Source organism: Microcebus murinus, chromosome 14 (assembly GCF_040939455.1).
Source record: "Microcebus murinus isolate Inina chromosome 14, M.murinus_Inina_mat1.0, whole genome shotgun sequence".
Taxonomy (NCBI): domain Eukaryota; kingdom Metazoa; phylum Chordata; class Mammalia; order Primates; family Cheirogaleidae; genus Microcebus; species Microcebus murinus.
In genome coordinates this window covers 2243522-2315610 of record NC_134117.1, presented here as the reverse complement: position 1 = coordinate 2315610, position 72089 = coordinate 2243522, and the positions used below count along the sequence as shown (strand labels likewise).

The 72089-nt window shown below is 47.0% G+C and overlaps 1 protein-coding gene across 2 annotated transcripts; it reads right to left on the bottom strand.

Annotated features, from left to right (window-relative positions):
* Positions 1-28443: 28443 nt before the first annotated feature.
* C14H10orf143 (chromosome 14 C10orf143 homolog) lies at positions 28444-65053 on the bottom strand. 2 transcript variants are annotated; one of them, XM_076009697.1, is made up of 5 exons: positions 64894-65001; positions 63733-63954; positions 42589-42753; positions 42421-42483; positions 28444-29016 (listed from the first exon to the last, which is right to left on the bottom strand). In XM_076009697.1, the coding sequence occupies exons 2-5, from the start codon at positions 63736-63738 to the stop codon at positions 28987-28989; spliced, it is 264 nt and encodes an 87-aa protein (XP_075865812.1). In that variant the 5' UTR covers positions 63739-63954; positions 64894-65001; the 3' UTR covers positions 28444-28986. The 2 variants fall into 2 exon arrangements, with proteins under 2 accessions (XP_075865812.1, XP_075865811.1); XM_076009696.1 differs by lacking the exon at positions 63733-63954 and having other exon boundaries at positions 64894-65053.
* Between the last annotated feature and the right edge of the window lie 7036 nt (positions 65054-72089).

The window sequence follows — 72089 nt, the reverse complement described above, 5'->3', positions numbered from 1 at the left end:
AATGTTTTATTATTTGTATATGCTACGTTTGGTTTATCTAATTACCCCTCAATAGACTCTCGGCTTCTGTCTTTTGGCTATTGTGGATAATCCTGCCATGTACACGATGTTGTGGCTGAACAAATCTTTCTCCAAAATCCTGCTTTGCATATATACCCAAAAGTGGAATTGCTGGATCATCTGGGAATTCTATGTTGAGTTTCTTTTTTTGTTTTTTTGTTTTTTTTTTTTTTTTTTGAGACAGAGTCTCACTTTGTTGCCCAGGCTAGAGTGAGTGCCATGGCGTCAGCCTAGCTCACAGCAACCTCAGACTCCTGGGCTCAAGCAATCCTCCTGCCTCAGCCTCCTGAGGAGCTGGGACTACAGGCGTGTGCCACCATGCCTGGCTAATTTTTTCCATATATATTAGTTGGCCAATTAATGTCTTTCTATTTATAGTAGAGATGGGGTCTTGCTCTTGCTCAGGCTGGTTTCGAACTCCTGACTCTGAGCAATCCTCCTGCCTTGGCCTCCCAGAGTGCTAGGATTACAGGCGTGAGCCACCATGCCCGGCCTGTTGAGTTTTTTTTGAGGAACAGCCGGACTGTTTTCTACAGCAATGGCACCATTCCACATTCCCACCAATAGTAAGCAAGGGTTCCAATTACAATTTCTCTACATCCTGGCCAATAACACCTGTTGTTTTCTTCTCTGTTCTCTTTTCTTCTTGGATAGTAGCCATTCTAATGGTTGTGAGATGTGGGTCTGGTTTTATAAAACCTATTCTGACAATCTCTGCATTTTAATTGCAGCACTTGGTCCACTGACATTTAACATGAGTATTGATATGGTTAGCTTAGGTGTGATAATTTATTATTTGTTTTGTACCACTTTATGTAAAAAATATAGAAACCTTACAACTCTGTATGCCCTGCACCCCAGTTCTTCATGCTGTAGTTGTCATTATGTGTTAATCCACATACATAATAACCCCATGAAACAATGTGGTAACATTTTGCTTTGGATGGTTTTATGTATTTTAAAGAAATTTAGATTTTTAAGTCTTTTATATTTACCCATATCTTTCCCAGTTTTTGTACTCTTTATTATTTACTTAAATCTAAATTTCCACCTGGTATCATTTCCCTTCAAAGAACTTCTTATAGCATTTCTTGTAAATGACCATACATTCTCTAGTTTTATTTTATCTGAAAAGTATATAATTTTTTGTCTTTATTCTGGAAGGATAATGTCCCCAATTAGAGAATTTTAGGTTGATAGGTTTTTCTTTCAGAACTTTAAAGATTTTGTTCCACTGCCTTGTGGCTTCCATAGTTTCACTCAGAAATCTGCAGTCATTCAAACATACTCCTCCATGTGTAAATGTGTCTAGTTTTCTCTGGGTGCTTTAAGGATTTTCTCTTTCTTTTGGTTTTCAGCAGTTTGACAACAGTGTTTATTCATGGATATCTTTACATCAGCTCATTTGAGGTTCACTGAGCTTTTTGAATCTCAAATTTATATGTTATACCAAATTTAGGAACTATTTTGGCCACTATATCTTCAAATACTTTTCTGTTCCATTCTGTTTCCTCTACTCCTGGGACTCAAATTATGTATTTGTTATACCTTTTGCTATTGTCCCTCAGGTTCCCATTCATTATTTTTCCATTATTTTTTCCCTCTCTTCCTTAGATTGGATTTTATTTATATTTAAGTTCACTGATATTTCGTATGTTGCCTCTGTTATTAAGGCTATCCAGTAAATCTCATAATTTTAGATATTATCTTTTTTTCAGTTCTAGAATTTCCATTTGGTCATTATTTTAGTTTCTATCTCTTATCTGAGATTTCTTATCTTTCCTTTCACTACCAACATATTTCCCTTTACTTCACTGAACATAGTTATACTATCCTCTTTAAAATCCTTGTCTTCAGCCAGGTATGGTGGCTCATATCTGTAATCCTGGCACTTTGGGAGGCTGAGGCAGGAGGATCACTTGAGGTCAGAGATTCAAGACCAGCCTGAACAACATAGCAAGACCCTGTCTCCACAAAAAAATAGAAAAATTAGTTAAGAGTGATGGCATGTGTTTATAGTCCCAGATACTCAGGATGATGAGGCAGGAGGATCACTGGAGCCCAGGAGTATGAGGTTGCAGTGAGCTACGATAATGTCAATGCACTCTAGCCTGGGCAACACAGCAAAAACCCTGTCTCAAAAAATTAAATTAAATTAATCCTTGTCTTCTAATTTCAATATCTTGGTCATCTCAGGATTTTTCTCAGTTGATTGACTTTTCTCTTGAAACTGTATGACATTTTTCTGGTACTTCATATGTCAAGCAATTTTAGATGGCATCCTGAACATCAGGAATGTTAAGTTGTGGAGATTCTGGATTCTGTTCTAGTCCTCCAGAGAATGTTGACATTTGTTTCTTCTCGGGCAGTTAACACGTTGAATTTAAACTGCAAATGTGGTCACTTTAGTACCAGCTCAAATCACAGTTTAGATCTTTTATCCTTAGCTGAACTGCTTTGAGTCTGTCTAAAATCATGTGTGGTTCAAAGGTCAGCCAGAGACTTGGGTAGAGTTCGCTTTTTTTCTTTTTGTTCAGAGTTTGTAGTTTTTATCTGTAAGAGGGTTAGGTCCAGTAGGAGTTAACTTGGCCATACTCAGATGTTTTTTCCTAACCCTTAAGTGTGTTGTCCACCTGTCTCTGAGCCAGGAAGCCTGTGAGCAGGTGGCTTGGTGACAGGTGGAAAAACCTTCAGAAGAGGCTGGGGAGTAAAGGGCCAGTCCTCTAGGCCAGGTGTCCTCAAACTACGGCCCACGGGCCACATACGGGCAGCCTAGCACATTTATTCGGCTCTCCGGGTGTTTTTGCCGCCACTGCCTGTCCTGCTTAGCAGCCGACTCGTCCCGGGCCCACAGTGCGCACTCTCCAACAGTCTGAGGGACAGTGAACTGGCCCCCTGTTTACAAAGTTTGAGGACCCCTGCCCTACGCTGAGGGCAGAGGCGGCTGCATCAGGCAGCTCAGGCTCCTATGGCAAAGCGCAGCAGCCGGGGCCCTTAACTAAAAGCAGTTCGTTTGCTCATAGTTCTGGAGGCCTCTCTCCTCGGCCTGCCTTCTCCCCGTGTCCCCATGTGTCAGCCCTTGGCCTGTGCTGTCTGTGTCCTAATCTCCTCTTCTTATAAAGACACCAGCCATTGCGGATTAGGGTCCACCCCAGTGACCTCATTTTTTTTATTTCGGCATATTATGGGGGTACAGATTTTAAGGTTTCAATAAATGCCCATTCTCCCCCTCCCCCCACAAGTCTGAGTCTCCAGCGTGACCATCCCCCAGATGGTGCACATGTCACTCATTATGTATGTATATACCCGCCCCCTTTCCCCTCCCCCCTGCCCAATACCCTATTACTGTAGCTCCTATGTGTCCGCTTAGGTTCGGCGACCTCATTTAACCTTTCTTACCTTTAAAGACTCTCTCTCCAAATATCACATTCCGAATTACTGGGGGTTAGGACCTTCATATACGGGGCAGAAGGGGACACAAGTGAGCCCATGGCACGGCCCTTCAAAGGCGGAGGTCCACCCCTCTCCTCGAAGGCCACGAAGGGAGGAGGCTGCCTCGTGGCGCCTCTGTCGTGGGCCCTCCCGCTGTGACTCCAGGGCCTCATGCCTGGCTGTGCACACGCGCTCTCCCTCTCACGTCGTCCTCCTCGTCCTGGGGGTGGGCGAGGGTAGCTGCCACCACCCCCGCTCTGCAAGGGTGAGGGTCCCCCCACCACACAGCGGGAACACAGGCACCTACCGCACACCGCGTGCTCCCCACGTGCTGGCCCTCGCCTCACCCGGACCGATTCGGCAGACCCGCCCGGCGGCCGTGGCCTTAGTCTGCTGGGGCGGCCAGAACAAAACGCCAGGGACCGCGTGGCCTCCGCAGCGGGAGCGCGCTTTCTCGCAGCTCTGGGGGTGGGAAGCCTGAGCTCAGGGTGGCCGCATGGTCAGAGTCCGGCGAGGACGCCCTTCGTGGCTCGCGGATGGCCGTGCCCTTGCTGTGCCTCCTCTCAGGAGGACCCTGACCTAGCAGGCCGGGGCCCCACCCTCCTCACCGCGTCTAACCCTAACTGCCTCCCTGTAGGCTCTGTCTCCAAACAGGGCCACGCTAGGGGCTGGGACTTCAACATATGAGTGTGGGGGGGGGAGGGACTCACGTCCATTCATAGCTGCTCCCACATGTCTCCCGTGGTCTGGTGAGGGAAACTGAGGCTCAGGAAGATGCAGTCACAGCGCAAGGGAGTGACTCAGTGGGGTGCCACTCCCCAGGCCAGGCCTGTCTGTCCAGGAGCAACCTGGGGTCTTGTGTCTGCTCTCCCAAGCCCGATAGGTCATGGGCACTGTCCACAGACCTCAGGACCTCCTGTCAGAGGACCACGGTGAGCACCAGTCAAGGCAGTTCTGATGGGGAGACCAGATGGTTCTTTGGGCCTGTCTGAGGCCCGGCATCGGCTCCTGGCGGCCCTGGTGGCCCTACCTGAGGCAGGCAGCCCCACCTGCAGAAGCCAGGACACCGGGGCCCTGGACCACCTACCTCTACGAGCCTGCCAGGTGCCTCTGCCCTGCGGGGGGCAGCCAGACCCTCAGCCTCCACCCAGCCGTGTGGTTCCTGCGAGCATCCTGCGTTTCACGATCCAGTCTGTGTTAGACAACAAAAGGAAGCCCAGGCGCCTCTGAGACTGTTGTGATTCACCAAAGAAAATATTCTAAGGCCCCCAAACACGACAGCAGGGAGACGGGCGTGCAGCCCACCTCTCCGTGGATGGAGCCTGGGGGGAAGTTCCCAGAGAACGGCGTCTGGGTCCCACACCCACCGCTCCCCCCCAACCCCCGCCCGGTGGGGACTGCACCTGCGCGAGAACTCCTCCAAGGCCCAGATGCAGGCATCGGCAACACCTGAACGAGCAGAGCTGAGCTTTCGGGAAATCGGCCTCGATGCCGATTTTTTAAAGCGCAAGTGACACTGCAGAGCGCCCTGGAGCCACGGGGGAAGGCCGGGGGCGGGCAGTGGGGCAGAGCGAGCCCTTGCACGTGGGAGGGGCGTGTCAGGGCTACCTGGCAATGACATCCACCAGGGCCAGGCTGCTGGTGCAGGGGCACGTGCACATCCAAGGACACTTTTAAGCAAGCACTGCGCCTCCCCCCAGCTGAATTCACCCAGTGATTTGCCTCCGTTACCCGCACCCCCACTTAGCCCCCGATAAAGTATTTGCTAAGCAAACAAATGTGGAGAAGGATCAGTCCCGGGCCTGCGTCTCACCAGCCCCTTGTCCAGGAGAGAGCTGTGTGCTCAACCTCCAGGGGAGAGGCCGGGCTCTGTCCCCTGTCCTTAGAGCATGCCCCCTTTCTGTCCAGCCACCCTGCTGGGGAGACGCCGTTTGCAAGGCGTGCACGCCCCGGACAGCAAGCAGCACCGGACGCGCACCCGGCCACCGGGAAACTGTAGCCAAGCACGCAGGCCAGAGGACAGCCGCCACAGGAAGACGTGCAATTACAGGGACAAAAATACCCCAAGGAAATCAACACGGGACTTATTAATATCAGACCCATAGGTGACAACTGTCAGACGATCGGTCAACAAGGGGCCCCGTGTCTGTGTGATCCCAGCTAACCCATTATGATCTTTACGAAGTGTCCTTCTGGGGGGTCCGGATCTTCAAATATGAGGGGAGACCCTTCCCTTTTATTAGCAGCTAAGCTCTTTATACTTTTACCATATTGCAGCAGGTTAGGAGTCTGAGCTTTATTGTCTTATGTTATTGGAAACCCAGATTCCGGCAGGCATCTCCCTCAGGTCAAGCTTTGTCTGCGAATACATTCTCATTTTTCCATGTACAGAGACCGTCTGGAGAGGGGCAGAAAAAGATTATGACTGTAATATACTTAAATCCAATTTATTTGCCTGGCCAGAAACTTCTACCCTCCACAATTGCTTCCTACCCAAGATGTTGTCTTTAATTCTTTCCTGACAGGGAGCAACAAGCACCGGCTGCTCCCAGCAGGTACAGGTGCAGAGAGAGGCGCGGAGCCCCCCGGCGAACCGGCCAGGGGGTGACAGGTGGCCCGAGAGAGGGCTCCAGCCGCTGAGTGAAGTTCTGGGTTCAGAACTTCTCATTTGCTTATGAGGGGCAGCATGTTGTATCCTGGGAGAGAAATACATTGATTAGAGAATAACAAACATGCCATTGTCCAGAAAAGACACCCAGCCCTGCAGTCCTGGCCACAGCCCTTGGCTTGTGCTCTATGTCCCCAGGAGCCGCTGTCTTGGTGGCCACTCAGACCTGGAGAAGCCTGTGTTGGTCCCACCTGGCCTCGCCTCTGCTACAGCCTCACGGTCTGGGAGGGAAACGGTTTGGGGGATTATTTTCTTAATTAGCATTTGCTTTTTTTTTCTTTTCTTTTTTTTTTTTGAGACAGAGTCTCGCTTTGTTGCCCAGGCTAGAGTGAGTGCTGTGGTGTCAGCCTAGCTCACAGCAACCTCAAACTCCTGGGCTCAAGCGATCCTGCTGCCTCAGCCTCCCGAGTACCTGGGACTATAGGCATGCGCCACCACGCCCGGCTAATTTTTTCTATATATGTTTAGTTGGCCAATTAATTTCTATCTATTTATAGTAGAGACGGGGTCTCGCTCTTGCGCAGCTTGTTTTGAACTCCTGACCTCGAGCAATCCTCCCGCCTCGGCCTCCCAGAGTGCTCGGGTTACAGGCATGAGCCACCTCGCCCGGCCAGCATTTGCTCTTTTTAAATGGTTGGACCAAAGGCACTGCCAGGGCAGATGGGAGGTGTGGGCAGGGCCCGGCTGCCCAGGGGTGCCTGACCGCTGCCCACACCCCTCCCCACCCCGCCCCTGCTCAGCGATGCCTGCGCCTGCCTTGGCCTTGGACCCAGGGCTGATGAGCTTGGACCTGGCTGCCCTGCTGAGCCACGTCAGTGCAGCTCAGAGCACAGCCAGGGAGCAGGGACTGCCTATGCTCTCTCCCGGCACCCAGAGAATAAGGACGGACGGCAGACTCTGCCCTCGGGGCAGGGGTCTCGGCCAGCAGGGAGGACCGGGAGGGCCTTGGGAGGCACTGTGCAGAGCAGCCAACTCGTCCCGGTTTGCCAGGGTGTTGTGATGTTAGCACTGAAAGTCCTGCGTCCCAAGACACCCTCAGACAAACCAGGACAGCCGGCCACCCCAGCAGCCAGGGACGGTGGCATGCAAGGCCACCCTGGTGCTTGGGCCTGTCTGGGTGACCCCTGTGAATTGGGTTCCCCAGAGAAACAGAGCCAACAGGACACACGCAGATACGGAGGGAGAGATTCGCCGGGGCTCAGTGCACACCATCGTGAGAAGGCCGCCTGCCACCCGCGCGCTGGGGCCGGAGTGCTGATGAGCACAGGAGGAGCTGTGTGTCCTGGGTCAAGCAGAGAGCAAACGCGCCCCTCCTCCGCCTTTCTGTTCCAGTCAGGCCCGAGGCCAACCAGGCGGCACCTGCCAGGCTGGCAAGCGCGGATCTATGTGGTCAACGCGCAGAAACACCCAGAAATACTGTTTTACCAGCTGTCCGGGCATCCCGCGGCCCAGTCAAGTCGACACATAAAATTCACCATCACACCCGACGTCAGCTGACTCCCGGGCCTGTGTCTTCATCAACGACAGGGTGACTTCCACCTCTAGGAAAGCTCCTGGCTTCTCCTACATTCTTTTTTTTTTTTTTTTTTTTTTTTTTTTGGAGACAGAGTCTCACTTTGTTGTCCAGGCTAGAGTGAGTGCCGTGGCGTCAGCCTAGCTCACAGCAACCTCAATCTCCTGGGCTTGAGTGATCCTTCTGCCTCAGCCTCCCGAGTAGCTGGGACTACAGGCATGCGCCACCATGCCCGGCTAATTTTTATATATATATTAGTTGGCCAATTAATTTCTTTCTATTTATAGTAGAGACGGGGTCTCGCTCTTGCTCAGGCTGGTTTTGAACTCCTGACCTTGAGCAATCCGCCCGCCTCGGCCTCCCAAGAGCTAGGATTACAGGCGTGAGCCACAGCGCCCGGCCTCCTACACTCTTTTGTTTGGGTCCTCGCCCTTCCCAGGGGCACTCTGGCTGCCTCCAGGGAAAGCCCAGTGGGTGACCACCGGTTTGCTGTCCCCAGCAGGCCAGCAGGCATGATCTGTGCTGGAACGTGACAGACCATGCAGCTGGCACCGCGCAAGGCTCCACCATGAGAACCTGGCCTGCCTGGGGAAGCCAAGTCCGCAGCCGGCTTTCACAGGCTCAGCACGAGCGCGCACGTCTCCACGGGACACCGGGCTGGGCCCGAGCAGGTGGGCCTGGACGCCGCCTCCTTAAGGGAATGCTGGAGAATTCAGCAGCCAGCAGCCGGAGGCCTGGAATCTGTGCCCAACCTCTGTCCCTACTGGGCTGAGGTCACCCCTGAGGTCACCGTGTCTCAGCTAGCGTGCTGCCAAGCAGTCCAGAAAGAGCTCCCAGGGCCATGTCCCCGCACGGGGCGGAGCAGCCTGCCCCCAGCCTGCACACAAGCCCGTCTGAGTAGCTGGGTCTCTCCCAGGCGAAGGTCACAGCAGGGCTTCTTCTGCAAAACAGCTCAGGGAGTGCTGGGGTCAAGTCCTTCCTACATACCGGAACAAGACATCAGTAAGTCTTCTGTGGCTCTCTGCTCCACCCTGCGTGCCTCCAGTGTAACGCGCCTCATCCCAAAGAGACCACAGCAGTGGAGCCAGAGGCCAGTGCGAGGGGCGCCAAGAGCCCCGGGGCTTCAGGACACCGTGCTGGTCTCCCTGCTGGGGGTGGGGGACATTCCTGGACATGAGCCGGTGTGCAAAGGGATGCCTGAGGACCCACCACCACCCCCAGACCTCCAAGAGGCCACACTAGGTGGCGGAGGTGCTGCCCGCCCTGAGGGTCTTGCCTGTTCCCTGCACCGAGTGCACCCCGACTGAGCTCTGCTCTGCCTTAGGGAAGCTCCTGAGCCGAGGGAAGCTGCGCTCAGCCAAGGGCCAGAGAGCAGGGCCGCTTCGAACACTAACAGATGTTGCCCGGAAGACGACTCATTGCTACCAGCAGTGACTGGGTGTCTATTCTCCAACATCTTCCCCAGCACTAAGTATTTTAATTTCTTTAAAACATTGCCAACTTGACAGAAAAATAATATCTTGTATATTTGATTTGCATTTTTAACTTATTTAACATCTTTTGGTATAGCCAAAATTCAAGAGCAACCCAAGTATCTATCAGCAGGATCCCGGTTATGTGAGTTACTGTTTGTCTATTCAACGTAATGACGCCTGGCTCTTACAATGATGCGGAAGTTCCGTCTGTGCTGATGAGCTGCATCATGGGAAAGACCATCAGGACATGGTAAGAGAAAAATGTTGCAGGACTTTTGTGTATAATTTTAACAGGCTCTGCACACATACACAGGCACATATACACATGCACCCCACGTGCACACACTCATACACATACCCAAATATGCACTCCTATGCACACACACACATGCACTCACATGTGTGCTCACACAAGTATACACAAGCACACACACATGCACATGCATGCACACACACACATACAAATGTGCGCCGGTAGGGCTCTACAGGCATCAGTGGGAAGATGTGAGACCCTGGGGGCGGTGGCTCTCACTGTCGGGATTCAGGGCTGGACCACTGCTTTGCTAGATGAGAAGACATGGGCAGAGCCGCCGGCACATAGAAAGAGCGTCCTGCAACAGTGTCAACCACTTTAGGAGAGTTTGCATGTGGCTTAATTAACTGACCAATGAAATATATTAGAAAATGAAAAGTCTGCTAATTTCATTAAATTTACATTCTTAGAAGAGTTAGAAATGGATAAGGTCACTTTTTTAGAAGAAATACTGTGATTGATTTCACCATCATTTTCGAAAAGTCTTTGTCCTGGACGATTATGCCAGTGTGTTTGAGGGCTGAAGCCCTGACACCCCTTCTGTGCTGCCTAAGCCACCAACACCAGCCGCTCCGACCAAAGACCCCACTGGCCTGGCCCTCCACGCTCTCTTCCCTCAGCCATCCCCCTGCTGCTGCACCGCAGATATTCGAAATTCGTTCCTTGCTGTCAGTTTTGTGTCTACCTCCCATGTGTGAGCACACATGTCAGTGCATGTATGTGTGTGCACAGGAGTGCATATTTGGGTATGTGTATGAGTGTGGCACGTGGGTTGCATGTGTATATGTGCCTGTGTGTGTGTGCAGAGTCTGTCTCAGGTCCAGAGCTGCTCAAAACCACACTCTGGTTTCATCATTCCCGTGGATGTTTTAGAAAGCCTAGGACGCCTACGGACAGCCAGCATAAGGAGGCAAGACACTGAGAGTGAAAGTGTGGACAGAGTCTGTGCTCCATGGTTCTCGCCTGTAACCCTAGCACTTCGGGAGGCCAAGGCAGGAGGCTCTCTTGAGGCCAGGAGTCCAAGACCAGGCTGGGTAATACAGCGAGACCCCCGTATCTACAAAAAATAGAAAAATTAGCTGGGCATGGTGGCGCATGCCTGTAGTCCCAGCTCCTCAGGAGGCTGAGGCAGCAGGATCCCTGGAGTCCAGGAGTTCCAGGCTGCAGTGAGCTGTGAGGACTCCACTGCACTCTAGCCTGGGTGACAGGGCGAGACCCTGTCTCAAAAAAAAAAAAAAAAAGTAGGCAAAGAAATTCTGGGAAAGAAGGGGTGGACAGATGTCACCACTTGGAGGAAAACTGAACACAAACTAGACATCAGATTATATTAAGGGGCCACTGATAATTTTGTGAGGAGTACCCATGCAAAGCGGTGTCAAAACATCCTTATCTGTCAAAGACACATAGTGAAGTATTTAAGGGTGAATTAAGGATTTTCACTCCAGGAAAAGAGCCCTAGGAGAGAGAGGGAGGAAACAGGACTTGCCACAGCTGGGTGAGGAGCTCCGGGCTCTCTCCCAGTCTCCCTGCTGTTGAGTTCGGCTGAAATTTCCATAACATTAAGGTTTTTAAAGCTCCTACCACGAGCAGAAAAAAAATTTAAGGCCGGGCGTGGTGGCTCACGCCTGTAATCCTAGCACTTTGGGAGGCTGAGGCGGGCGGATTGCTCAAGGTCAGGAGTTCGAAACCAGCCTGAGCGAGACCCCGTCTCTACCAAAAATAGAAATAAATTAATTGACCAACTAAAAATATATATACAAAAATTAGCTGGGCACGGTGGCGCATGCCTGTAGTCCCAGCTACTCGGGAGGCTGAGGCAGGAGGATCGCTGAGCCCCGGAGATTGAGGTTGCTGTGAGCTTGGCTGACGCCACGGCACTCACTCTAGCCTGGGCAACAAAGTGAGACTCTGTCTCAAAAAAAAAAAAAAAAAAAAAATTTAAATAAGGAAGTTAAGGGGCTGATATACTTAAAATTGATTATTATTAACAAACATGTTGGTATTCTCAGATAATTTAAGAGCATTAATTTGTTAAAATATTAAAACAAATTGGAAGAGTTGTCACCCAGGAACCTACAAAATACATCACATCTAGAACCCCTCCCAAATGCCAGCCACACCGCTCTGGAAAATGTAAGTTTGAAACATGCCCATTGCTAGGACGGTCTAGGCCGCAGGTGGGAGGACGCCCCCGCCCCACCTGTGAGTCGCCCTTGCTCTCTGGTCTCCTCTCCCGGCCTGCGAGGCCCTCTCCCCGCGTGGCACCACCTGCACCCCTGCTAGAGGACTCTCCTGCCTGTGCAGCAAGCAGCCCCCCCCAAAACCAAACAAAGGAGCGGGCGCCCGGGGAGGGCGGCTCCGCCTCCTCCAGGTAAAACCTGCCCACGGCTCGCGAACCCGAACGTCTTCTTCGCAGTTTCTGCACGCTGCAGGCTTGAAACTGCCGGGTTGGAGCTCAGCAGGACACCTGGACACCTGGACGGCGCCGCCCTCCTGCACCTGCGCCGTCCCGGAGCCTGGTCCACACACGTGCTTACTCTCTGGCATTCTCACGTGAAGCGGGGTCTCAAAGAATAAACGCGGCGAAGACGGTGTCGCCCCGGGCGAGCGCCGCACCCGCACGCCTGGACTCCGGGGCGGCCGGGAAGCACCTGCGGGGGGCGGCTGCGGGCGCAGCGCGGGCGAGCTGCAGACCTGGACCCGTCCCGAGGCGCAGTCCCCGGCCACCGCGCCCTTTGGGGAGCGGCATCCTTCCCGCGTGAACCCCGCTTCCCAGCCGGCGCGGGGGTGGGGCGGGCAGGGCGTGGGGGTTTGAGCAGGGCTAGAGGCGGGGGCAGAGGGGGTGGGGGGCTCTGTCTTGGGGGGACAGGGCGGAGCAGAGGGGGTGGGGCTCTGTCTGGGAGGCAGGGCGGGGCAGAGGGGGTGGGGCGCGGTCTGGGGTGGGTAGGCAGAGGGGGTGGGGCAGGGCAGAGGGGGGCAGGGCGGGTCAGAGGGGGTGGGGCTCGGTCTGGGGGCGGGTCAGAGGGGGTGGGGCGCGGTCTGGGGTGGGGCGGGGCTCGGTCAGGGGGTGGGGCGGGGCTCGGTCTGGGGGTGGGCGGGCCGTGGGGGGCGTGGGGCTCGGGCGGGGCTGCGGAGGGGTCCCCGCGCCCGCCGCCCGCGCCTCCCCGGGGCCGCTCCGGCAGCGCCAGCGCGGGACCGCACCGAAGGCGGCCGTCTGGTGTTTCTCGCCGCAATTCATTTTAATTACGTGTGACATAAAAAGACCACCTACAGATGAGACAATGCTGTCGTAGAGTCTCAAGGTTGCTGTGGGGAATTCTTCACAACCGAAGTGTGTTTTCCCCAAGGAGTTACACTACCATTTGATTTAATTTTTAATTTTTACATTTTAATCAAAAATAGATCAAATGGTGGTGGTCTCTCCGGGGAAACATTCTTCAGATAGGAAGCCGGCCATGCTCCTTTTAAATAGGTAAAGCTGCCACCTCCCCTGGAGTCACGGTGGCGCCGCAGCCAGCCCCCCCTGCAGTCCCCCCGGTACCCGGCGGGAGCCGGGCGTGTCCCTTCCACCTGCTGCCAGCCTCCCACCTGCTGCAGTCAAGGCACCTGCGCAGCACGTGGGCCTCACGTCCCCAGGAGGCGGCAGTTACGGCCCCCAGAGGCAGCTCTTTCCCTTCTGGAGGCGCCAGGTGGGGAGGTGGGCGCTGTGACTCTACCTGTCAGGTGTGTGCGCGCGCACGTGTGCACGCTCGCATGCTCACGCTCTGTGTTCCTGTCAGGCAGTACCGCTCGCTGTTGAATCACAAGGAAAGGCGTGCGTTTGTACCCAGGTGCTTCTTTGGAAGAGCTGTGTCTGCCATCCACAGTGGTCACCTGGCTCGTCACAGCCAGGCACTGAGGTTGGCCTAGACTCCTGCTGATACCCAGGTGGGCTCCAAGATCAGCCACCCAATCCCCTGCCTGACTTAGGGGACGCACTGTGTGCATTCTGCAGCCTCTCTGGCTTCGTGTCCTCATCTCACAGAGGGACCAGTCTGGTGTGAAGCCCCTGGTGTTGCCACCTGGCGTTGTGGTGGAAGGAAGAGCCCACCAAGTAGAGCACTACAGAGTGCCGGCTGTGCAGAAGTGCTCCCTAAGTGCTACTGTGTTCCTGGCATTGTCGTTGCCAGGGGAATGAAGGCTCCCTTGCTCTCATTCTGAGCATTTGCACAGGACGTTTCTGGGTCTCCACAAGGCGCCATGGGGGCTGGGGGCTTGGTAGGGAAGCACCGGAAGGACCACTGGGGCTGAGGGCTTCCAGAATCCTGTGTTCCCCAAGGCTGCCTTCACACCCTGGCCGTGCCCACAGCTCTCAACCTGCAGCTTCTCTCTCAAGCACCTGCCTCCCCTGCGCTAAGTAGCCGGGACCCCTGCACTCCAGGCTTCCCTGGCGCCCTGAGCACAGAGCGAGTCAGCCCCGGATGAAACTGGCAGAGCTGAGTGATGGGGGTGTCCACTTCCTCTCACTCCTGTCCCAAACCTGTGGAGGTCAGTGACACCTGGCCACGTGAACCTAGCTCCCTGAGACATGCATACTTATGGGACATCCAAGCCAAGCATGCTTCTCCACCGCCCATCCATGTGATTTACAAAAGATCCACTGAACGTAGTTTTCTGACTTAGCACCTGGAAAAAATAATGTGGCTTCTCCTAGACAGCAGGTGTGCTTCCTTTCGTCCTCTGCCTTAGCAGCCCAGAGACAGGTGAATGCTCCCGTCTGGCAGCCTGGCGTTTGGGCCAGTGCCCCCCACCCCAATGCAATTTGCAGTCTGTCTCCTGCCTCTGCAGCTCATCACAGACAGCTGTGGTGCACCACGGCCCCCATGTCATCTAGGTGGAGCTCAGCGGGCAGAGGACGGGAGAGACAAGGGCAGCAGTGGGTAGGCAGGGAGGTGATGGCAGCCCAGCCAGCCCTCTGTGGATCTGTGTTTGAGGTCAGCTACCCAGCTCGCCCCCAAAGCTCTAGGCCGGCCTCTCTGTAGTCCCCCCCTGGCCCTGCCACTGCGGCTGAGGGTGCAGCGCCAGTGTGTGGATGCCCCGCCTGCTGGCCAGGCCCAGGCAGGTCGGCTGGGAACTGGTTCCCCCTTTCCCTGGGTGCACAGCCTCCAGCACCCCCACCCTCTGCCCGGTCATCACCTCGGTCTGTGGCTGAGGGTGCAGCGCCAGTGTGTGGATGCCCCGCCTGCTGGCCAGGCCCAGGCAGGTCGGCTGGGAACTGGTTCCCCCTTTCCCTGGGTGCACAGCCTCCAGCACCCCCACCCTCTGCCCGGTCATCACCTCGGTCTGTGGCTGGCCGGACTCCCATGCTAAGTCCCCAGCACAGTCTCTCATCTGCTCTGGCTGGGGCTTCAGGACAGCTGGGCAAACCCCTAACTCAGGACGAGGGTGAGTGGACTTGGCTGTGTTCCAGATCCGCAGGGCCCAGGCAAGGGAGGCCTGCAGGGACCTCGGCCACTTTCAGCCTCCAAAGGCCATCCCCTGGCTCCATGGTTACACAAGTCCCAGATGCCCAGTTCTACCAAGTTTCCCTGCCAACTGTGCATTGCAGAGGAGGCTCATGAGTGAGAGGGAGCGCTTGGGAGACGTTTTCGTGGTATATTCCATTCCTCCAGCAGAGGTCCTGGAATGTGCGAGGCTGAAGCTGCCCCTGGGCCTCCCAGCTTCTTCCCCAGCGCTGTCCCAGGTGCATCGCTGAGGCGGATCAGGGGCTTGTGCCCACTGCCAGCTGAGGCCCGGACTGCACATTCCACGTCAGGCACAGGTGCGCGGGGTCACCGGCTGGCACCTCACACTCCGATCTCAACCACAGGAAGATCATGCGGTGGAGGGTGCATGGGAAGAGGCGCTGGCCTGGAGCGACAGGGGCTTGGGGCGAGCTCCTTTTCCGACACTTCGGGAAAAGCAGCGCCCACCATGCAGCCGGGTGGACGAGGCCCCGTGCACAGGAGTTCCCTTTCCACTCTTGTGTGCCACGTCTTTGTTGCTTGTTCATTTTAGAAGCAGACTCCAAGCAATGGATTCCAGTGGAGAGCACTCAGGCAGGACAGGCTTGACGAGCAGTGGGCCGGGCGGCCCCTGGGAGCCCGGATCTCCTCAGTCCAGAGGGGCCTTGCTGCACCCTGCCCCCGCAGATGCCCGGGTGCCCCTCTGGTCCCGGCGCTCCCGCAGGTGCCCTGGTGCCCCTCTGGTCCCGGCGCTCCCGCAGGTGCCCGGGTGCCCCTCTGGTCCTGGGCAGGCACTCGGGGCCTGCAGCCCCCAGTGCAGGGTCTTCCGGGCTCCTGCTGTGGCTGATTAGAGCTTACTGACTTTGCAGTGGCTTCCTGGCAGTTCTTTTCCAGACAGCGTGTAGCAAGTGCAGCTTCGGATCCCGGGGAGGGCGAGCAGTCCGATAGTGGGACCTGGTACTGGTTTTTGGGATTTGAGGACTTCTCTAAAATAACATTTAGAGTTTTGAAAGTCATAGGAAATGCATACAATAGTAAGTGGAGAGTTCAGAATATCGAATTGTGTGTATGGCATGCTCGGGACTCAAAGGAGGGAAACGCAGCACCATTTAAAAAGCGGCTGTCGCTGGGTGACGGAATTAAGGGAGGTTTTAAGTTCGTCTCCAAGTGTTTGTTGTGTGTCTTCAGGGCCTCTCCACGTGCGGGTCTCTCGCTTTTGTAACCAGGAGAAAGTCATCACCCGCAGAGAGAAACGGGCTGTGGGCAGGATTTGGAAACACGAAGCAGGGGTGCGTCTGCCTGGGAAGCAGGAAGGAGACCCAGGCGGCCTCACCCCCTCACTGCATCCCGCTGGCCCCGGCCAAGCGCTCCGTGGGCCTCCTTGTGGCCGTGGCTTCCAAAGTTTTGATGCTCGTTAGGAATCCGTGCAAACCGAGGCTGAGAACAGGTGCCGGACCCGCCCAGGCGCCAGGGAGCTCCGGCCGGCATTGAGGGAAGCATCGTCCTGGCCTCGCCCCGCCAGCCCCAGTCCCAGCTTCCTTGCCTCCAAACTGATGACAGTGGCTGCCTACAGGGCCACCAGGGGATTAACTGGGCCTCTATGTGTGCAGCACTAGGACCGGAACCTGGAAGGAAGCCTCACCTTTTCCGGCTTCCCAGAGCGTCTGGACGGGACCCTGGCCTGGCAGGTGGGGGCGGGGCGGGGCGGGGGTCAAGGACGGCAGAGTCATCTGAAATGCATCAAGCGCCACTGAAATACGGAAACCCTTAGTCACAAAGGCAAAATGGAAAATAGTGTAAGGGCTTTAAACCTGATTTTTTTTTTTAAAGAAACTTGAAAATCTATACATGACATTTCCTACCTCAATTAAGATAAGGAACATCTGGATTAATTTTACACAAGCAATCAAAGAAACAAGAGTTGGCTCTCAGATTCTATCGAAGAAATTATTCTAATAGATTGTTTTAAATAGAGGGAGCGTGTGGCAAGGGAAAGGTCTTGAATATAGGACATAAGTCCTGGAGCCCTGCAGCCAGTCCCCGGACACAGCCGGCAGTTCCTGTCCCAGGGACCTTGGAGGGACCGGCAGCCAAGCACAGTGGCCCGTTAGTGGGCCAAGCGGGGGTGGCTGGGACTACAGTCCTTCTACGCACTGCTAGGCCGATCTGCTCCTTATCCAAAGTTAATTTTTGAAAGAACATTTTAAGAAACATACAAAAAAATAGAACAATACAAAAAAATAACAAACATTCTCACCAAAACTGTCAACACCCAGTCATATTTGCTTCTGCTTTTGTTGTGATTCGCAACTGCCTGGGAGTCTCATCTCCCCCTCCCTACCCTCCCCACCCCCACCCACAGGGCCACCAGCAGGAGTGCCTTCCTGCCTTCCCGCCTTCCCCCGTGTGAAGCAGCTTCTCTGCAGGATGCACATCTGTCCTCCTGCGCCAGCCCCTAGAAGGGACCCCAAGGGGGAGGTGCGGGAGTGGGGAGTCCATTGCCAGCTCTGGGCCACAGGGGCGTGGGTGTGACTCCAGGCCCCTCCGGGTGGCCTCTGCAGAAGGTTGACATCTACTGCCCCCAGGTGCCACAGCCAGGACGAGCGGGGTGGGGCTGGGGACTGGTGCCCCCACTGGCTGCTGGCCTGTGCCGGCCCCACAGCAACGGCGTCCTGATCTTACATGACTGGACCCCCCTGACCTTGCTGTCATACAGCAGCCCTGTGCCTGCCTAATCACAAATATAAACTGCCTGTTCCAATATTAGGAGCTATTTTAATAAAAACAAGGGATTAAAGTAAGAGCTTAGACCAGGACGCCAGTGGATAAGACCAGTGGCCAACTAATCTTCCATGCTCTTTCGTGAGCCCCAGTAGCTTTGCGGATAAATTATTAGTAGAGCATTTGAAAATTCTGGCATTAACTTCGAGGAGGAAAGAAATACATGTTCTAAGAGTGTTTTCCAAACATTGCTGACTCCAGTCGGGTGCCGGTGGAGGTCGTTTGGACAGTAAGCTTGTGCAACCAAATAGGAGCCGCATCTGCGGTGCGTATGGGCTGTGTCAACAAGCGTGGAGGCAGAGACACAACGCTGGCTTTTCTGTTCTGCTAAAACCTAAACTTTCTAAGACTGATGGGGAGCTGGAAAGAATATAAATAATACTCGAGCTGCTGCAGGATTTTTTTAACCTGCTAAAACGAAACAGTTATTTATAAGGTTTTCGGGACCATGGAGTCAGACCCAGTTCTCACCTCTACGTCTGCGATAGTGTTTCCCAGAGTAAGTCCTGGAAGGGCCTCCCAGGAATACTTCCACCCGCGTCAGGAACGTGCTGTCCCCCTGACTGCAGGCACGGCGGTGGGAGTCCGGGCACAGCGGCCGCCGAGGGCTTCTCAAAAGCCCGGGCGTTGGAACAATGAGTCTTGGGAGCATCTATCAATTACTCCGGACGTCAGTGAAACCACGTGCTAAGTGGAACCATCTGGAAAGACAAGGCGGCTTTGTCGGAGCCTCGGCCCACTCTGCTGCCATCTATTCAAGGAGGAACTGCTGGCTCTGGGCAGGGGCAGAGCAGGCCCTCTAGCAGCCACCACGGAATGGGGGCATTCCCAGGGGGAGCCGCAGTGTCTGAACCCGAATGGAAAGAACTAGAGCAAGCATGACCCCTCCCTCCCAGTGCCACTGAGGGTCACCTGTCAATGTGTTTTTTAAATTTTATTGTGGTAAGAACACTTAACCTGAGATCCACCCTCCTAACAAGAGTGTTAAGTGTGCCATACGGGGCCGTTATCTGCAGGCCCTATGCAGTACTGACAGGTCTCTAGAACTTGCCATTTTGCATAACTGAAATTGCACGCCCACTGATTTGCAACTTCCCATCCCCCCCCCCCCCCCCCCCGCAGCCCCTGGTGAGCATCTTTCCATTCCCTGCTCTTTCTGATTCCAACTGTAGACTCCACACACAGGTGGGATCAGGCAGTGCTTGTCCACCTGAGACTGGCTCATTTCACTTCATGTCCTCCGGGCTTATTCATGGTGTCACATGCGACAGGACCTCCCTTCTGAAAGCTAAATCGTACTCCACTGTAAGTATACGCCACACTTTCTTTATCCATCCATCTTTCAATGAATGTTTAGGGTTAGTCCATATCTTCGCTATTTTGAATAAGGCTGCAATTGAACACAGGAATGCCAATATCTCTTCAAGATCCTAATTACAATTATTTTGGATACATACTGAGAAGTGGGATTGCTGGATCATATGGTAGTTCCATTTTTAATTTTTTTGAGGAACTTAACTGTTTTCCAGAGTGGCTGCACCAATTTTCATTCCTACCAACAATGCACAAGGCTTCCAATTTCTCCACATTCTCACCAACACTGTCTTCTTTGTTTTGTTTTGGTTTGCTTTTGATAACAGTCTTCCTAACAGGTGTGAGGTGACATCTCATTGTGGTTTTGATTTACATTTCCCTGGTGATTAGTGACATTGAACATCTCTTCATGTATCTGTTGGAAGCATCACTCTCTCTGATTTCAAAATGTATTACAAAGCTACAGTAATAAAAACAGTATGGCACTATTGTAGCATAAAGACAGACACAGAAACCAATGGAATAGAGAGTCCACAAATAAACCCATGAATGTATCATCAACTGATTTTCAACAAGGGTGCCAAGAATACAAAATGGGCAAAGGACAGTCTCTTCAACAAATGATATTGGGGAACCCAAGTGCCCATCAGCACATGAGTGGATTAATAAAATGTGGTGTAAGTATACTATGGAGTACTATTCAGCCATAAAAAAGTGGTGAACTTACCTTTTGTATTATCCTGGATGGAGCTGGAGCCCATTCTTCTAAGTGAAGTATCACAAGAATGCAGAAACAACCACGTACCCACCATCTAGTTGGTACTAATGGATCAACACTTATGTGCACATATGGACATAACATTCAGTGGGTGTTGAGTAGGTGTCGGGGGTAGGAGGGATGGGTAAACTCTCACCTAATGGGTGCTGAGCACACTGTCTGGGGGATGGGCATGCTTGTAGCTCTGACTCAGGTGGTGCAAAGGCAATTTATGTAACCAAAGTATTTGTACCTCTGTAATATTCTGGAATAAAAAATAAAATAAAACAAAAAACCACAAATGATACCGGGAAAACTGGATATCCATAAGCAAAAGAATGAAATCAGACCGTTATCTTAACACCATACAAAAAAAATCAAATCAAAATGGATTCAGACTTAAACATAAGACCCAAAACTGTAAAACTAGAAGAAACCAGGGGGAAAGCTTCAGGACATGAGTTGTGGCAATGATTTCAGACCTATGCCCCCACAAGCACGGGCAACAAAAGCAAAAGTAGCCAAGTGGGACTACATCAAACTGAAAAGCTTTTCCACAGCAATGGAAACAATCGACAGGATGCGAAGGCAACCTACAGAGTGGAAGGAAATATCTGCAAACCATATATAAGAGGTTACTTTCCAAAATATGTGAGCAATTTGCACAACTCAAAAGCAAAAAATTCAGGCTTGGTGGCTCACACCTGTAATCATAGCACTCTGGGAGGTCGAGGTGGGCGGATGGTTTGAGCTCAGGAGTTTGAGACCAGCCTGAGCAAAAGCAAGACCCTGTCTTTAAAAATATATATATATACATATATATAGTAATATAAAAAAATGCAAAAAAATTAATAGCCCAATAAAAAATGGGCTTTGGACATTTCTCCAAAGAAGACATGCAAATGGCCATGGGGTCATCTTTGATCATCAGCAATTTTTAAGAATTGGATAAGGCATTTATGACCCCTGAGATTTAATTTCTTCTGCTAATTCAAATGAATTATTAAGAGGCTTGTCGTGAATGTTTGAAAAAATTAAGAAATCTGGAGCACTGGCTTTCCTGAAATACGAACGGGCCTCACCAGGAGCGGCATCTAATGCATCACTTTCGTTGATACACACACTGTGTGGTTGGTGGTTATATCTTTTAAAATAATTTTATTCCTTTTAGTACTGGTCATTTAATAAATGAATAAATGAGACTTACGTCTGTTTTTGTGTGACTGTCTTCACGTATGTAAATGTAGATGCCAGAAAGCGTGTCTGTGCTGATCTGGGGCTAAGAAAGTCACCGCGTGTTTAGTCCATGTGCAATTAAGCCCTGCTGAGCTGCGGCGCCACTGGCAGGCTGCTCTCGTCCAGAGCCTCCTCTTGCTCCTGTCCAGAGGGCGCTTCAGCAGCTCCACTGCGCGGGCGGAGCAGCGAGGGAGGAGGAAGCACCTCCGAGAGCCGCTGTGCGCGCCCAGCTCGACAGCGAGTCCTCCTGAGCAGGTGACTGAGAATTCCTGTCTGGACTGTCCATCGGCAGTGAGAAATCGGGGAAAGAAACACTGCCATTTCTTCCAGAGAAAGGGAAAGATCGAGCCACTGTAAGTTTTTTTCATTGTGGTGAAAATATACACGACATAAAATTTACCGTTTTAACCATGTCTGAGTGCACGGTTCAGCGGCATCAGTACGTGCACTCTGTCGTGCCGCCGTCCATCTCTGGAAAGAGCTTCCTCATCTTCCCCAGCGGCAACTCTGCACCCATGAGACCCCCGCTGCCCGCCGCCCTTCCAGGCTCGCCAGCACAGCCTGTCTTCCCGCCAGGTGCAGGAGACCTGACGGTGACCGTGTGAAACCCCTGGCCAGAAAACCCTCACCAGATGTGCTCACAGGCTGGTGACTGATGGGCCAGAAGCCTCCAGAGGTCCCTTAGACTCTGCATAAAAGTCAAGAATGCTAGCTAAGGGGCGGAGCGGGTGGGGAGGGCGAAGCTCTCCAGGCCTGTGGTTGTGGGGAGGGGGCTTCGTGTGAACAGCGGGGTCAGCGTGTGAACAGCGGAGAGGCCTGGCTTTAATTCCTTAGTCACGGACATCCCTGTGGCCCTGGGCGTCGGGCCGGACCTGCTCTGAGGCCCTGTGCACAGACACGAGATAGTAACCGTGGTTACGGCGGCCACGCTGCATCCCAAGTCTCAGACACGGAACGTCCCTGCTGACTCCTCAGGGCGGGCTGTGGCGTGGGTGCTGCTGTCTCATTTACACAGGGGGAAAGTGAGGCACAGGCCCACATGTTAGAAAGTGGCAGAGGGATCCCAGGCAGGTGGCCTGCCCAGCCTCCTGATGTCACTAGTGGTGACAGAGGCTTCCTAGACTGGCAGAGTAAACTGTTCCAATTGATCCAGAAGACAGAGTGCTTCCCACTCCAGAGCCAGGGAACCGTCTGCATCTCCACAAAGGATCCCACTTTACTGGATCCTAGATGACTCAGGCAGGCAGTGCGCTCTAACAGCCCCGATTCCCAGAGTGTGGCCGGCGGCACCTCTTGAGAGGCTATTCACAATGCAGAATCCCCGGCCCCGCCACAGACCTAAAGAGCCTGCATTTTAACCAGGCCCAGCCCGCACCCCGAGGTCCACGTGCGGCCGATGAGAGCGTGGAGGAGGCCGGGAGGGGAGGCCGGGAGGGGAGGCCGGTCTGGGTCCAGGTGGGCTGGCGGTGGACCAGCGCCGCGGCCTCCCCGAGCCTCCATCTGTATCAGGACGATGAAGATGATTCTTCTCCCGAAGAGTTTTCGAGGCCGAATATGCCAATGCGTGTGAAGTTTCCAGCACCGTGTGCGGCACACAGTGTTGCTCAGTTGAGACCCGAGTCCTTCCCTTTGCATTTGAGGGAAAATGCACTAGCGAGTTTTAAGCAGCAGTTTTTCAGGAACCGATCTGGTGTAACAGTTGCAAACAGAAAACGTAACCGAACGAAGATGGCCTGGGATGGGTCTCACGGTTGAGGACCTGCACTAACAACATAAAACAGAAAAAAAAATGTACTATGTCTGGGCAAGTTTCAATATTGTAAAGCTACCCTGTATCCTGCAATTAATCAATAAATGCAGCACAAATCCAATCAATATTTTATGTGGTTTTTATTTTTTAAGTTTGACAAAATGATCCTAAAAGTTGATCTGGAAGCATGAGCACATGAGAAAGAAATCTTCTTTTGACAAAGAAAACAACAGGGAGAGGTGAAAGGAACCCTTCACCCACACGCGTGCACCAGACCTGGGCGCTCCTCTGTTCACTTTTCTGCAACTGTGTTTAATAAAAAAGCTACACACACACACACACACACATAGACACACACACACACACACAGACACACACACACACACACAGACACACACACACAGACACACACACACACAGACACAGACACACACACAGACACACACACACAGACACACACAGACACACACACACAGACACACACACACACAGACACACACAGACACAGACACACACACACAGACACACACACACACAGACACACACACACAGACACACACACAGACACACACACACAGACACACACACACAGACAGACACACACACAGACACACACACACACAGACACACACACACAGACAGACACACACACAGACACACACACAGACACACACACACAGACACACACACACAGACACACACACACACAGACAGACACACACACAGACACACACACACAGACACACACACACAGACAGACACACACACAGGCACACACACACAGACACACACACACAGACAGACACACACACACAGACACACACACACACAGACACACACACAGACACACACACACAGACACACACACACAGACACACACACACACAGACAGACACACACACACAGACACACACACAGACACACACACACACAGACACACAGACAGACACACACACACAGACACACACACACAGACACACACACAGACACACACACACACACAGACACACACACAGAGACACACACACACACACACACACACACACACACACACACACACACAGTGTTACAGCCACCAGATGAGACAAATCAAAGAACAGAGAAGAGCCTGCAGAACCACCTCGTATATGATAGAAGTGGAATTGATAGTTAATGGATAAAGATGTTGTTCTTAGAATAATTGGTTAATATTTGGGGGAAAAATGAAGTTAGATATATTACCCTTTACACCCAAAAAGTTGTAGCTAAAGTTTTAAATGTTAATCAGGATCATGCAAAAATACAGATGGATTTACAAAGTAGATCTACAAAAGTAGATCCAGCTATTAATGCAATGGATTTATAATCAATTCATATAATGTAAATAATCTCGGTGAAAGGAAGGCCTTTATTTTTCTTATTTATTTATTTTTTGAAGACGGGGGGTCTTCTCCCTATGTTGACCAAACTGGATTCGAACCCCTGGGCTCAAGCCATCCTCCTGCCTCAGTCTCCAGAGTAGCTGGGACCACAGCGTGTGCTGTAATGCCCGGCTGGAAGGCCTTTCTTAAAGGACTACAAGGCTAGAAACCAGCAAAAAAGGAGCTGACAGATATAACAGTGAAAAACTTCTGTGTGGCAGGGGCTACATAAATATCACTGAAAAGACAGTGATAAATAACAACCTGGGAGAAATAGCTGCAACATGAGAGAATAACAAGACTTAACAGACTAAATATATTAAGATAAAGAACTCTTAAAAATAATGAAAAGACACACTCCAACAGAAAAATGGGCAAAGATGGAAAGTTCATGAAAGAAGACACACACAGCTAGGGAGCATAAACGAAACGTAATGCGTGACATGCAATTAAAACCACGTCAGCAGCAGGGATCAGACGAGCAAGGATCAGCAAAGGAGTCTTGTCGAAAAAATCAAAACTGAATCTGCTCGAGCTTCTGGATTAACCACCAATTTACGGGGAATACAGAGGTCAGAGAAGCAGGTAAGATGCGAGGGACATGCAATTATAATGGAAAAATCGATACAAACTCTACAAACTAGTTTCTTGATAAATGCATTTCGAAGGGAAAGAAGAGATGGAGGGGGCCTCCGCTAGACTTAGGAACACATCTGCTAAGCAGAATACGCGACCCTTGTTTGGATCCCGACTCAAACAAGTTGTGAAAAACACAACAAAACGAAAACAATCATTTAAGAAATTGATGAAGTGTGTAGAAATTTGATAAAAAACTAGATATTTAATAATGGAAGGAGTTACTATAAATTTTGTGTTAGGAGTGACAATGGTATCATGGTTATGCTTTTCAAATGTCTGTTTGGGACAGACACACTGAAAATATTACAGCTGAAATCATAGTATGCCTGGCGTTTGCTTCCAGTGCAGTGGGGGCAGTGGCTGGGCAGGCCTGCAACGGCCAACCACTGCGGGGCGGGAGGAGAGCTACGGGGCTCCTTGCACTGTTTGCTCTGCCAACTTCTGTGTGTGTTCAAAACTCTCCAAGTGAGAAAAGAAAAAGATTGTCTCTGCCCAATGTTGGGCAAAAGGGAGGCACATGGGCTCTTGGTACCACTTTTCCAGAGGGCAGGAAACCAGCAGGGGCCCTCTGCCCTAGCAATTCAACTTCTGGAATGTTCTCTTATGAATATAATTGTAAGACCTTACAAAAATGTGTACATAAATATTTATACAGTAAATTTTTTTTTAACAGCAAGTAAGTAGATAGATAAATGCAACCTAAATGCTCATTACGAAAAGACTGGGTAAATGCACTGTGGTGTTTCCATTAATGGAATACCATGTATTGGTACATACAATGGAATTCCATGTAACCCATGGGTCCCCAAACTTTTAAAACAGGGGGCCAGTTTACTGTACCTCAGACCGTTAGAGAGTGTGCACTGTGGGCCCAGGACGAGTCGGCTGCTAAGCAGGACAGGCAGTGGCGGCAAAAACACCCGGAGGGCCGGATAAATGTGCTAGGCGGCCCGGTAGTTTGAGGACACTTGATGTAACCACTTAAAATGACAATCTTGTATTTATTGCCATGGAGAGATGTGCACGATGTTAACATTAAAAGTATATGCTTATGGGTGCAGATGTTTACACGGAGAAAGTTTGGGAAGGATACACATCAAAATATCAACATGAGTTACTTTTGAGTAATGGCATTATGGGTGACTTATTTTCATTTCTACTTACCTACAATTTAAATTTTTTTAATAAGTATGGATTTCAGATATACTCTTTTAATGTTCTAAAAACAAATTTGGAAATAAGCCATATTTTAAAGGAGGCAAAACATTTCAAATGATGTTAACCTATTTTTGTTAACCATTTATCGTGCTTTTGAATTTTCTGAAGTGAGTTTTATGATTTGTTGGTTTAGAAACAGTGATAAACTTTTTCTGCAAATTAAGTCTGTTTCGATATTTTTAGCCCCCACACACAAAAAATAGTGACAGATTATACTTTAAAAACGAAATGAAAACTTATCTAATGACTATTCACACATAAACGTGTAGTCTTGTCCTCAAGGTGTAAGAAAATGTCTTTTTCCTTCTCTTCTGACAAGAAAACAAAGAGGAAGCACTTTAAAGGGATAATCCTGTTTCATGCTCGTCACGGGGTGTCAAAACCCAGTTCGGTGACATCTGTGCAGGTTTTGCCCGTGAGCTAAGCCGTGTCAGCACCGCGGTGCTGGCGCATTACCTGGGCGGGGACACGGTTCTGCGGGGAGCGAAGTCTTCCAGGTGAGCCCAGCAGGAAGCGCGGTGCGGCCCCCACGGCACGCCGGCCCCCTGCAGAGGCGAGGACATCTCCAGACCTGCAGACTCGCAAGCCGCAGACTCAAGGAGGCCACGCTCCGCACCGCTGCAGGAGCCGCCAACGTGAGGGTCTCTTCCAAAGTGGGATCTTCTGCGGTCTTTTAAAAGTGACGGTTTCCCACCATGATTTGGGAGGACATTCGCTATACAGCATTCAGTTAGAGAAGTCTACACCTGGGGCTGTTAGCCGGTGCCCATCTGGGATGCACTGGCTTGTTTTCCTTTCTGTATCTTCCACGTTCTTCCACAATGAAGTATTATGTTTAAAATAATCACTAAAAAGCCATTTAAAACAACAGTTCTAACAAAATGTTTGTTTTCCTTGTACTTTGTAGGCTGCAGGACCCAAAAGGAGGCGGGCTGGGCTGGGGAGCAGGGGCTGTTCTGGAGGCCAGGGGTGATTCTGGAGCCGGCCTGGTGAGGCAGCTGTGGCAGGCTGTCAGTGGGGGCCGTGGGGGCCGCCAGGCCACACCGGGCTCCAGGACTGCACGGCCACGGTGGGACCCTGCCGGGGCCAGGCCACCTATGATGGGGCTGAGGCGTGTGCCAAGCCTAGAAAGCTGGCCGGCAGGCTGGACTTTCAGGGCATTCTGATTTTATACTGTACTAAACTGGAAATGCGGAGAAACACTGCCACGCGCCCTGAGATGCCTCTCGACCGGCTTCTCTGTGCCCGGCGTTCGCACGACGGTCTAAGAAGGGCAGGCACCTGTGATAAACTGCTGGGTCCCCACAATCTGGCCAGCTGCACCTCACCCCATTTGTCATTTCCACACTGTTGCAATCTGTCGTGACCTTTTGCTTTCTCAGGACAGAAGACCTGCTTTGGGTTTGGGGGGCCGTGCGTGGAGGGGAGGGGGCAGACGTGGAGCAGCCGCCATGCACTGCACGTGCTGACGAGCCCTGTGGCTGCTGTCCCCGCTGCACAGCTTGGCACGGGAGGCTCCAGGACGCACCGAGGCCCCACAGTGGGATGTTGGTGGAGACGCGATCAGGGCACTTCCCGCAGGGAGGGAAAGCACGGGGCTGTTTTCTACCAAAGTGTTCCCATCATATAAGTAGCGGGGGTAGTCTGTGTGCTTCTGCAATTACGAGAACACCTACCAGTAAATACGTGGGCTTCTCCTCTCTCTGTGAATCTGGTGGAAAAGGAAGAGTTTACTCATACACAAAAAAATGTGAATCTAAGAGTTTTCATTTTTTTCAACAAAAATTAAGATGTGTATCTCTTTCTGAAAAGAGAGGAACAAACAAAAGCTGTTCAAAAGAATAGTTTTTAAGGCCAGAAATCCTAATACTTTCTCCCTCTCTCACAGCCTTGGTGGTTTTGGCATGGATCGGCACTTTTCTGGTCCAGCTGCAGCCCTGGGACCTTGCTCAGGGCTAGTGGAGAAGCGTCCTGTGCCTCCGGATAGCCCTTGCTACAACGGCACTGCGCTCGCTTCCTCTCCGCGCCTCTCTGCCTCTGCCCCGGCGTCCCAACACGGAACTCCGGCATCCCAACACGGAACTCCGGCGTCCCAACACGGAACTCCCCCGCCACTGCGGACCCAGATTGCTCACACATTGGGCCCTCCCACATGCCAATGCTGACAACTGTCCCCGGCAGGGAACACGGCCCCTGTGAACAGGGGGATGAGAACAGGGAGCCTACGAGCGGCTCCGACCCTCCTGTGGCTTGGGAAGGTTAACAAACTTGAGATCAATTCTGCAATCTGGTGGTGTCTTTAGGACCTGCCCATCACGTGAGCAGGACATCTCAGGAAGCCTTCAGACCCCGGGAAAATAACGCCAGTCTCCACAGTCAGAAAAAAAAAAAAAACAACCCAAGAGAAAAAGAGCAATTTCCATTTTAATATAAAAGGGTCCTGTCTCTGATAACTTTGGTTGGAGAATTATACAGATCGGATTTGACACTAGCATTTACTAAAATTCACTTCAAGATTATACAGCATTTTAAATACAAAAATAACTCTTTTAGTTAAAAAAAAAAGTACATAATCAGCCCAGAACACAGCCACAAAACAACTGAAAAGTATGAAAGGGGACTGCATCTGGGTATGATTCCATAAGCCACGGTTCCCGCGCCTCAGAGTTTGACATGGAGTCTTTTTAGGCCTTTAAATAACGCGATTCGTCTGCCTCTTACGTAAGACGCACTTGAGGGGAGGCTCTGCTGAAGTGGCGTGGATCCCCGCCTCTCTCTCGCGCAGGGACGGTGGGACTACCTGCAGGAGAGGACGAGCCGCCACCTGGCGGGAGCGCAGGGTGATCTGAGCAGGCGGGCGCCCACACGCTTCTGTAGGAGATCACGCTTGCCGCACACGGAGGGCTCAAAACCAAAACCGAGTCTTCCTTGTTCCAGCGGGCGTCCTCTAACGATTCTCAGTGTGGTTAAAATGCCCCTACAAAGATAAAACAGCATATTGTGGGAATTAATTTACCTCGGCCAAATTAACACACCTTGGCCATACATTCACCAACATGAAGCGCGTCGTTCGAAATGACTGGGCGAAGGCTCGTAAACAATACCCTAATTTTTAAGGTGAGTACATGTATATAGTAATATACGTATGATATATCAATATATATTACACTATGATTGAGACATTGAAAGCATTTCCAATGGTGCCTGGTACACACAATGTTCTCAATAAATGTTATCTCCCTCTTCTTCTACAGTACTATGAGGAAAAACAGGAGAATGAAAGTGTTATCTACATATTCATAAAATAAATTTAAAAAAATGATGATGTCTAAATGTCAAATCAGGATTCGACACAAGAGCAGCTCCTCTTGGGGGACATCTGAGTAGCCCAGGCTCACAGCAGCCCCACGAGGGACCCCAGCCCGACTGGTCTCCCGGAGCAGGCTTCGCGCCTCTCCCCTTCCCCTGCAGAAACAACTGGGAGCACCAGACGGCTGGGACGGCCCCGTGGCCAGACCCTGCAGCACTGTGCAGTGGGAGGTCTCGCCAGCACTGAGGAGCCTGTCGCACTTGGCCACGTACGCCGGCACACAGGCAGTGCAAGCGTGGCCTCCCTGTCCTGCAAGGACTACGCCACGACGACAAACGGACTCCTGGGCTGGCTGAGGCCCAGGAGGGTGGGCTGGGCTGGGCAGGGGGGGACAAAGCAGTCCAGTCCTCGATGATGTCCCTGTTTCCCGGAAGGCGGGCGCTGCCCTGAGCCCCGGGAACCCGACGGGAGCCTTGGACGGCGGTGTACTGATTTCCTGTCGACGGCGCACTCGAGTGATCAGAATGAAATGCCGCGGCAGCCGGGGAAGGGCTCACGGGCTCTCCCTGCTGAGCGGGTGGAGGAGGCCCTGCATAAGGAGAGGTATCTCGGGCGGCCCCTGACTCTTAGGAGGCGGGAGGAGGCATCCCAAGCAGCGAGAAGAGCATGAGGTCAGAATGTTCCAGAACCAGAGAACTATCTGTGATGGCTGGAGCCAGAGGTTCACAGAGCACATGGGCGGGGATGAGAGATGGTCTGGGAGGTCAGGCCCTGAATGCCACGATGAACTGAGGTGCTGAATTTACTCAATGGGCGTGTGTTTCCCAAAATAGTCTCAGAATTGAATACGGTTAACAGGTATCCCTGTATAAAAGGACATTTTGGAAACACATTTCTTTTCTGCAATTCTCAAAAGATCTTTAATAGTCTAATGTACGTCAAACCCCCAAAAGGTGAGGGGAAGCATGCAGCATTTTCTGAACTTCTTTGCCACGCAGCTCGTCTGCGGTGAGACCCTCAGTAGCAGGAGCCCGGTGGGAGCAGCACAGCTCCGGGCAGTGCACTGCGGGGACAGGGCCAGCGAAGGCTCGGGACACTCACTCCGAGATGCTGTGGGAAGGGCGGGGCCAGGAGACAACGGGCCTCTCTTGGGGGAGTGCTTTTCAATCAATTTCATCATTGTCATTGTCGTCACCACCACGTAACTCAAAAAATAAAATGGCCAGGTGTGGTGGCACATGCCTATAGTCCCAGCTATTCGTGGGGCTGAGATGGGAGCAACACTTGAGCCCGGGAGTTCAAGACCAGCCTGGGCAACAGTGAGATTCTGTCTCTAAAAAAAAAATTAAAATTTTAAAAAATGATTTTTTAACAAAACGCTGTTAATGGAGATGTCTCACTCCTGCCCCCCATCCTTACTCACCCTGTTTGAGGAGGAGGTATATTTGGGAGACATGTTGGAGACAGAGCAGATAAGGCTTGGGGACAAAGGAAGAGCCACATCAACATGAGGACTGGGACTCAGAACCTCAGATGCAGAAGACCCTTTAGACATGGCTGGTTTAAACCTTCCACCCGAAGCTCTGACCCGACACGATCGCAAGCTCCTGCCGTCATCCTGTTCATCCTCCCAACACGTTCCATTTGGCATGGTCTCTCTCAAAGCACACAGCCCACAGTGACACCCAAAGAGGAGCCTGGTCCCGTCCCTGATCTGGACGAGGGCGGGTCCAGTGAGGTCCGAAGCCCTCAGGTTCACGGACGGCACACACCAGCCAGCAGCAGCAAGGCCGACGAGGAATGCCAGGCACTGAGTCCACGGTCGGTAGAGCCAGGAGGAAGAACGGCGGCCTAACTATGCGTCTCACAGCGGACAGGGAAAATGCCTTGCCTCCTCTTTGGGTAGGCTTGACAGGCGTCTGATAGGCAGGGTGGGAAATAGGACACCGCAATTCCAGTATTTTTCCACCAAGCAACAGAAAGTCGTTTTCTGAAGAGGGAGTTTTTATTGCACCCAACACTGGACCCTGAAGGGACTCGGGTCTGGCTGCTCTTGCTTCCCTGGTGAGCACCTTCTTCCCCTCCCGCTCCCTGGGGCACAGCCTCACCCCTGCTGGCAGCTCCCTTGCTGCGATGACTTCCTCATGGGGTGCTGGCCACAGAGCATGAACCCTTTCAACACTTCCCACTTTATTTCTAAAAAACCTTCCTCTGCAGGATACAGTGGCTCATGCCCATAATCCTAGCATTTTGGGAGGCCAAGGCAGGAGGATCACTTGAGGCCAGGAGTTCAAGACCAGCCTGGGCAATAGTGACCCCCATCGCTACAAAAAAAAAAAAAATTTAAGTTAACTAGGCATGGTGGTGCACACCAGCAGTTCCAGCTACTCGGGAGGCCGAAGCAGAAGGATGGCTTGAGCCCAGTTGTTTGACATCTAAGACAATCATCCTTACTTTGCTGACCTGCGTCTTGGCATAATGAAATATCTTTATAATTCCTACCTGTGCCCCGTGCAGACTGAACACACACCACAATCTTGCCTCTTCTTCCCCCGTCCTTCTTGGAGGCGACCACTACAGTGGGCGTGCACCCTTCCCTACGGAGCCCACAGGAAGTAGAGGGTGTGCAGGGAGAGGAGGGTGCACAAAGGGTTACTACAAAGGGTCAGTCATGAAGCTGCAGAAGGGAGCCACCAGGGACAGTGCGGGCCCGGCCAAAGGGACGAGGGCAGGAAGCTCTTACCGGAACCGGGAATGTGGCATCACAGCTGGCTCCCTGAAAGGAACAGTGACCTTGGCCAAGGGACATGGCCGGGTACCCTGCCCTCCCTCTTCATCTCTCTCCAGTCCCCAGCTGCCTTCCCCACACCCCCCCAGGGGCTGAACCCAAAGGAAAACTAGAGAGCCCAGGTGCCTTACTAGTGAGGACCATACAGCTTGGCTTCCGGGGCAGGAAGCAGAGAAAAGTGGGGAGTGAATGTGGAGGGGCAGACAGAAGAGAAACCCAGGCACTAGACTTACTAGACAAAGACTTTAAATCAGCTACTTTAAATATGTTCAAACAATTAAAGGAAATCACCATTAAGAACTAAAGGAAAAGGCCGGGCGCTGTGGCTCACGCCTGTAATCCTAGCTCTTGGGAGGCCGAGGCGGGCGGATTGCTCAAGGTCAGGAGTTCAAAACCAGCCTGAGCAAGAGCGAGACCCCGTCTCTACTATAAACAGAAAGAAATTAATTGGCCAACTGATATATATATAAAAAAAAAAATTAGCCGGGCATAGCGGCGCATGCCTGTAGTCCCAGCTACTCGGGAGGCTGAGGCAGAAGGATCACTCGAGCCCAGGAGTTTGAGGTTGCTGTGAGCTAGGCTGACGCCACGGCACTCACTCTAGCCTGGACAACAAAGTGAGACTCTGTCTCAAAAAAAAAAAAAAAAAAAAAAAAAAAGAACTAAAGGAAAGTAGACTGATGTCTTGCAAAATAGATAATATCATTAAAGAAGACCGAAATTATATATATATATATATAAACAGAAATTCTACAGTTGAGAAATATAATTGAAATAAAAAATTCAGCAAACAGGCTTGACAACAGATTTAAGCAGGCAGAAGGACAGACCAGTAAACCCGAAGCCAACTGAGATTATCTAGTTTGAAGAACAGAAAAACAAAAGGGGAGGGGGAGCAAAGTGGACAGAGGCTTAGAGGCTCGTGGAGCACCAGTGAGTGAATCCACACGCACAGAAAGAGAAGTCCCAGAGGAAAACGAGAGAGAAAAAGGAGCACAAAGAATACTGGAAAAGTAATGGCCAAAGACTTCTCAAATTTGATGACAAACAATAATCTATACATCCAAGAAACTCAATTAACTCCAACTAGGAAAAACCCAAATGGATCCACACCTAGACACATCATAATAGAACTATTTTAAGTCAAAAAATCTTGGAAGCGGAAGGGGAGAGGCAACACGTCACGTCACGATCCTCTGTGACGTCAACACCTGGTTTCTCGTCAGAAGCCAGGGAGTCCAAGCAGTGCAACGACACATTCAAAGCAACGAAGGAAAGACTGCCAACTGAGAATTTCACATCCAACAAAACTACCCTTCAAGAATGGTAAGAGAGATTAAGACGTCTTCAGATAAACAAAAATGGAAAATCTGTCACTAGCAGACCTGCCCTGTTGGACATACTGAAGGGAGTCCTTTCGGATATAATAAAAAGACTCTACTTAGTAATTCATATCCACATGAAGAAATAATGTAAATGAGATTTTTTTCCAATTGATTATTACCAGTAAGAGTCTATTCACTTTTGCATGTTTATCTTACATTCAACAACCTTGCTGAGTATTAGTTCTAATAGTTTATCTGTAGATTTTCTTGAATTCTACATAGACAATTATATTGTCTTGAAACAATAATTTATATTTTTCCTTTCCAATTCCTTCACCCCTTGTTTCTTTTTAAAAAATTTTATTATGCTAGCTAGGGATGCTAACACACTAAGTAATGACAGCAAACACTCTTGTCCTTTTCTCTTCAATAATAGAAATGTGTCCCCTAAGTATAATGTCCTTAACTTTTACCAGGATAAACCCCATTTTTGGTTAGCTAAATTTTTATTATGAATAGTTTTTTAGATCTAACAGAATGATGTTTCTACATCTATTAAGACAATCATTTTTTTTCTCCTCTGATCAGATAATATAGTAGTTTTTCTAATGTTAAATCATCCATGTGTTCTTGCATATGGGGTTTTCTCAATCTGGAAAATACCTGGCATGGTAGCTTTTTGATACCTTTCCCAGTTTCTCCCATTGTTATTGATCTACTTATGTTCTCTCTGATAGCTGAGTTTTCTGGGCGGGGTGGGGAGACCCACCACTTGTGCCATCCCAGCTCAAGGCCTAGAACAGCCTGCCCACAGGCCCAAACAGGCGCAGTCCCCTTCGTATTTCCAAGATGCCATTCCAAGGTCTTCTGGCATCTACTGTTACTAATGAGATCTGTTGTCAGATTACTGTCTTTTCATGGATAATTGGTCCTTTGTCTCTAGCAGTTCTACACATTCTTCTCTGTCACTGATGACCTCCTGTCTCACCTGTCTCACTGACGTATCCGTGGGTGGAGACATCATGCCCAAGGCTCACACAATTCTCCAGGGATATAAAAAAAGCAAAAGCACAAGACAACAATATAGCACTCATGAACCACCACAGGGCTGAAAAGGTAACACATTGCAGACATCATGAGAACACCCTCTGTATCCTGAGTCCTTACTCGCTCTGTAGAAATAACCTCAGTGTTCTGAACTTGACATTTATCAACCTCACAAATGCTTCTGTTCTTTTAGCAGATAATGTATCAATGTTTTCCACATTTAAAACTGTATATAATTTTATCATTCTCTCTATATCTCCTCCTGTAATTTCTTTTTTAGTTCATCCATTTTCACCGCTATTTGCAATATTTCATTGAATAAATATACCCCAACTCATTTATCCAGTCTCCTATTAATGGACATTTAAGTTGTTTCTGGCTTTTTCCTATGCAAATAGCACCACAACAAACATTGTGTATATATTTCCTTGGGCATCTATAAATGTATATGCCTAGGGCTGTATCTTCTAGGTCACCAGGAATGTCCACCATCAGCTTTACTGGATACGTGCTCTCCAAAGTCACTGCATCAATTTGTACTGCCACCAGGAAGTTGAATGCATTCTTTAACCCCACCACCACACCCACACTTACATCACCAGATGTTTTTATTTTCTGCTAATTTGATGGTTTAATTTGCAAGCCCTTAAATTACGAGTGAGGTTGAACATCTACTTATATTTCCTGCTTTGGGTTTCCTCTTCTCTGCCCTGCAAGTTCATACACTTTGCCCATTTATCTGCTGGACACTGATGTGTATATTTATTTGAGAACCTCATCTTTCTATTTTGTGCACTGCAAATGTCTTCCCTGCTTTATGGCCTCTTCTTAAACAACAATGCAGGAATTTTGATATATAATGTGTCTTAACATATGTAGCCACATTATATATTTTCTATTGAAAGTTTTAAAGGTATTTGGGGGGGCATATTAAGGTTCTTGAACCCTCCCCTCCACCTCATAGAATGAACTTTTGTGTGAGGTAGAGATCTAATTTTATTTTCCTTCGTATATGGATAGTCAGTTGTCCTAGCACAATTTATAGAGTACCTTGTCATTCCCATATGATTTTTAATGCCTTCAAACTGCCATATATGCATGTTTAAAGGTCTCAATTCTGTTTCCTTGGTTTGTCTACCCTGGGTCAATAACACAGTGTCTTAATTATCACGGCTTTGTAACATACCTTAATATCTGACAGGTGACCTCCCTTAATTTGTTATTCTACTTCAAAATTGTTTGGCCACACATGCCTTTCTTCAATTCTGGAAAATTCTCAGTCATTATTTTTTCAAATATTTCTCTCTCAACATTTTCTAAATTTCTTCTTTCTGGATTTCCTAATGGACCGTCTCATTCTTTCCTCTATCTTCCTAATCACACTTTCGTACTTCCCACCTTTTTCTCTCTCTTGCTGTGTTTGGGATGATTTCCCCAGATCTATCTTCTAATTGACTAATTCTGTCTTTAACTGTGTCTAATCTGATGTTTTTTTGTTTTTTTTTTAAACTTCAGTGAATGTATCACTCAATTTTAGGAGTTCTTTTTTTTTAAACCTTCCAATATTTTTTTATACTGTCTTCTTTTATTATAGCTCTGCTTCTTCTTTAATCATTTTTGGGAAATTTAAAATAATTACAAGCATACCTTGGAAATATTGTGAGTTTGGTTCCAGACCACCACAATAGAGCAAATATTGCAATAAAGTGAGTCATACAAACTTTATGGTTTCCCAGTACCTGTTAATGTTATGTTTACACTCCACTGTCTATTCTATTAAGAGTACAATAGCATTATATCTAAAAACATATATATTTTAATTTAAAAATATTTTATTGCTAAAAAATGCTTCATGCCATAGGGATATGAAGTGAGTACATGTTGTTGGAAAAATGGCACCAACAGACTGTCTTGATGCAGGATTGCCACAAACCTTCAATATGTAAAATACACAGTATCTGCAAAGTGTAACACAATGAAATGCATTAAAACAAAGTATGCCTGTACTTTATAATAAACTTCAAGTTCTTTTCTATTATTTCAGATTCTTGAAGATTAGGATTCTTGTTTGTTATAATTCCTGACACCTTCCCCCACTCCATAGTGGATTTGTTTATGTGTGGGTTTTTTTTTTTTTTTTTTGCAATTTTATCCTCAGTGGGAGTTGTTTTGTCTCTGAATATTATATGTACTGGATGGTGGAAGCATGCCTACAGGATAATTCTGCATTTACCACTATCCATGGCATCAAGGACTTCAATGGTCTCTATTATTACATTAAGGCTTTGACTTTTGGTTCCTGTACCACTGAGACAGACTACACTTGGAGCCCACACCCATGCGTAGCCTGGTATTTTAATTTCCAATCCCCTTTTAAAGTATAGTCAGAATTTTGAGACTCTGAACTTCACGCAAATTCTAGCTCCCACATTTGTTAGGCCACATCTAACTCAGTCATTAGAATTCTAGTCCCTGGCCCCTGGGCCCATTCTAGGACCAAACCCAGTAATGGTCAAGACCCAATAATGGCCACTAAGGAATGTGTATGTACCTACTGCTCAGCTTTTGTTTTCTCTCTTCACTAACTACATGATCAACTATGTATTTAATTTTAAAGAGTTTACCCTGTATCTCTGTAGCAGGAGGTGGACATATCTGCATTGGTTTAGTCTCACATGTTTGCAGGAAATCTACATTGTACTTCATTTTTTCCTTCTACTCACATGAGGCCCCTCAGCTCCTTTAGAACCTGAAAATGATCTAAAAACAGTTAATTTTTTAAAAAAAGTAGTTTTCTGGTATCCATATTCCAGAAAATTTACAGTCAGAGAGTGCCAGAAGCTATATGTAAAGATGTCGTCAGTAGTCTATTCAAACTCGTCTATTCCTATCCATTCCTATGTGGCTACACTGACACAGTCCGATTCTTGCGTTAGCCAGCCTACTCCCTCACAGCTGGAATAAATCAGCCCTGTGTCTTAGCCAGAACCTCTCACTGTGTCTGGGGATGATGCCCACAAAGACCCACGGTATCGCGGCCACACTTCTCAGCGGGTGCGAGCTGGCTGCCGGGCCGCCAGCGAGGGGGAGTGAGGCTGGCACATCCACAAACACACAGATCAGCCAAAAAGAGCAGAGAGGAGGGGGCTCCAAGGAGAGCTCTCAGGCTCCGGCCACCTCTCATTTTCCTTATCTGTAAACTGACAGGTTAGACCGATGAACTCCAGCATCCTTGGCAAATTGAGGGAAAAAATGCAAGGAGCGCAATTTGATTCTTACAGAGTGATCAATGAAACCCCTGTTGATCCCTCCATGATTGTGTTTTCTTCTCTCAGGACGTAAGAATAAAGGCTTGACAAGAGCTGGCTGTTGCTAAACCAGGACACAAAGAGCGAAGTGCTGCACATCGATCTTTGCTAATCTATGTCAGAATGTTACATTTCCATCCTTGGCCCCTGCTCCTGGCTTGACACTCAGACCTGCCGTATCAGGCAGGCAGCATCTCCCTGCCTCGCTGCAGACGGGGGGAGGCAGGGATCACCAGGTTCTGCGTGGTTCCTGTGATAGTGCAGTATTTATAGATGCTGCAGATGTAGAAAGCAATTACCAGTCATTTACAGATATGTAAATGAAACAAACATAAATATTTTAAAGGTCATGCATTTGGAGATAAAAAGAAATACACAGAAAAAACTGTATCCATTTAGAATCAGAATAATCATACTTTGGCTCCTCCTGGTGTTCCTACGGAGGAAAACTGCACCAAAACAATAGGTTTGGACCAGACACCTCCCTTCCCCTGCCTTCAATTTCTCCTCCCGCATTGCCTGCCTGTGCGCGTGCGCACTCGAACACTCACCGCACACACACCAAGCACATACACGGCACATACACAAACCCCATGTACACAGACATGCATACACATCAATCCATATATACAAAGCATATGCACACACACACACACGTTTGTCAGGCAATGGATTTCAATGTCAAAAAGTGAATAATATAGAGGCTTAGTAAGACTACTCCCTTAGTATTTGCCCTCAAATGAAAAAAAAAGCTTCACAATGCTAATGAACAGGCTGGTATACAAAATCAACCTGGGGGGAAGGGAGCTCCATGACACCCAGCAACATCATGTTTTGCATATTGGCTTTTAAGTGGCAATTCCCTACCAATTTGAGCAATAAAACCCAACGGCCCCAGATAAAAGGCGGCAAAGGAACATCAGCAATGGGCAACACGAAGGACCTGACTGTATTTTTAATGTAATGTCCAGGCTCTCAACAACACCGTGTGACTCACCTGGGAGGGGCTCCGCAGAACTCCAGGATGCTGAGCTTGCGGACCAAGCACCTGAACCAGAGTTCAGATGGGGGACAACACAGACCCAGAGGCCCATGTTGAAAAGAGCAGTCTTCTTTCCCCTAGGAGCGCTTGTCCTCATCAGGTGATTAGCCCAGGTAAGGGCCAGTCAGAATATAAAAACCAACCCAGGTATTTCAAACAGAGAGAATTTAACATAGGATTCGACTACGCAAAGGACGGAACAGATGAGAAGCCACACAGGAGGGTGAAGCAAGCAAACACCCACCACAGCCGAGGGCTGGGAGGACAGAAGGGAGGCAGCGTGGCCTCAGGGGCAGGAGCTGGGGCCACCGAGGGAGAGGGCGGGAAATGCTCCGGCTCCCTCCCATCCTCCCCATAGTCCAGTGTCCTGCCAGCGCCTCACACTGGCTGAATCCCCCAGAATCAGAGGTAAAGGAGTCTAGGAAATGTAGTCTCCACCCCAGGGGGGGCAGGGGACAGCCAAAGGGGGGATGGACTGACAAAAAACAGGTAACTGACTATCCTGCCGGCCCAGTAAAATCTGGGGGTGGCCCCTTCCCTAAAAGGTCCCAGCGCTGAGACACTACAAAACAGTAGAGGGCAGATCCCACCAGGAACTTGCGGTGCTGAGGAAACACCGCCTCTCTCCTCGTCAGCGCCCTGTGTTCTTCCCACAGTTCTCTGCCTTGTAAGGCCCACTCTCCTCTTCACGTACCTTCTTTTGAGGACCCCGGAGACCTCTGGCAGCCTTATACGCTTTCACTGAATTGGCCTGGATCGCAGAGAACAGCACAGTTTCCCTACTGCACCCGGCTACCCTGTGCCCTCACGCAGGCAAGCCCGGCCGATCTGAGAGAGGAAGTGGGCTGCTGGGGGACAGTCCGGCTCAGGAGCCACTTGTGGAAGGAAAGGAAAGGACATCTCCCGGTGACAGTGCCCGCTTCTGGACTTGCAGTGCCAGACGGCACACGCAGGGAGGACAAGCAGCCAGCCCCGGGCGGGAGCGGACGCCTCAGATGCCACACTCCCAGGTCCCACCACACCTGCTGTGACTGCCAGTGAGGTGAGCAGGGTGACTCAGGGCTAGTAACGTGCACTGTGAGTCGAACCAGCACAGTAATTACTGCACAAAACCAGCTCAGACTCTCCCGAAACAGTACCCACTGTAACAACAGGCCGGAATGGATCGAACGTAATGGAAAAGAGACCAAAATGCCAACGTGGAAAACGAGTCTGAGAAAGGCTACGGAAAAGGTTCTTGCATATGTGAGAAGTGAAGACCTTATACATGTGAGGAATGCCTCAATGATAAAAATAAGGAAAAGCTTAGGAAGAGAAGGCCACCGGCACTCAGGCACCAAGAAGAGAACTGACCTGCTCAGCTGATACCCTACTGAGGTCGGAAAGGCACTAGCGAATCAGGATGCAAAGGAGTTTCCTGGGGGAAAGCCACCAAGTAAGCGGAGAATCATGTGCAAGTTTCCTGGTTAGAATTCCCCCAAAACAACCACTGACACAACCTTTGCTTCTCTTTGCTCCAAGGGAGCCGTTCTGAGTTACCCACGGGGATTGCGGCCAGGAGAGCGGGTGCGCTCGTGTGCACACGGGCAAGCGTTTGTGAATGGAACTGCGGTTAATAAAGTCTTCTGAAATTTGGAATCGTTGCCCATAGGTGATTTATTGTTAAGCACAACTCCCTGGGATCTTGCATTTCTAAAAATACTGTTTGCTTTTTATTTAACACTGAACCTTTTGATGTTTTAGAATATAAAAATAGTAAGTGTCTTATTATTTTAAAAGCTTAGGAGAGAAACTAGCCATATTATTAGAAAAAGAAGATATATGCAGCTATAGTCTGTTCAAATATCAAGAGGTGTGACTTTTCAAATTCACATTTCAATCTCTATTTACATAAGACTTTTAGAAATAGTGGGTGTAAATATTAAAACGCCCAAGCCTGGGTAAAATTTTATTGAGAATGACTACAAATAAAAGGAAACTGATTTTTTAAAGTCAGTTTCTGAAATTTAGATGAAAAGAATACTGAGCATTAACAAAAAAAATGATATTTACATATCAATGTAAGTTTTCTGCTCATAGATTCCTTTCCTATGAAACATAACAGAGGCAAGCTTGGGGAATTACAAAGAAAGGAAAAACCCTAATCAAATAGGTACTGTTGTTCAAACAGAATATTAGCCAAAAAGGTCCAATCAGTGGCTTGAGTTAAATATTTTTTCCTTTAAGCCATTCATGCCAGAACACAGCCCTCAGAGCATTACGGATCTGTATACACTCCAAGTGTTTGCCTCCAACAGATGGGGGATCTGAAAGACACATCCCACGGAAACGGGGTGGGAGAAAGAAGGGTACTAGTCAGTCACTGGCAAATACATCATTCGACCATAATGGGATCACATTTCTCAAAGTAAGTAAAGTATTTATTTGCATTCCAGGGTATGTTCGGTGGCTGTGTGAATCAACCTAAATATACTAAATCCAAATTGCTAGATCTTTAATTTCACCATTGTTCAGAATTATACCAGTAGAATGCAACATAATCTGCAAAAATTCTTCCAAAGATAGAATATAAAAAGTAGAAAAGTACACCTTCATGGAGTGAGTTTTGCCCTAACATTTGTTTTCTTACTTGTCTAATGACTTCAGATAATCAGAGGTTCACTTGGATGACGCTGTCATGGTTTTAGGTCTTTGTTTAAAGCAAACGCAGTGCCTAGCATTGCAAAACACAGCAGTCTACACGTGTCAGTTGAAGATCTCTGTAAGTTATTGACTTGATCTTTTGCTTATCAAAAACAGAGCAATACATTTCTCTAAAGATCTTTAGGGGGCAATCTCAGAAATACACTCACATACACACAAATTCCTGGTTTCTAGGTGGGATTTAAATACAATTCTATTTTATTGCAATATTAAGATTTCAAATTTAAAATTAAAAAACTCCCAAGAATTATAGAGGTTATCAAAGACATATTAACTTGTTCTTGGAGTAAGTTCAAAATTAATAACAAAGGTATTATTATGCTAATATATACTTTATGATATTCTGCCCAACAGAAGAGATTGAGAATTTGACTCTGGCATTTTCTGACCTCCCTTTACTTTGAATTAATGGTATGAACACTGTGTTTCCTTCTGAAATCTGTGATTTATGTGAAGTTTATAGAAACATGCAAGGAAAGCTTAAACAGAAAAAAGAAAAAAAGCAATGTTGATTCCTATTTTGATAATTTAACGAGAAAGTTAGGTATTTTCTCCAAGATGTCCTTAAATGATTCTTTATTTTAACCAAATCAAGTGGCCTGTTCCATTCCCTAAACAGTGTTTTTTAAAAAGAATTTTAAATGTATTTGCAATTTCTATTTCCAATCTGAAGCTGCAAACAAATTAGTTTGCACCCAACTGAATGCTAAGAAAAGCTTAAATCAATCTTCACCTTTTTATTTACGTCCTTCCTTCCTTAGAAACATAATTGCAGTTTTTATTAACTTTGTTTTATGGATCTAATATTAAAGAAGAAGTCTATCTTTTATGTCACAGCAGGAAGGTTAATGCACTTACAGATTCCCCTGCAATACATCTTGGGCAAGGCTGGGCCGGGCTCCTTCCACCATTCTGAGGCATCTATTTAACAAATCACAGTCGCAGATGTATCAGAACAATGATTATTTACACTTTTTATTAAAATATTTAAATGGGCTAACTCGTTTTGTGGGAAGAGAAACATACCCCTGCATTTGGCTTCCCCTGGCCATTCTCTGGCCTCGGAGCTGGGGGGCAGCCTCCCGGGGGAGGCTCCCAGGCCTCTGGGCCCCAGGGCGCCAGGGCATAGGTATTCACCTGGTGGCAGCCGCGCTCCTGCCCACTGGCTTCTAATCTCCTGCATGCCCGTTTCTGAAACAAACAAACAAAATTTCACTTTAAATGGCCTCATAAAGCACACAACACTCTAATTGAGTTTGCTTTCAGAAAACTTCAGCTGCAAATACAGACCCCTGTGGAGCTGGAAAACTTTATAGGATGTTTGAGGAGATGACTTTAAAATTTATCTTTTCAGAATAACAACCATCAATTACATTTAACCTCATTATTCCTAGCATTGTCTAATACTTACTTAGTTTTATAGATTTAAAATAGTCATTTTAAACAATTTCGGCTGAAACTCTTGTAATAAACCATTGTGACTGGTTTATTGATATTGAAAATGCACAAAACCTATAAATTTTGTTCAAGCAACTAGTTATATGCTTTAACACATTTTGCTTAGTATCAAGTTATGTACTTTCTTAATATAATATGAATAATTCACTTGTGAATAATTCTTACTGGCACCGACCGAAGAGCAAATTAATTTTATTTACTTCAAAAGTTGCACCATCAGTCCACAACTGATAACTTTGGGAAAGTTAGCACTTGGTGTTTGCTTCCTCATGAACTAAAGAAGATAATTAGGAAAGTGATGCTCCAATGCTAAAGAAGAAAGCATTCAGTCCCAAAGTCCCAAGACTCTGTGTATTTTTAGGGTAACAATGTTTCAACTGACAGAGCTGTACAGGCAGGAGGACGTCTGCAAACAGTCCTGCCGGCCACCGGCCACCAAGGAGGGCAGAGAGAGCAACCAGGCCCTGACGGTGGGCAGCTCCCTGGCCAAAAGACACTTCTTGGTGCATTGGCATCTCCCCACCTTTTCAGTCACTTGCAAATCACCTTCGTGATTTTTGCTAAATTTGTTTATTATCTGCACTATTATTTAATATTTTCTACATTGACTTTTTTTCACTTAATGGATTTATTCAATATAGAAATTTTAAATACTATGATGAACTACAATAGAAAAAATGAAACAAAAGCGGGTGATGAAGAGAAAGGAGAGGAAAATTCTCATTATTGTACAGCTCATTGTTACATGAGCAATAGGTGAGTATTAAACGTACTGAAAAAATCCTGAGAATTAGACAGTAAAAGGTTAAATAATAAAATAGGGTACTTAGGACATTAAATAGATTTGAATGCAAATAATCACTAGAAAATACAAATCCTTCTAAATCCAAATAAAAAAATCTCAATAAAAGAGCAAAGATAAAAGAGCAAATATAACAAAGTGCACATGATTATAAGACATGTAGGAGTTGTAAGCAAACAAGTCAGTCATGTCAATAAATACTAATGGGCTTAACTTACCCATTAAAAGAAAAAGGTTTTTAATTTGGCGGACAGAACAAGACGCAACTACATGCTGTGTATGAGGATATACCTAAATTCAAGTGATTCTGAAAGGTAAAAATAACAAGGATAGACAAAGGCATGGCAGGGAAGTAAAGGGGAAGGAAAGCAGGAGCAGACCACACAGAACTCCAGCCCAAGTGCTCAACACAACAAAGGACACTTTTTAATGCTAAAAGACACATTCACAATGAAGACAGGATACTCAAGAACATCCACAAACCACATAATACAACCACCACCACCATAAATTGAGACCACAGGAAATGTAAGCAGACCCAGAAACATACCAATAGTAGGAGATTTAATACACCATTCTCAGTACAAGGCAGTCTACTATACAAAAATAAGGAGATAGAAGATTTAAACGAAACAATCAAGGTAGACCTCATGGATATATATATATATTGAATTCTATAGTCTGATAATAAAGAAGACATATTCTTCTCAAGAACCTACTGCACAGTTACAACAACTGATCAATTAAAGAAAGCATCAATAATTTCCATAATTCTATCAATATATACAACTATTATGTACTCATAATAATTAAAAATTTAAAAATTAAAAAACAATTTCCATAAGGTTGAAACGTAAACCGTTATTTTCTGATCACAATGCTATAAAAAGTATCAATTATTAACAACAAACACAAGCACTTCCACCTGGAAATTTAAGAGTCTTATCTCTTAGATGAAAGAGGAAATGCAAACTGAAAGCACAGAATTTTTAAAAAATAAATGAAAACACTACTTATCAGAATCCATGAAATACATTTAAAGCAATAATCACAGAAAAATTCACTGACACTTTTATCAATAAAATAATTTCTAGCTCATAAAAACTAAAAATAAGAAAGTAAGCCAAAAGAAAACTCAAGAAAGGAAATAATAAAGGAAAAGACTGAAATTAATGAGGATTAATGAGATAGAGAATAGAGAAAACAGATCTAATGCATAAATCTAAATCCTGGTTTTTGGAGGAAAAAATAACAAAATAGACAAACCACTAGCTAAGTTGATCAAGAAAAGGAGGAGTGAGCACAAACATAGAAAATAAGAGATGGCACAGGGGAAATAACCAATGAAATGGAAGGAATTCTTAAAATCTTAAGGGAATACTTTGCAGATCTCTATGCAAATGAATTTGAAAAGGCAGATGAAAATGGATAACTTCCTAAGGAAATTCAGATTACCAAAATTGACCCCATTAGAGTTAGAAAGCTTAAGCTGATGATTTCCCAGAAGAAACAGAAAGAGTTATTAAGCAACTACCCCACAAGAAGAACCAGGACCAGATGGTTTCACACGGGAATTCTACCAAACCCTCAAAGACCAGATAGTGCCACTGCTCCATGTAAATTATTCCAGAGCACTGAGAAACAAGGAAAACTTCCTAAGTCCTTTTATGAAGTAAACTTGACACTGATAAACCAGAGGAAGAGAACACGAAACAAAAACTACAGACCATTCATGAATATCTTTGTAAAAATATTAAGGAACAGAATCTAACACCACACTAAGAAAACCATGTGCATGACCAAGTAGGACTTTTTCCAGAAATGAAAGATGAGTTCAATATTAGGAAATCCATTAATATCATTCACCATATTAATAAGTCTAAGGAAAAAATAATCTGATTATCTCCATAGATTCTGAAAAATCCTTTGACAAAATTTAAACCCCGTTTACGATAAAAGTTAAAGAAAGCAGGAACTGAGGGTTACATTCTCAAGCATGATAAAAGCCAGTACCTTATTAAATGGGGTAAGACTAGCAGCATCCTACGAAGATCAGGAACACGGCAGAGAAGCCTGCCGTCTCCACTTCTGTTCAACACTGTACAGATGGATTACCCAATTTAGGGAGACAAGAGAAATCAGTCAGACACATAAGAAGGGGTGAAACAGTAAAACTACTTCTATTTGCAGATGATATCAAATATATATCTGGAAACCCCCAGAGAATCAATGATAAAACTCAAACAATAAATGAATTTCAGTGACACAAAATTAATATTCAAAAATCAACTGTTTTAAAATACGAAACGGTAAATAGAGAAAACATTGTTTAAAATAATTGTAGCAAAGATTAAATATTTAGGAATAAATTTAACAAGAATTGCATAAAACCTATACAAAGAGACTGTAAGACGTTCTTGAAAGACACTAAAGTAGACATGAACAAATGAAAACATAACCCTTATTCTTGGATAGGATAATTTGACATTATAAAGATGACAGTTCTCCCTAAGTTAATTTGTAAATTCAATATAACCCCAGTAAACTTCCCAATAAACCATTTTATAGAGGTACACAAGTTGATACTAAAGGCCAAACTAAAAAATATTTAAGAATAGTCAAGAAGGCCCTGAAGAAAAAAATAAAGCTAATGGACATTAAAATATACCATAAATACTCCTGAATTAAACAGGGTGGTTCTGGTGCATAGAACAACAAATATACCAATGGGATAGAATTAAAAGTTCAGAAATAAACCCATAAGTATGTGAAGGCTGGCATCTCAAATCACTGGGATAAAGATGGACTTTTTATACCTGACCTCAGCCAAAAGGCCTAGAAGCGATGAAAGGATTTTTTAGTACTTGGTGCTGGGAAGACGACAGACAAGCATGTGAAGAAAGAACAAACCTAGATCTATATCTCACCCTCCATGCAAATAAACCAAAGGGTCAAGGATATAAACATAAAAGATCTAATCACAAAGAACTATATAATTCCTAGGAGAAAACATGAGTGGATTCCTAATCTTAGGGTAGGGAAAGATTTTCTAACTAAGACTCAAAACCCAGAGGCAAAAAAACCCAGATTGATAATTGACTATATGAAAATAAAAAATCCTTCAGGGCAAAACAAAACCCAAAAAACCCTAAACAAAGTCAAAATATAATTGACAATTTGGAAGAAAATATTTGCAACATACACACAGAAAAGGGGCTAATAAGTCTAATATATGAGACTTTCATAAAAATTGAGGAACAAAGTAACAAAACTGAGAAAAAAACTGAGAAAAAGGCAATTTACAAAAAAGTTATTAAAATGGCCCTCAAACATATGAAAAAAATGTTCAAGCTCACTCATATTCAGAGGAATGTAAATTAAGACAACATCAGATTTGCAAAAATTTAACAAGGTAAGGCAGCCCCTGCTGGAGAGGCTGCAGGAGGAAGGCGTCTCCCACACTGCTGGAGAGGGATCCACAGGGACACAGGTGTCCTAGCAAAGCCCTGTGCCGCCTCTGAGGACCCATCTTAAAGACCCACCTCCAACAGCATGGGGGAAAAATACTGCACAAGGTAATTTAAAACTTCCGCGTGTTGGAAACAACCTCAGTGCCCCTACGTAGGAGAGTGGCTGGATAAACCACAGCACAGTATACCGGAGGGCTACGCAGCTGTAAAAAGGAGGGGGAAGATTTCTATGGGCTGGTCTGTGACTTCCGGAATATTCCAGCAAGCCAAAAAAACAACATGCAAAAAAGAATCTATGGCACGCATCCTTCGTGTAAGAAAGACGAGGACATGAGAAAATATGCATGCATCTGCTCACTTGTGCAAAGGAGCCAGAGGAAGGGACACTGGACACGGAGGAGACTGCTTCTCTGCGGAGAGTGGGTGGGAAGGGGGCATGGGAGCAGGCGTGAAGAGGGAGCGCGCAGCTCCGTGATGCAGCAGCATGGTGACGCTTCACATACCAAAAAACAAGAGAAAAATTCAAATTAACCAGGATGTCGGGGGAGGGGATCCCAAACTGAATACAAACATTAACAAATGAAGCTAACTACACCATAAATGAATAATCTACCCACACTGAAGCAAAGAACTTTGGAAAATACCATTTTGACTAGAAACTCTAAGGCTAAAGACAAAGAGAACTACACAAACTATACTCCAGCTAGTAAATCTGTTTCTCACAGGGTTAGCAATTTTGAAACTACCTTATTGGCATTAAATAACTAAGTAAATATATTGTAAATAATGAGACAAGTCTCTCCCTGTTGAAGAGATAAGCTACAAATAAAGAAAGGGGAAGGGCTACGATGAACCCAGTGGTGTTGGAGTGGACTGGAAATATTAGTATGAATTCATAGTCCTAATACATATCCAGACAGAGCTACAGAGTTAACAGATGTATATGTGCGTTTATGCAATGTGTGTATATGTGTGCCTATATATACACATTAGTGTGTGTATACATGCACAAACATGTGTGTGTGTGTATGTGTGTGTGTCTACATACACACAATATATATAAAAATTTCCCAGCTGTGTCTGCTGGGTCTTAGTGGGTCGTCATCTTCTTCTTTTTCTTCTTTTAATTTAACTGTAGATTTTCCTATGTACATGAGTTAAATTTGATTTCCATGTCGTATTCTAGAGTATCAAAATATATTCAATCCTTATTCTGTCACATATTACAGTAATCATATTAACCATCTTCAGAACTTTTTTTTTTTTTTTTTTTTGAGACAGAGTATCGCTTTGTTGCCCAGGCTAGAGTGAGTGCCGTGGCGTCAGCCCAGCTCACAGCAACCTCAAATTCCTGGGCTCAAGCGATCCTCCTGCCTCAGCCTCCCGAGTAGCTGGGACTACAGGCATGCCCCACCAGGCCCGGCTAATTTTTTATATATATATATATATATATATATATATATATATATATGTTAGTTGGCCAATTAATTTCTTTCTATTTTTATAGTAGAGACGGGGTCTCACTCAGGCTGGTTTTGAACTCCTGACCTTGAGCAATCCGCCAGCCTCGGCCACCCAGAGTGCTAGGATTACAAGCGTGAGCCACCGCGCCCGGCCTATCTTCAGAACTTTTGCAGATAATGCAGCCTTCTGTGTCTTCGCCTAAGTTAGGTGAAAGTTTGAAGAAGACCAAGGCGCTAGATCTCTGGGTGTTCAGGATCTGCTCAATCTTTACACTGAGAAAAGAGGTGTAATATATTAAAACTGGCTGGCTGTCAACTTTTGATAATCTAGGCTAAAGGGAAAAAGAGTAAATATTAAATATTCCCCACATGGTTCGAAACGTTTCAACACCCCCTTTCAGTGACGTCACAGTGGCCAACAGCAATAATATTGTGTCCCTTGCTGCTGTCTCAGCAACATCGGACATGCTAAAAAGGAAAGCAAGGAGCATGGATGAACATGAGCCAGAACCTAGCCTTTCTGGATGAAACTGTAAACTCTGGAGCTATATTCTAAACCACCTCTGAGTGGGTAAGTGACCTTGGTATACTGTAAGGTCAGCAGCCTTGTGATGAGCGGACATTCTTCAAGTGGCTCAGGTAGCTGAAGGTTCAGGGTCCCCACGCCCTGTGGCAGGAGAAAGGGGAAGCCACGCTCTGATACCAAGGGGGGCAGGGGCCTGGGCCCCTCTTAGGGAATTGAGGATTATGTGCTTGGTGGCCCTCAGCCAGCAGAGATTAAATTATATGTATTTTCTGTGATTTCTGTGGGTTGAAAGCTGACTGCATATGCTATTGATCTGTACAATCACCTGGCAAATAGTCCTGTTTTCATAGATTGGCCTGGACCAAAGAAAAATGACCACTGCAGAAGCATTAACTCTGGGACTGCTTGTGTTAAATGGCTCATTCTCTTTTACTCCCTTCCAGAGATGATGTGTCAGCCTTCATAAAGGCAGATGAAGATTTACCACCAAACTAAAAAGACACTTGCGCCATATAAATGAAATTAAAATCGTGAGTATACACAATGACCCCGTCACATAACAATAACTAAAGCAGGTCAAGTGACCAGCATCCTCACCAGAGAACAGCTGAAACAGAAGCGTGGTTGAGAAACAGAAGCTACTTCGCAAATTTCATGAATTAAAATGTAAAATATGTATGGTGTTGCCTCAGTGATGGAATCGAACGAAGCTGAAGCTGGTGCGGGTCTCAGAAAGACTAGCTGCCTGACCCGAGGAGCCGAGATCACCCCAGTGCTGACGTGGACTTTTTCCTCTATTGGAAGGGATCGGCCCAAGTGAGCTTAATGAGTAAAGTGCCTGGAGGGACAGTGGATGAAAGACAACCATTTGTCGGAGATGAGATCAGTGATGGTTTCCATGCCGAGGAGACCCAGTCCTTGTAGAAACCAGGCAGACCGTGGATGTTCCCCCCGACACCCCTGGGAACGTCAGCTGGGCCAGAGAGTGGGGAGCACTGTGAGCAGAGCCCAGCCAGCCCTGCCCCCAGTGGGACTCAGCCACGCCAGCCACCTCCGCAAGTCCACCTCTCCAGCCTGCACTCGGGGGAGGGTGGAGAATAGAGAAAAAGACGCACTCGTCTTTGAACTCTTCAACAGAAAAGCACTGTGTACGCGCTTCCATCCGCAGAGTCAGAAAGCTGTACGTTCTTATATGTTCACATCAAATACCCTGGATTAAGCATACATACTACATATATTAACACATGGGTTGGCATATGAGTTAAGTAAATAGACCATAAGTTAGAATATCAACGGAAATCACTAGAACTCAGTAATGTAATCAATAAGTCCAGGAGGAAATATACTTTATATAAAATAAATATAAAATAAAATAATCTTTCATTCTGAAGGTATTTTGAGAATTTTTATTGACTGATGGCCTTTATTCTGAAGATCGACTGTACTATATATGTATAGTACTGGTTAACTGAGTCCCAGGTACCAGAACAGTTTGCTGAGTGAGGTTTGTTTAGTTTAGTTTAAGTTCTACCATGATAAAGAAAGTTAATTTCCCTGCATGGAGTAGCTGATGTGGACGACCAGTATGAATACAGAACAAGAGACGCCGGCCGAGCAAGACGAATGAGCACCAACAAACTGCCATTTAGAAAGGATGGTTTCCTTTCAGCGAAGATTCCTTCCCATCAACGTTTTCATTTGGAAGATGACCCTGTACTCTTAGGAGGTTTGCTTTGTATACAGGACAGTGATCTCTGGCACAGCGTCAATTAAACAGAGGGTCAGGAGTTGGGATTCTCTCACACAACCCCTATACTGCCTGGGCAGACCGGGGCTCTAAGCAACGGATCCTGACAGCTGGATGCTCGGCCTCATTGGCTGTGGCCATTTATTAAAGACCCCTCCACTTACTATGCGTGCGCTTTCGGGCCACGCTCCACACTCCTGACCAAGGCTTGGCAAGAAGGAAGCGAGATCTGAGCTGAGCAGGCCACGGGCCCAGGTAAGAGGGCTGGCATGATCCTGGGGAGCTAGTTATCCTTGGACAACGGAGAAGATTAAGGAAAAACCACTCTTTTACTGTGAATTTTAAAAAGACAAATGAACTGGACTTGTTAAGGACTAACCTTAGGCTTGCAAGATTTACCAAGTACACCACAAACCTAAGTTATAGACGTGATTAAAATAAACACGTTAAGGAGAGCAGTTATACAAATCTACTTACAAAAGGCAGAGCCTAATAAATGTCCCTTGCATTTATAAGAAAACAGTTTAGAAGTTTCCATGTTTGTTACTTCATTTGATTCTCACAAATATCCTGGGACAATGGAACAGTACAGAATTTTATTTCTATTTTGTAGATGAGGAAAAAGAAGTAAAAAACTTTAGCCAACTTGTTGCAGCAAGTGGTACAGCTAGTGGTACAGCATTTGACCGGGGAAAGAACCAAGTTGCACTGTGGGAGAACAGCCTTTATTCCCCCAACAGGCTCAGCAACTTCTGACTCCCCTTCCTCGTTCTCCTCCAGTTTTTATACCCTTGGTAGGATTCAGAAAGCGTCCAATTAGCAACAAGCTTTAACATCCAATCAGCAGCAGGATTCAAAACGTATCCAACCAGGATCCCCCAGCAGCACAGCCCATGGAGACAAGGGCACCACTGCAAGAGGAGAGGGCATGCCTCTGCAGGGAGGTGGCGCCGGGCGGTTTTCCGTCTAACTCGCTTTAAGTTTGGTGATCTGAAATGACAGAGCTGGGTCTTCAGTACACTGTCAGTCTTGTTGGAGAGAGAAGACTGAAAGATGCAACTAAAAGAGCACTAGAAACTAAACAATGTATGAAAAAGTTCAAAATAATATAAATTTAATATGCAGCTACAGTAATCAAGACTCTAAGGTACTGCCATATGGATAAACAAAAAAGATCAGGCTGGGTGCAGTGGCTCACCACTGTAATCCTAGCACTCTGGGAGGCCGAGGCAGGAGGATGGCTTGAGTTCAGGAGTTTGAGACCAGCCTAAGCAAGGGCAAGACCTCATCTCTACTAAGAAAAAAACAAAAAAAAAGGAAAGAAAGAAAGAAAGAAAGAAAAAAAATAGCCAGGAGTGGTGGTGTGTGCCTATAGTACCAGATACACGGGGCTTCAAGGATTGCTTGAGCCCAGGAGTTGGAGGTTGCAGTGAGCTATGATGATGCCACTGTACTCTACCTGGGGTGACAGAGTGAGGATCTGTCTCAAAAAAAAAGGATCAATGAAATAGAATTAAGAGTCCAGAAATAAACCCTTATCAAGTGCTGTTTAACAAGGGTGTCAAGAAAATTCAATGAAGAAAGAATTCTTTACAAGAAACAGTGCTGGGATGACTGAGTATCCATACATAAAAAAGATGGACTTAGGCCCTTAACACACATCACACATAAAAATTAACTTCAAACGGATCAGAGACCTAAATGTCAGAACGAAAAGTGTAAAATTTTTAAAGGAGAATGTAGGAAAAATACTTTGTGACCCTGGAATAGGCGAAGAATTCTCACATAAAACACCAAAAACATGATCCATAAAAGAAACAAACTGAAAAACTGGATTTCATCAAGATTCAAAACTTTTGGGCTTCAAATGACACCATTAAGAAAGTGAAAAGATAAGCCACGTTCTTGCAGAAAATGTTTATGTGTCATACATATGATAAAGGACTTGCACCCAGAATGTACTAAAAACTCTTTCAGCTGAACTTGACAATAAGGCAAATAGAGCAATTTTTAAGAAGGGCAAAGGACTGACACAGACAGAACACAGACAGAGCAGCAACCTCCCCAGTGGAAGACACACGAGAGACCAATGAGCACATGGAAGACGTTCAATATCACTGGTCATTAGAAAAATGCAAACCACAACCACAATGGGATGCTACTGCTCACCCCCTAAAACAGCTGGAATAAAAAAGATAGACAACAACAAGTGTTGGCAAGGATGTGGAGAAATTGGAACCTTCGCAGGTTGGTAGGGATGTGATATGGTGCAGCTGCCTCGGATAACAGTCTGGCAGTTCTCCCAAGCATTAAGCACGGAGTTACCATGTGACCCTGCAATCCTACAACTAGGTATCTACCCAACAGAAAACATATGTCCGTACAAAAATGTGTGCATCAATGTTCAGAACAGCCATTTTTATAAAATCCCAAAAGTGCAAACTCAAATGTCCATCAACTGATGAACAATTATTAAACAAAATGTTGTATAACCAAAAGACCACATATGTATAATTTCATTTATAAGAACTGTTCAGAATGGACATATCTATAGAGACAGAAAGATTAGTGGTTGCTTAGGGTTGGGGGTGGAGAAATAGGGAGTAACTGCTAATAGGTACCAGGTTTCTTTTTCTTTCCCTTTCCCTCTTCCTCTCCTCTCCTCTTCTCTTTTCTCTCCTCTTTCCCTCCCTCCCTCCCCTCCCTCCTTCCCCTCTCTCTTTTTTTCTTTCTTTTTTAATTTGAAACAGTCTCACTCTGTCACCCAGGCTGGAGTACAGTGGTGTCATCACAGCTCACAGCAACCTCAAATTCCTGGGCTCAAGTGATCCTCCTGCCTCAGCCTCCCGAGTAGCTGGGACTACAGGCATGTGCCATTACATCCAGCTAATTTTCCTATTTTTTGTATAGATGGGGTCTTGCTCTTTCTTGTTCAGGCTGGTTGTGAACTCCTGACCTCTAGCAATCCTGCCTTGGCCTCCCAGAGCACTAGGATTCCAGGCTTGAGCTATCTCGCTTATCCAGGTACCGGGTTTCTTTCTGAGGTGATGAAAACATTCTGGAATTAGATTATGGTGATGGTTGCACAACTCTGTAAATATACTAAAAACCACCAGACTGTATGCTTTAAGAGTGAACTTTATGGTATGTAAATTAAACTGTTTTTAAAACTGGACAAAAGATTTGAACACACAGTTCACCACAAAAGACACGAGTCATCAATAAGCACATGCAAAGACGTTGGACCGGTCATTAGGGAAATGCACAATGAAACTGCAGTGAGATACTACTTCGTATCTACTAGAACGACTGCAAGCAAAAAGCAGGATGAGGATGTGGACAAACTGGAGTCCTCAGACATTGGTGTACAACAGTGAAGCCACTCTGGAAAACAGTTTGGCAGTTTCTTAGAAAGTTAAATATAAATTTACCATAGGAACCAGCAATTCCACCGCTACGTATCTATTTAGGAGATAACAAAACACATGCCTACAGAATGATATGCAAGTATGTGAAATTTCAGCACTATTCATATAGCCAAAAAGGAAAAATAGCCCTAATGTCTATCAACTGATGAGCAGATAAACAAAATGTGATATATTTTTCAGCCATTAAGTGGAATAGTATTCAGCTATAAAAAGGAACAAGCCACTGATGCATACTTTATCTGGATGAACCTTGAAAACATTATGCAAAGTCAAACAAGCCAGAAGCAAAAGACCACATGATACATGATCCCTTTTCTATGAAATCTTCCAGAAAGGGCAAACCTAGCAGACGGAGAGTGAATTGGCGGTGGCCTGGAGCGAGGGCTGGGAGTGGAGCAATCATGAATGGCCACAAGAGATTTTTCTGAGGTGACCGGAATGTTTAAAATTGGACAGTGGTGGTTGCACAGCGGTAAACTTACTAAAAACCACTTAGTTATACACTTAATTATACACTTAAACAACACAGTCTTGATAACTACAAGAGAGAAATCTAAAAAGACATGAGCTAAGTCATGATAATGAAGGGTCATCATGTGGCACATTGATAGTGATAATTTTCCATAAATAAATGACGCTTTGAGAATACCAACAATTTTATCCATTCACTGAATCCTCCTTTCATTTCTTTTCAGTTACACACACATACACCCTCACATGTTAATTAACCAGAAAGTCTTTCTTGAATACCTATCATTGCCTTGCTCGGTTCTGGGCACTTGTTAATTAAAGTAGATGCCAAAGCAAAGTCCTCCCAGGGTCACTGCCAGACACAACAGACACCTAAGAGAGGTAGCACAATCATGGAAACTACCTCCTTGCTGATCCTAACTTCATTTTCACTGTTCTGTGTCATAAAGAAAGCTGCCCAAAATTAGAAATGACTGAGGCGACGTGTAGCTGTCAAGGTGAACATCTGTATTAGGTTGTAACCAAAGATGAATTACTGTTGATCAATTTCCTTTATCTAGATGGGAGGATGGCAGAATCTAATTGAACGAGTAGAACAAACAGTATAACATGGCTCAACAGACTGTTTCTAAAGTAAAAAGTGGGGGAGAGAATTAAATATCCTATTCCTTGAGGAGTAGGTTACAATTAGTTAGAATGAAAAAAGTGACCACCGAAAAGCAAAATAAGGGGTTTCGTCAGGGGCCTGCGTCATCAGCTAGTACTTGCTAGGTTCTCACGGCGGAAATCTCGCTCAGCAGATGAGCTGTAAAAGCTGCATCCAACGGCGTGACACAAGCAAATGGAACTCTGAATCTTCTTACTTTATAAGTTAGACCCCTTAGGGCTGCCTGAATGGAGTTAAAGCTATCAATATGTGTAAGTGGGTTTTGCTGACAAGGACTAATAGTTTGGATAATTTTCCAAGTGTGGGCAAAGGTAGGTCTAGGAGTTGACCACAGAGCAGAGTAGATATAAAATACCCACAGCTCCCTAGTGTGGGGGCAGCTCGTCATCATACCGAGAATTGGTGAAAATGGCGGATTGGAACTTCACAGTTTACTCACGCCTAAGTTTCCACAGTTGCACCAAAAACATTCGAGACTGAAAATTGAAATTACCTGGCCGTTTAAAAGGCTCAAGCTTGTTCATCTCCAGACTGAGGCAGGACCTATGTGTGCGTATAAATGGAAGGAATACCACTCTGCCAGCAGACTGTGCTCCAGCCTGCCGTCTGACCCACAGAGGGGAGATGACGGCCCAGCCAACAAAGTCACAGAACCGCTGATACGCGGAGTGCTGCTCAGAAAGTTTGCACTGCTCGTGGTTTTAGTTAGCAGTGAAGTCGCTGCTGCAACTACTTCAATGTTTTTCCAAGATAATCTTTAAAATATTCTGAACCAAAACAGGGTAGAAAGCATTTAGGATTAACATTCTTGAATTTTTAGAGGAATCCCTCAAACTTTATTAGGTGTATGCGTCTGTTTCATTTTCTTTTCAACTCTGAATCAAACTGTATTATCCAATTTCCTCTTTGGGCCAAACCAAAGCAATAGGATTTACCCTTCTATGTGAAATGACCACAAACGGACACAATAAGAGAAACAATGAATTTCTAGACACTGCCCAACAAGTAAAAAACAGAAATGATGCCTGAGAAACGGGACAGAAAGGTGGTGGGCTCTGCTGGGCCCTATCTCACTGCCTTTGGGGTGTCCAGGCTGCAGCACAGGGAGGTGGATCCCAGGCAGGGCCTCGTTCGTGGACTCTCTGAGCTGAGAACTCACTGCTGAGCGTGTAGGGAGGCCACAGTGACTAGAGTTCACAGGACAGACTCCTGGAGAGAGGGCAGCCGCATGCAGAGAGAAATATGAAGATCTGCTTGTATTTAGCCGAATACTGACCAGCCTATGTATGTGAGGAAATTACCCAAGGCAAGGAAAGACCCACCTGAAAGAATAGAAATACTGGTCCTTGGTGCTCACACAGGGCTGGAAACACTGCCTCCGCCGCCAGCAACACTGGAAATCTCATGAGCCTAGAGCACAAGGCAGAACACACGGAAGGCTCCTGCCTTAGGAGTAGGGAGTAACTAGTCCTAGACAGGGCCCTATCATAGTTCCACCTCAGAAATCTAAAAAGCACGATACAAAGGGCTGAGCCTGTTTTCAAGTAACTTATCTTCGTTCCAGAACAAAGCTCAAGCACATTTGCAGGAATCCAAAAACACCCAGGACCCAATATGGTAAAATTTACAACGTCTGACATCCAATCAAAAATTACTAGGCCAGCAAAGAACAGAAAAACACGATCCATAATGACAACAACCCATCGAAACTGGTCCAGAACTGACACAGATGTGACAATTAGCACAGGAGGGCATTAAAAGAGTTATTATGACTTTTTAATGTTCAAACTATTAAACAGAGACATGGAAGATATTTAAAAAGACATAAATAAAATGCTATCAAATACTATTAATATAATGTCTGAGATAAAAATGCACTGCATGTAATCAAGGGGAGATTAGACATTGCGGAAGAAAAGATCAGTGAACTTGAAGCAAAGCAATAGAAACTATCAGAAATCAAACACAGAAAGAAAAGAGGTTTTTAACAATGGACATATCATCAGGGGACTGTGGGACAACTTCAAGAACCTTAATAGATGTGTAACTAGAACGACAGGAGAGGAAAGAAGGGGGACAAAAGAACTATTTAAAGATATAATGGCTGAGAATGTCCCAAATTTGAAGAAAACGATAAACCCATAGGTCCAAGAATCTTAATAACCCCTAGCACAAAATCATGAAGAAAACTATACCAAGCGCATGCTGGGCAGATTGCTCAAAGCCACTAATAAAGGGAGAACTTTAAAAGCAGCCAGAGACAAAAACCACACCATATACTGAGAAAAGACAGGGTGACTGCAGATTTCTCATTGGAAACACTTGTAGCAAGACAGTGGACATCTTTACATTACTGAAAGAAAAAAAAAAATCTATCAATTTAGAATTCCGTACAAAGTGGAAATATCTTTCAAAAATGAGGGTGAAGTAAAGACTTTTTCAGATATATAAAAGTTGAAAAAATTAGCTGGGTACAGCAGCTCACACTTGTAACCCTAGCACTTTGGGAGGCTGAGGCAGGAGGATGCTTAAGCCCAGAAGTTTGACGCTGCAGTGAGCTGTGATCACCCCATCTACCCTGGGCACCCCCTCTACCCTGGGCAACAGAGCGAGACCTTGTCTCAGAAAAAAGACAGCAGAAAAAAAATTGATTCCAGATGGAAATATGGAACTAGACGAAAGAATGAACTGCACAGAGAATGGTAACTGTATTACTGTGGATAATTTTTTTTCTCCTTACTGAAATCTCATTAAAAGATGATTGACAGTTTAAACAGAAACAGTAACAATAAATGTAGAACTACAACAGCACAAAAGTTGAGAGGCGAGAAATGGAAGGTTCTCATATATAAAGTGGTACAATATCACCTAAAGATGGACGGTGTAAGTTGAAGATGTACACCCTAAACCATAAAGTAAATAAGGCTACAGCTAATAAGCCAACAAAGGAAATGACACAGAATTTAAAAATATCCCATTAAACAAAAATGAGACAGTTTCTTCAAAGGGAGAAAAAGCAAAAAAAGCAAACAAAAAACAAATAGGGCAAATAGAAAACAAAAGCAAGATTACAGATTTTATGCTAAGTATATTTATAGTGACATTAAATAAACCAAATGCTCCAATGAAAAGGCAGAGATTATCAGACTGAATTTAAAACATTAAGACTCAATTACAATCCACCTATAAGAAATTCACTTTAAATATAAAGATACAAATAGATAAAAAATAAAACGATGCAAAAAAGATATATAATGCAAACACAATCAAAATAAAGCTGGAGTTGCTAAGTTAGTATCAGATCAACTAGATTTTAAAGAATATTACCAGAGATATAAAATGAGATTTCATCATGATAAAGTCAGTTCATCAACAGGACATAAAATTTATTAATATTATGTATCTAATAACATAGCTTTGAAATACATAAAGTAACAATTGATAGAACTGCTAGGAGAAATAGAAAAATCCACAATTATATTCATAAATTTCAATATCTTCTCACAAAAATTGGTAGAACATGAAGAAAATCGTTAGGGATGTAGAAGATTTAAACCAAAATGCCAAATAACCTGACTTAATTGACATTTAGAACTTTTCACTCAAAAACAGCAGAATATATATTTTCCAGTATCGATTACATTTGGGGCTATAAAAGAATAAATCTCAATAAATCTAAAAAGACTGGCCAGGTGTGGTGGCTCACACCTATAATCCTAATACTCTGGGAGGCCGAAGAAGCGGGTGGATCAGGGTACGGTCGTTTGAGCTCAGGAGTTTGAGATCAGCCTGAGCAAGAGCGAGATCCCATCTCTACTATAAATGGAGAGAAATTAGCCACACAACTAAAAGTAGAAAAAATTAGACGGGCATGGTATGACGTGCCTGTAGTCCCAGCTACTTGGGAGGCTGAGGCAGGATTGCTTGAGCCCAGGTGTTTGAGGCTGCTGTGAGCTAGGCTAACACCACGGAACTCTGGCCCAGGCAGGAGACTGATACTCTGTCTCAAAAAAAAAAAAAAAACAAAAACAAAAACTGAAAATCTAAAAGAATTCAAGTCATACAAAGTACATTCTGTGACCACTGTGGAATTAAATTTAAAAACATGAACAGAAAGATATCTAGAAAATCCTGAAATAGTTGGAAACTAAATAACACACTTCCAAACAATCAATGCTTCAAAGAAGAATTCAAATGAAAACTTATAAAGTATTTTAAACTGAAAAAAAAAGAAAACAAATCATATCAAAATTTGTACTAAAGGAGTACATAGGAGGAAATTTATAGCACTAAATACCCACATTAGAAAAGATAAAAGATCTGAAACCAATAACCTCTGGTTCCATCTTAACTGGAAAAAAAAATAAAGAACAATTAAACAGATATTAAATTAAAATAAAGAACAATTAAACAGAAAGTAAATAGAAGAAAAGAAATAATAAATATCTGAGTAAAATTTAATAAGGTAGTAAATAGAAGGCAATAGATTGGGAGACCAAGGCAAATGGATCACTTGAGGCCAGGAGTTCGAGATCAGCCTAGGCAAAATAGCAAGAGACCTGTCTCTACAAAAGAAAAATAAAATTAGCCAGGCATGGTGATGTGTGTCTGTAGTCCCAGTACTCAGAAGGCTGAGGCAGGAGGATCCCTTGAGCATAGGAGTTGGAGGTTAAAGTGAGCCACGATGAGGCCACTGCACTGGACTCTAGCCTAGGCAACAGAGTAAGACTCTGTATCACACACACACACACAAAAAAAAAAAACAAAAGAAGAAAAGAAAAAAAAAGAAAGGAAGAAGAAAAGAAAAGCAATAGAGGGGAAAAAAACCACAATGAAACCTGGGAAGACATCTTATGTTCATGGATAAGACGACCTAACATTGTTAATATTGTTAGTTACCAAATTACAGATTCAACACAATCCCTATTAAAATCCCAGCTGACATCTTTGCAGAAACTGATCCTAAAATTCATGCGGAAATTCAAGGAACCCAGAATAGCTAAAATAATCTGAAAAAAAACAAAACAAAACAATGTTGGAGGACTCACATTTCCAGATTTCAACACTTACCACAAAAGTGCAGTATTCCAGATGGTGTGGTACTAACATAAAGACAGACGTATTGATCAATGGAGCAGAACTGAGAGTCCAGGGGAAAAAAATCTCACATTTACAGTGGACTGATTTCCAACAAGAGTGTCAAAGCAATTAACGGGGAGAAAGAATAGCCTTTTAAACAAACGGTACTGAGAAAACTGAATATCTACATGTATAAGAATGCAATTAGAACCCACATCATACTCAAAAGTTAACTTAAACGGAACATAAATCTGAATGTAAGAGCTAAACCTGTGTGACTCTTAGAAGAAAACATTAGGGCACAGAATGGGAGAACATTTTTGCAAATCATATATTTGATAAGGGACTTGTATCTATAATATATAAATAACTATTATTATAACTCAACAATAAAGAAAAATAATCCAATTAAAAAATTAAAAAATGGGCCAAGGATCTGACAGACATTTCTTCTAAGATATACAAATGGCCAATAAGCACACAAAAAAATGCTCAGTCTCATTAGTTAACTAGGAAATGCAAATCAAAACCATAATGAAATAACACTCCACATTCACTTAGGATGGCTATAATTAAAAGGACAAATAATAAGTGTTGGTGAGGATGTGGAGAAACTGGGACCCTCATAGATGGCTGGTGGGAATCTAAAGTGGCACAACTGCTGTGTGCCACAGTCTGGCAGTTCCTCAAATGGTTACAAATACAGTTGCCACATGACACCCAGAAATTCCAAAGCTAGCTATATACCCAGGAGAAATGAAAACGTATGTCCATATTAAAATATGTACATGAATGCTCATAGCAGCATTATTTAGAAGAGCCAAAAAGCCAACTGTACACTTTAAATATGTGCATCTTGTTATATGCCAATTATATCCCAACAATGGTATTAAAAATAAGTAAAAAGAGACCAAAATAATAGGCAAAAACCCTGTAATGGCCAGTGAATTAATGCGTCCTTATCTGCTATTTCTAAAGGACAGTCCATGGAAAGAAATTATAAGAGAGGTAAAGGTTACTTATCCATAGGATACATAGGCTATAAAAGGGTCTCAAATCAACCCCCATGAAACCAGAAAAGATACGAACTCATGGTCCAGCCTAGACGTCTCAGGTGTTGCTCCGCCCAAGGTGAGATGCTCTCTTTGCCCAAGGCACCTGCTCTTCAGTGACTTCTTTTGGTGGGAGAGTCTTAGCAGAGATGGAAGAAGAGTCTTTTGGTGGGAGAGTCTTAGCAGAGATGGAAGAAGAGTCTTTTGGTGGGAGAGTCTTAGCAGAGATGGAAGAAGAGTCTTTTGGTGGGAGAGTCTTAGCAGAGATGGAAGAAGAGTCTTTTGGTGGGAGAGTCTTAGCAGAGATGGAAGAAGGTGAGTGGACATGACTTTTTAGGCACCCGGGGAGACAACTTTCATTCTGAAGCATGTGAGTATGGTGAGCAGGGAGCTTACTACAAAAAAAGCCAGGCACAGGAGTCGCAGGGTGAATCTGAGCGAGGCCTTCACTCACCTTGTCTTCGTCACATCTCCAGTGCCTAGAACAGTGCTTGGGACACAACACGTGCCCAAAAAACGTCTGCCCGGTGGAAATAATAAACACTGACACTCGACTCCTACATGTATAGGACCACACTCGCTCACTGCAAGGAAACTGACAGTGATCAGGAAGCTCAGTATTTCGGGAAGTACTGGGCTCTGGCTCTGCCCGAGAATCACTTGCCAAGCAATTACAAAGGCGGGTCCTGACCATCACCTTTTCTAAAACTCTGCTGGTGGTTATATGCAGAATATGGACCACTAGGCTGTGAACAGAAACAGCAAACTAGTTACAGCTGGTTCCTCACAACCAAATTGTGGAGACATGTGAGAGAATGAGAGTGTGAGAGACAGAGACAGGAAAGGAAGCTTGGTAGAAGAACTTGGATACTTTATTGAACTCAATCTGGATTATTAGATCAAAGACTAGGACACAATACAAGAAGAACGTTATCCAATTAAGAGGCAATATACACCACGGCAATAAGCTACCCAACTCATTATTCTTTGGTAAGAGTCAGGAAGTATTGCAACCTCAAGCTTGGCACTTAATTTCAGCAATTCCAATCTGATAGATCATTCAAGGTTTCTTCCATTAAGCCTCCCCTATTCTCTCTGATCAATAATGACCTCTGGCTCCCTGTCCCTGACAGCCCAGAGCTTCACACTTTTCATCATTTTACGGTGGTCAATTTATGACCTTGTTGTGAAGCCTCCTGTGTTGGTCTCCCCAGCTCCCCATGGCAAGCGGTATAGCTCCCTGGTTAAGGGGGCAAGTTCTGAAGCCAGACGGCTGGGATGTAAGAGCTAGTTCCACCACTTACTAGCTGTGCATCCTTAGGCCAGTGGATTACGCTCTCTGTACCTCAGTTTCCAGATTTGTAACATGAGAGTAAAATGTTGTGAAATTCAGATAACCCACCTGGTAACCGCTCAATGACTAGCACATTTCCCAGATCTTCACTGTCTCGAAGACACAAAACCCAGCACGGCCTGACCAGAACTCGTTCTTGTTCCCTACAGCCCCACGCCTCTCTTCTCTACTCCGTGAGCAGCAGCACTGCCCCCCCAGGTGCTCAAGTCACAACTGCAGAGTCATCCTCCCTCCACACCCACTGCCTCAGCAAGACAGTGGAGAACATAGCCATGGAGAACATAGCCATGCCTACTTTTACCAACACACTGCCAGCTTGTGCAAGCCTGTGCCACCTCTCGCCCGACTGATAAACTACTGAAGCCCCGGACTTGCCTCTCCTGCCTGCACTCCGACCACCACCCCTTTCATTTTCCACAGAGCAGAGAAGTAAGCTTGTATGTGTCCACATGATCAGGCCACTTTCCTGTCTGCTTCCCCACTGTCTGAAGCACTGTAGTGGCTGGCCAGCTTTGACCATGCAGGTGAGGACCACACCCAGGGCATGGTGTTAGGGGAAGGAATCTAGGTCCCTGGATGTCCCTTGATCTGGGCACCACCAGTCCTACACCTATTCTTAGGGGCCCTGGGTGCCACTGCACTGGATTGCTCACCTCCATGCTGCTATGCGTGGGGGAATCAAACTTCCACCTTGTTTGTGCCAACGTGGTTTGAAGTCTCTCTGTTACAGAAGCATAATCTGTACAATGATTGGTAGCTGCAGGTGGGGTGCTGCCGTGACAAGTTGCCCTGGCTTCATAGTCAGGCAGTGGGTAGTGAGGAAACAGACGGTGCAGGGTAGAAAGCTAGTCACTCTTGCTATGCAGTAAAAGCATCTGAAAAAAACGTTGCCTGCATTAACTTGGATAACAGACCCTGCACTTACTAACCTGTAGCTCCAGAAGCAGCAGATAGGAAAAGGCAAACGAGGGGTATGCGGGCTGCTCAATGTGTTGCTGCTCTTAGTAAGGAACTATGAAACCAATGGGCTGAGCAAGGAACTAGCCAATTTGCAAGCAGAGATGGAAGGTAACACGGTCCTGCTAAGAGGCCCTGTCCTCCTGGCCCAATCCTACAGGACTCCTCTGAAATGCTAAGGGGGCCCTTTCTTTTTCCACCGTGTCTTCTCAGCTCCGAGCTACCTGCCTACCTACGTCGCCTACCCCGTCGTCCTCAGTCCTCACACAGACTGCCCTACCCACCCGCCCGGATCTTTCCTCGGCCCCCACTGTCAGCTCACCTTACCCTGTTGCCTCTGGTTAAAGGCGCAAGCCAAGCGGCACTGACGCGCCCGCGCCGGTTACCTGCAGACCGAGGTTCCCACCGAGCACCTGTCCCCGACGCCTGGCCCAGCGCCGAGCAGGTGGCGGGCGCTCAGGGAACAGGTGACTCAGGACTGCAGAGCGCACCCGGCGGGCCAGAGCACCTACGCGCTGGGCACACACAGGGCGCGCAAAGCTCCCGCGCGCACTCCGGCGCAAAGGTCCGCGCGGACCTGGAGCCCTGGTGAGCCCAGAGCGCTGGGAGCTCGCCGCTCGGGTTCCGCATCTCTGCGCACGCGCCCGGCGGGAGGGAGCGCGACACCGCCCGCGCCAGACCACGCCCACGCCAGACCACGCCCACGACAGGCCCCGCCCACCCGCCAGGTGCGCGCGCCAGCGGCTCCTGCCCGGCCTCCTCACAGGGGCGGCCGCGCCGGGAGGCGCGAGACCCGGTGGGACCCGCCCAGGGGCGTCCACCCTCCCGTTGCTAACGCCCAGGCCCCGGAGGCTCACCACGTCTCCCGGAGCCTGCAGCTCCTCCGGCCTCCGCCGTCGCCAGCGGCCCACGGCCAGGCTGTCCATGCGCCCTCAGGCCCGAGTCCGCCAGGCCGTTCACGCCCGGGCGGAGGCCGCCGCGCGCCACGCCCCCTTCCTCACGTGGCCCTGAGTAGCCAATGACGAGGCGAGGGCGGGGCGCTGCGAGGAGCGCGGGAGCTCTGAGGCAAGGGCCGCAGGCAGGATTAGCGGAGACCAGAGTCTTCTGAGGACGAGGGTAGGTGGGGGTTATCCGTCTGCCCCAGGTCATTGTTTCGTAAAGGGGGCCTGGTTTGTCTCTTCTCCATCACAGAGCCAGCCGTGGAGTGCCGAAGAACCCATTCTGTCAGGTTCCCGTCACGCGTAGACTGCAGCCCTAGGATCGGCGAGAGGAGGGCCCGCCTCCTCTCTCTTGTGATTGGTCTCTGGTCCCCGCCGGCAGCCGTCTTGTGCCTGGTTGGCTCATAAGAAGCGCGGCGGGCCAATCTGTATGGGTGTGGCTGCGGGTGCCTCTGGGAGTTGTAGTCCCGGGAGTCCGCCTCACTGCGGGGCAGGGGCGGCTGCGCCGCGTGGGAAAGCGCGGTGTTCTCCAGCCCATCCCTGCGCCGTGCGGCCGCTGTTTTCGCTGGGCTCTCGCTGGGCGGCCCCGGAGGCTCTCTGTAGGTTTCAAGGCCCAAGGAGGTCGCAGGCGCTGAGCTGCCAGGGCACTCGGGCTGTGCTAAAGGGGAAACTGAGGCCCAGAGAAGCGCGGCCGCTGTCGGGAGCGTGCGCGGTGGCGGTTCTCGCGACCTGGACAGTCGCTCCGCCGGGCTGCTGCCGTGGGGAGCCGCTGTCACTCTCCAAACCGCAGGCGGTCAGTCTCCCGGCCCTCGCTGAGCTGGTCATCGCAGCACCCTCCTCTCCCCAGGGGACCCAGGCCAGGCCCTCCTGTCTCCCATCGCTGAGCTGGTCACCCCCGTGCCCCCTGTCCCAGGTGACCCAGGCCAGACCCTCCTGCCCCCGTCGCTGTGCTTGCCACCCCCGCACCCTCCTCTCCCCAGGGGACCCAGGCCAGGCCCTCCTGTCTCCCATCGCTGAGCTGGTCACCCCCGTGTCCCCCTGGTCCGAGGTGACCCAGGCCAGACCCTCCTGCCCCCGTCGCTGTGCTTGCCACCCCCGTACCCTCCTCTCCCTGGGGGACCCAGGCCAGACCCTCCTGCCCCCGTCGCTGTGCTTGCCACCCCCGCACCCTCCTCTCCCCAGGGGACCCAGGCCAGGCCCTCCTGTCTCCCATCGCTGAGCTGGTCACCACCGTGTCCCCCTGTCCCAGGTGACCCAGGCCAGACCCTCCTGCCCCCGTCGCTGTGCTTGCCACCCCCGCACCCTCCTCTCCCCAGGGGACCCAGGCCAGGCCCTCCTGTCTCCCATCGCTGAGCTGGTCACCACCGTGTCCCCCTGTCCCAGGTGACCCAGGCCAGACCCTCCTGCCCCCGTCGCTGTGCTTGCCACCCCCGCACCCTCCTCTCCCTGGGGGACCAAGGGCCAGGCCCTCCTGTCCCCCTGTGGCTGTGCTGGTCACCCCCGCACCCTCCTCTTTCTGGGGGACCCAGGCCAGGCCCTCCTGTCCCCCTGTGGCTGTGCTTGCCACCCCCGCACCCTCCTCTCCCCAGGGGACCCAGGCCAGGCCCTCCTGCCCCACCTTGGCGCTCCCGGCAGCTCCTGTCCAGAGCGCCCACCCGGGCCCTTTGTTGATGAATTAAAATAAGGCCAATCATTTGCCACTGAGGCCAGGAGTGGATGTGTGAGCCAGCCTTGGCCAGTGAGAAGTAGAGGTCGGTTGGGGTAGTCTGGGAAGGGAGATGGGTGGGTAGGGCTGTTTTCTTTCCTGCTGTTGTTGCCCAGTGTAAGCTTCCTGGAGCTGGCACAGCCTTTCTGTCACCGTGAGGGCAGTGGTGGGAAACCCAGTGGAAAGGAGGGAAGCACCCAGGGCCAGAACAGCCTGAGCCCCTGAACCATCCCACAACCGACTACCATTCTCCAGACTTGTCGCGTTGCCATCATTTGAGTAACTGCAAGTTTACCATTCCACCACAGTTCAAACATCCTTTGTGACAAAGGATCCTTGTTTAACCATTATGGTGAACCACATTAAGCCCTACTTGGGCTACGTGCTACATGATTTTCAGCACGTTAAGTAGTTAATCTACCTCAATGTTCTCATTTATAAGGGATAATAATGATGACTCATAGGGACTGTGAGGATTAAATGAGGTATTTACATAAAAAATACTTAGAATAATGCCTGACACAAACTAAGTGCTCAATAAATGTCATAATGCTACTGCTAGTATGCCTGGCACTGCTACTGCCACCACTGGTTTCATGGTGGAATATGAAAAACCCCTGGGGGCTGGGTGCAGTGGCTCAGCTACTCTGGGGGCTGGATGGGGAGGATCACTTGAGCCCAGGAGTACTGGGCCACTGTGCCTATGCCCATCGAATGTCTGCACCAAGTTCTGCATCGATATGGTGACTTGGGTTTAGAGGACCATGAGGTTGCCTCAGAAGGAGTGACCCAGCCCCAGTCACAAATGGAGCAAGTCAAATCTCATGTGCTTATCAGTAGTGGGTTCCAGCCCTGTCTTAAAAAACAAACAAACAAAACAAAACAAAACAAAAAAACTCAGGGCCAGATGTGTTTTCAGAATTCAGAATTTTCTGAATATTTTTAAAGGTTAGGGTATATACTGTATTTTATGAAACCCCTTCATGAGGATCTGAGACAATACTGTGTAATCAAACAATATCTGTATAGCAGAAATGTGTGAATATTCACAAATATTCATCCTAAGTAGGTTAGGTAGGATTATATAAAGGTTATAAATAGTCTCGTATCAGTTCAAATGAGTTTGCTCCAAACTTGGAAAAACCTAATGATTTTTAAAACTTTTTGCATTTCAGAATTGAAAATAAGGTAATATTGTAAACCCGCACTACTACCTTTACTTTCAAAACTTTTTTTGTCTTGCAATTTAGATTAGATGACTTTGTTATCTACTTTAGATGGCTTTGTTATCTACTTTCAATATCACTGGATTTTATACTTGTGGCTGTTTGTCAGGTCAGTTGGGGCATTCTGGGAAGGAAGGTGGGTGGATGGGGCTGTTTTCTTTCCTGCTGTCAAGCCCCCAGGGGTTTGAAAGAACAAAATTTCAACAAATTTAGTTTCAAAGATCTGATTGGCTTTTATTGACAATTCATGAACCAGGCAGCATCCAATCTGTAAGATAGACGCTCCAATGAGCTAGACAGCGTGGGTGAGTTTCATAGGTGGAAAAAAGTGGAGGAAAACAGGAACAATGAACATATAGCAGATCGGTCATTTCACGGATTATTTTCCTTAAAGGGGTGTATACAAAATCTTGGCTTCATGGGACTTGGCTATTATTGTTCTCCTGATTTCTCGGAGACCTTACAAGTGAACAACCTAGGTTTCAGTTTGGTGGTGTGGATCCTTAGCATTAATCATTCCATTTGGGGCCTGTTTTTTCTTTAACATTTGCTTGAGCTAACCTTCAGGCAATAGGGGGGAAAGCTTAGCCCATAAATTAGATACAACAATAGGTATATTTAGAAGGATGCAGTTTAGCCTAGCACACTATTCACCACACAGCAGGCATTTGGGTACTCAGTGCAAGATGTATACTAAACCTCCCCTATTATTTACATAGTATATTTGTTTAAATTCTCAACATCTTTTTTTTTTTTTTTTTGAGACAAAGTCTTACTCTGTTGCCCGGGCTAGAGTGCCGAGGTATCAGCCTAGCTCACAGCAACCTCAAACTCCTGGGTTCAAGCGATCCTCCTGCCTCAGCCTCCCCAGTAGCTGGGACTACAGGCATGTGCCACCATGCCTGGCTAATTTTTTCTATTTTTAGTAGAGACTGGGTCTCGCTTTTGCTAAGGCTGGTCTCGAACTCCTGAGTCAAGCAATCCTCCCGCCTCAGCCTCCCAGAGTGCTAGGACTACAGGCGTGAGCCACTGTGCCCGGCCCTCTATATCTTAAATTTAAAAAAAAACTTTAAAAATAATATGTAATATCTGTAAAATTATGGTTTAAAGTGTTCATTGTTTTAATCTGTTTAAATAAATACATTAACTATTGGAAGAAAAAAATGGGAAAACCTTCATGACAAATAGACAAAGAACTCGAATGGACATTTCTCCAGAGAAGATATATAAATGGCCAATAAACACATGAAAAGGTTATCAACATCATTAATCATTAGGGAAATGCAAATAAAAAGCATATCAAGATGATACTTCAAGCTCATTAGGATGGCAATCACCAAAGAAAAGAAATAATAAAGAAAAAATATATTTAAAAGACACATAAAACCTAAAAAGCAAGAAGGAAAGAAAAAATAACAAGCATAGGCTAGGATGTGAGGAGCTTGGAACCCTTGTGCCTGGCTGGTGGGAATATAAAATGCTATTGCCACTGGAGAAAACAGTATGGTGTTTTCTCAAAAAATTAAAAATAAAATTACCATAGGAGCCAGTAATTCCTCTTCAGGGTATATTCACAAAATAAGCAGGTACTCAAACAGATATTTGTACGCCCACGTTTATAGCAGCATTACTGACAATAGCCAGAAGGTGGAAGCACTCCAAGTGCCCTTCACTGGATGAATGGATGAATAAAATGTGGCATATCTATACAATGGAATATTATTCAGCCTAAAAAAGGAAGGAAATGCTACAACATGGATGAAGCTCAAAGACATTTATACTAAGTGAATAAGCCATTCACAAAAAGTCATACGCTAGCTCTTGGGAGGCCGAGGCGAGCGGATTGCTCAAGGTCAGGAGTTCAAAACCAGCCTGAGCAAGAGCGAGACCCCGTCTCTACTATAAATAGAAAGAAATTAATTGGCCAACTGATATATATATAAAAATTAGCCGGGCATGGTGGCTCATGCCTGTAGTCCCAGCTACTCGGGAGGCTGAGGCAGGAGGATTGCTCGAGCCCAGGAGTTTGAGGTTGCTGTGAGCTAGGCTGACGGCACGGCACTCACTCTAGCCTGGACAACAAAGCGAGACTCTGTCTCAAAAAAAAAAAAAAAAAAGTCATACGATATGATTCCACTTATATGAGATACCTAGAATAACTAAATTCAAACAGAAAGCAGACTGGTGGTTGTCAGGGGCTGAGAAGAGGAGGAATGGGAAGTTAATGTTTAATGGGTACAGAGTTTCAGTTTGGGAAGATGAAACAGTTCTGGAGATGGATGGTGGCGATAGTTGCCTAACATTGTGCATGTATTTAACACTACTAAACTGTACACCTAAAAATAATTAGGGTGGCAAATTTTACATTATATTTTATCACAATAAAAAATAAATGCATTAACTGTTAAAAGTTGTTTATCTATGGACCACTGTCATCTTGCATACCACCTTCAGGGGAAGTAGCTCTCAGGGGGAAGGTAATTTGAGTTCCAGTTCCACTCTGCCAATTTCTAGCACCTGGACAAGCTACTTTAACCTCCAAGTCCCTTCCCGTTTTTGGTGCGGCAGTGTGTGTTAGTAGTCCCAGCTAATCGGGAGGCTGAGGCAGGAGGATCACTTGAGCCCAGGAGTTGGAGGCCGCAGTGAGCTATGATGTAGCCTGTGAGTAGCCCCCACACTCCAGCTTGGGCAATATGGTGGACCCCATCTATAAAAAATAAAGTAAAACTTGGAATGATAATAATTGTGTCCACTTCAGTAGGATGCTTTGAGTTTTGAGAACTGTCTGTGGAGTGGTGAGTGCTTATTTATAATACCTGCCCCCTTCCAAACCGCAATGACTTCTTTTAAAAATTACTCCATCTGCTCATCTTGCCGAGATGTAAAACACAACATATGTAAAGTCTGGCATCTAGTAGGTGTTTACTAAGTACTCCTTCCCTTCCCTCTTGCCCTCTTACTTAAAAATTCCTAGCATTTCCTTGATCACGAGCATAAGGTTATCTTTTACCTTTGAGATTGTTTCCGTAGCTGTCAAAGCAAGGGCAATGGTTATCGTCTTTGCCTGGAAACGCTTCCCCCTCGGCTGCACCTGCTGCATGTTTTCCAGCTTTGGACTGAAGCATCACCTCCCCGGGAGCCATGTCTGACCACCCAGGGCACGTTGGGCACCCATGCTCTCACATGACCCAATTCCAGTTCCCCAGGCGCCTGTCACCATGCGCATAGTTCTCCTTTTAGCTGATCGGAGTTGCATTACCCCCCAGAGTGCGCGTGGTCTGCAACGTCCAGAGCCGGCCACACGGTGGGCACTCAGGAAATAACTGTCCTAACTGGAGACTCTGTTGGTCCGTTTGGCATCTTTGATATCACTTAATCCTGCAGGGCTGGTCAGATACAGAAACTGAGGCTGGGAGAAGTTGCCCGTCGTGCCCAGGGCTGCACGCCGATCCCATGGCAGACCTCGTTCAGAGGGTATCTGCCTGGGTTTCCCTGCCTTCTGCCAGCCTGTGGCCTTTGGGCTCCCCTGTGAAGCCTCCTCATTAAGCTTCAGGTCTTCTTGAAAGCAAGGTGAGTTAGATTCAAACAAGCAAGCAAACAAAACCGCAGATAGCTCTGTCAGTTACCCCAGGGGTATTATTATTATTGCCACAGTGGAGGTCCCCAGGTGCCCTGCTGGGGAGTGGCTTTCTGACAGGAGCCTCTGTTCTTTCTCCTTTGTGTATGAAGTGGCCTGTGCATGGCAACGAGTGATCACGGGCCTGGCCTCCCTAAGAGTCTCACTACCTCCCCACCTCCCTCCCTGCCGCCCCCTCACCTGCCTGGAGCTGGCGGGGCCTCCTCCGACCAGAGTCCTTTGCGCTGCAGGCGTCTCTTGATCCCACGTCATCTCCGCCTCCCTCTTCCCGCCCTTCCCGGTCCCCTCCGAGCCCGAGGTCCAGCCGGTGTCCGTTTCTCCCACGGGGACTTTGTGTCATGGCTCAGGTTTGCTGCTCTGACCGCCCCTGGAACTTGATCCCCTGGAGAATCTACCCCCTTTCCATCATGCTGTCCATGCTTTCTCGCCTGGACTTGCCACGGGAGCTCAGATGATCTGTGTGTTGATCTGTGTGTCCCCGTGCTCAGCACTCGTGGGCCCAGAGTGGGTGCCCAGGGCAAGGCTGGTGGGCATACGAGTTCGGCAG

Excerpts from the sequence above, each read along its gene's own strand:
- C14H10orf143 (XM_076009696.1), bottom strand. The coding sequence starts at position 64,962 with ATGGACAGCCTGGCCGTGGGCCGCTGGCGACGGCGGAGGCCGGAGGAG. Across the intron at positions 42,754-64,893 it reads TGCAGGCTCCGGGAGACGTG|AAACGGGCATGCAGGAGATT; the intron begins GTGAGCCTCCGG and ends TGTTTGTTTCAG. Across the intron at positions 42,484-42,588 it reads AGGGGAAGCCAAATGCAGGG|ATGCCTCAGAATGGTGGAAG; the intron begins GTATGTTTCTCT and ends TTTGTTAAATAG.